The sequence below is a fragment of the Silurus aristotelis genome (assembly GCF_946808225.1).
Source record: "Silurus aristotelis genome assembly, chromosome: 5".
NCBI lineage: Eukaryota > Metazoa > Chordata > Actinopteri > Siluriformes > Siluridae > Silurus > Silurus aristotelis.
The window spans coordinates 5,225,251-5,297,339 of NC_139578.1; positions in this window are offsets into that span (position 1 = coordinate 5,225,251).

Sequence of the window (72,089 nt, forward strand, 5' to 3'; positions counted from 1 at the left end):
TTGCATTTTACAACAGTTTTTATGAACTTCTGATTATGAATATGAAAATGTATATTTTTGAAATAACTATAAAATTTATATGAAAAATGTCATATTTCGATCAGAAAATGTTTTATTATGTCATATATCATCAAAACATGTATAAATATTATGGAGAAATGCTAGCTGTTTGTGCATATACGCGCCTTTCGAAAAACCGCTTTCTCTTCGTCCTAGAAGCCTGAGACTTGCGGAATTGCATTTTCAGCAAATATAAAGCTAATTCTTGACAACACGAAGTAGGCTTTGCCAAATAAATGCTATTGTTATGTTTTCGATTAATTATGGCTTTCCAACCCATTTTCATTCAGTTTTTGCATTTTACAGCAGTTTTTATGAAATTATGATTATGAAAAAAATAATAATTTTTGAAATAACTGTACAATTTATATGAAAAATGTCATATTTCGATCAGAAAATGTTTTGTTATGTCATATTTCATCATAAACATGTTTAAAGAGAAGATTATAGAGAAATGCAAGCTGTTTGTGCATATACGCGCCTTTCGAAAAACCGCTTTCTCTTCGTCCTAGAAGCCTGAGACTTGCGGAATCGCATTTTCAGCAAATATGAAGCTAATTCTTGACAGCACGTAGAATATTTTGCCAAATATATGCTGTTGTTACGTTTTTATTAATTATATCTTTCCAACCCATTTTAATTCAGTTTTTGCATTTTACAGCAGTTTTTATGAAATTATGAACACTTATTTTAAGAAGAAGTAGGATCATAGGGTGACGTAGAGTGGAGGAAGGTGCACACAGGTGGACTATTTTCTATGCAGGAGATGCAACCTGAAGGAGATTGGAGACTGTTAGGTGTTGGCGGGGGACAGTGTAGCTAGACCGCATCGGATGGTGGTCTGTTGGATGGTTTTGGAGGCGAAGAAGAAGAGGAGGAGCGTGAGGACTGAAAGAAAAATAAAATGGTGGAAACTGAAGGAGGAAGAGTGTTGTGTGAGGTTCAGGGAAGAGGTCAGACAGGGGCTCGGTGGTGTTAAAGAGGTGTTGGATGATTGGGTAACTACTGCAGTTGTGATGAGGGTGGCAGCTAGAAAAGTATTGGTGTGACATCTGGAAATAGAAAGGAAAACAAAGAGACGTGGTGGTGGAATTAGCAAGTGCAGGAGAGCATATGGAGAAAGCGGTTGGCAAAACAGAAGTGGGATTGACAGAGTGATGAGAAACGTAGGCAGGAGTACAAGGAGATGCAGCAGCAGGTAAAGAGGGATGTGGCGAAAGCCATGGAAAAGGCATATGAGGAGCTGTATGAGAGGTTGAACACTAAGGGAAGAGAAAAGGATTTATTCCGATTGGCCAGGCTGAGAGACCGAGCTGGGAAGGATGTACTGCAAGTTAGAGCAATTAAGGATGGAGATGGAAATGTGTTGGCTAGTGAGGAGAGTGTGTTGAGAAGGTGGGGGGAGTATTTTGAGCAGCTGATGAATGAAGAAAATCAGAATGAGAGAGAAGATTGGATGATGTGGAGTTGGTGAAGCTGGATGTGGATAGGATTAGTAAGGAGGAAGTGGGAGCAGCGATAAAGAGATGAAGAGTGAAAAGTTGGTAGGACCAGACAACATACCTGTAGAAGCGTGGAAATGTTTAGGAGAGATGGCAGTGAAGTTTTGTAAGATGAAATTTTTACATTAATATTATAATATTGTTTAATTATATGTATTTCGTTATAATCAGTGTATGTATGAAGTTTTTCTTTTCAAAGCTGAACTGCAAACAATCCATAAAGCTTGCAATGTAGAGCGTGATCAAGGTTGCATGTCTGAACACAATGCTCTTGATCGGGGACTGTGCTCTCAGATAAGCAAAACAGAGAAAGATAAAAGATTATCTTTGTACAGAATGGGAAAACATCTGTGTGCAAAGTGCGTAACTAGGGCAAAGTGAACTAAAAAAGCGCGAGAAACAAATGATTAGTTTTATTATGGAGCAAAACAATCAGTATAATATTGCAATGTCGTAATAATAATGTGGTCTCGAAGGTTGAATAACAGCATAAAAGCATGGTGGGAAGCGTTTATCGGCACACTTCTCGGTGCAGCATTGTCTGACTGATGAACGCCTGTTTGCTCTCTGCAGAGGGCAAATAAAATTGTCTATTTTATTCTCATTTCGACTCTATGTCTCTTTTCTGATTAATAGGACTAGAAAGCAAATTTTGAACTACAATCTGGCGACGAGGATGGGATCGGCTAGCTGAGGATTCCTGGTCGAAGCAACAGACTGATCATCCCAAGACAAAATCGTCTTCTGGCTCTTGAACCCCAAAATCGGGTGGAGGGTTGGGCTCATCCGGGATCCTCGGCGACCCGATCCAACAAACTTTCACACGGTGCACATACTACAAAAATTCTAGGTGAGTGTTCCTTTTTCTCTTCTCAAAGGTAAAAGTAGATCAGGGACGTATTCTCAAAAGGGTCAGGACTTAATCCAAAACAAGGGATTAAGTAAAGGGAAAAATAGGCTGATGACGATCACTCGATGATACGTGGTGACCACGTGGAGAATTAATAGATCTACAGGGAGTGGAGAGATGGGGAACAGTCAACAGAAAACAGACAGAGATGGAGACTCAGGAGTGGATTTCACTCAAGGGTGTTATAAGATAATGACTAACAAACATGGGTCTTGGTGGCATGAGGTTGTGAACGCCTTACAACAATTATACTAGGCGTGACCCACATGACAGATGTAATGCAGAGATGGAAAGAATTAAATTATGAAAGACATGTTAGAATCTGTAAGAAACAGTCGATGATACAGAAGTCATTTCTTTACACAATTGGCTCCTGTATCATCCACTGTTTCTACTTCTGTTTTTTCTGAGAGTGATAGATGCGTAAGGGACCGCAAAGGACAAGAGGATGACGATCGCTGTCCGGTCTCTCTCCGCTCTCCTCCTCCCCCTGCTCCTCAAATTGTCGCCGCCGCACTCCCCTTACAACAATCAAAGCCAGGACCTGGACCAGCTGAGGAGAGAAAAGAAACACAAGCTGCACTAACATATTCTGATCTATCGTCAATATCTACACTGCCTCTCCCACCGCCTCCATCTCCACGACTCCTTCAAGTAAAGGGCGAAGAAGCCCTAACTATGGATACAAGAGGAAAAGATAGAAGCAGAGGAAGATCCGCTGCATGAAAGAAAGACAGAGGCAGACACGGACCACAGATGGAAACCAGATCTTCGACCAGAAGACGCCAAGAATCAACATCTGGACATCGTTTGGTAAAAGACCGAACAAATATCAGACGACGGAAATCAAGGGGAGACCCAGATAGGGAGTGATGAAACCGTTGAGTATGATGAAACCGTTGATCCACACGCGGACGAAAAACACGACCCTGACACAGACACTGAATCAGAGAGTGAGAGTGAAGATGGATTTGTGCATTCTCATACGAAGATGGTTGAAGTGGCGGGTCCAGAAGGACCCGCCACAGAGCATGGACCAACAATGACATTTTAGAAGCATCAAAACATCTCCCACCACTGGATGCAGGAGGGCAAGCGTTGGGAGACGCAATTATCCTTTTCTGTAAAGAATTTTGTCCCACAATGTCCGAACTGACACAATTGATGAAATTGAAATTCGGACCCACCAAGATGGCTCGGATGGATGGAAAATGGCCAGCAGACGACCATCCCCGAAAGTCTGACTGGGACCATGCAGACAATGCCCCATATAGACAGAAATTGACACAACTACAGGCTAATCTTGTTTAAGCCTTCCCCACGGTAGTAAATATTGAAAAGATCAGAAACACCAAACAAAAAGACAACGAAGATGTAGAGGATTTTCTGGCTCGTCTCAAAGAAACATTTGAAGCTTGCAGTGGCATGATGCAGTGGCATCTAACGACCCACAAAACCCAGGCCCATACGAAGACTATTTAAAAACTATGTTTCTGGAAGGATTAAAACCAGACCTCTGTAGTCATGTAAAAACCTCCTGTGTGGGGGTGGGGACTGCCAGCCTGGCCGAAGTAAAAAGACATGCCACACATCAACAAGGACTGATAAAAGCTTCTAGAAAACATAAATCTGATAAACAAAAATTTGACTTCCAACTCTCCTTGATTAAAATGCCTGGGTTACAAACAACCCCGCCTCAAGCCACGAACAGCTGCCACAACATGTAAAAGAAATAGATAAATGGGTTACATCATGTAGCGCAACAGGACACACAGTTAAAGAACCCTTTACTGACCTATTACCTTGTGTTTGGGATAATACTAAATTCAAACATAATTTCTTAATCACGGACACATGCCCATACAATTTGTAAGGAAGGGCCTTACTATGTAAGTTAGGTGCTAGTTTACAATGCTCAGGGACGGGGGTTGAGGTCTGTTTGAGAATGTATCGTGATTCAGGATGTGATTTGTACATTTATGAATGGCTCACACCTGAGACCGATGGTTTGTCCCCACTAACTGTAGCTGCACACCTAATGCAGCCAAAACATTCCTTCATGTCACCAAACCACCTGTATTGCACGGTACATATAATCACAGGGCTCAGACCACATTTTTGATTCTGATTGGATGAAAATGCTAATGGACGTACTAAACACTGATTGGTTATATTGGAATAATAAATTCTGTGCCTTGTCAGTAAACTTCACTAACGCACAAAGAGCATTATTTAGCGTTCAGGATGCAGCACCACATATATCACTAGCCAAACCCGTTTCGCATGCATGGAAAGAATTGGGCCCTTTCGTACTCACATGCAAAAACGCTAGAGGGTGGGTAAGCACTGATTCGCCCCCAATGGAGCGATCAGGCGATTTGTTTCGCTTCCTTTTTAGACATACCATCTGCGCACTCCGTTCGGTTGAGGTAATCTCGGAATCTAACCTTGCCCCTCGATGTGCGCGTGACCAAGATGTTAATAACCCTGTGGCCGTCCACATTATGGGCCACTGACAAATATGATGTGGGACTCATTAAGGACTGTGCACCAGTAGTTATCACACCTAAGTCCTCATTCCGTCAAAAGAAACAACAATACCCATTGAAAAAAGAAGCCTTGGACGGAATTTGACCAGTTTTTCAGGCACTGTTACAGAAGGGCATCATTGTTCCTTGCCCAGACTCGCCCGTCCGAATGCTTCTCTTTCCGGTCAAAAAGATTCTTGACAAGGGCCGCCCAATAGAATGGCGTTTTGTTCAAGATTTACAGGCTGTTAATGACGCTGTACAGGCCCGTGCTCCTAATGTCCCTAATCCATATACTATCCTCTCCCAGGTGCCGGCATCTGCAAAATACTTCACAGTAGTTGATATTTCCAACGCTTTTTTTCAGTGTCCCAGTCCATCCAGATTCTAAGTTCTGGTTCGCGTTCACCTTTCACTCGCTTGTGTCAGGGGTATTGTGAAAGCCCCACTATTTACAATGATGCGTTGCGGGAACATTTATCCTCACTCCTGCTGTCTGTGGGTGTGGCAATTTTGCAATATGTGGATGACCTCCTACTCTGTGCCCCAATCCGACAGGAGTGTCTTAATAGCACAATAATTCTTTTGAAATTCTTGGCCGACCAAGGCCACAAAGTCAATCCCTCAAAGGTCACAGTAGCAGCCACTCAGGTTTCATTTCTAGGCCATGTGCTTTCAGCAGAAGGGAAAACACTTTCCACTAAACGAATACAAGCCATCCAACAGGTGCCAAAACCAGTCACAAAAAAACAAATGTCTTTTTTGGGAATGACCTCCTACTGTCGTACCTTTATTCCAAATTACGCTGAAATAGAAGCTCCACTCACTCAGTGCATTTATGGTACCCGTATGTCCGCATCTATTAAAGTCACATGGACTCCGGTGGCTAATGATTCCTTTATATAATTGAAAACCGCTTTGCAATGTACTCCAACTCTTGGCCTACCGAACCCAGATAAACCTTTCACTCAGACAGTTGATGAACGACAGGGCACCATGGTTTCAGTCCTTTTACAGGACCATGGAGGCAAACTGCGCCCAGTGGCATACTTCTTGTCAAAACTGGACGCAGTAGCTCGAGGTCTGCCTCCATGCCTTCGCGCTGTGGCTGCAGCTAAAAAAGCAGTCATGGCTTCAAAGGAATTTGTGAGCTTCGCTCCACTTACACTTCTTGTTCCTCATGAGGTTTCCATGATATTATTAGAACAAAAAACGTCTCATCTTTCAGCGGCTCGTTGGCTGCGGTATAATTTTGTTCTTTTACAAATGCCAAATCTCACTGTTAAACGATGTACTACTCTTAACCCAGCTACTTTACTCCCTATCGCAGGTGACGGGGACCCGCACTCTTGCGTGGCGGTGCTGGAACAAGTCTGCACTCCACGTCCTGATTTTACAGGACACAGAATTGCTGAACAGCGATCTCATATTGTTTTAGACGGTTCATCCAGCAAAGAGGCATTGGGCGTCAATAAAATAGGGTGTGCCGTAGTAACATTAAATGACATCCTTTTTCAAGAACCACTGCCTTCCTCATACTCTCTCATTTACACAGACTCCCGTTACGCTTTCGGGGTAGTACATGATTTCGGAGCTTTGTGGAAACACATGATATTTATGAAGGCAGACGGTAATCCAATCTTAAATCATTCTCTATTAAAAGATTTACTGGATTCACTTCTCTAACCATCTGAGATCGCAGTCTGCATTTCGTGAATGAGGCAATAAAAGCAGTGGAAACATCCCTCCAAACGTCATGGAAACATGACGTCATGGAAACACTGCTCATATCACCCACAGTCTGCAGGGGCTGTGGAAAGAGAAAACCAAACAATAAAACAAAAACTAGCTAAAATATGCGAAGAAACGAATTTTCCATGGCCAAAAGCTCTGCCAATTGTTTTGATGTACATGAGAATGAGAGAAAGAAGAAAGTTGAAATTATCACCTTTCGAAATATTATTTGGAAGGCCTTCACACATGGGCTGGGAACCCAGAGCTGTAATATTGCCTGACTCTACAATGTGTGAACATGATTTTATGTCATATTGTATTGGACTAGATAAGGTGTTATGTTCCATCTCCAAACAGGTGAAAACGGCAGCAGGGAAAGGGGCAGAGGGTCCTCTACACCCGATCAAGCCTGGCGACTACGTGGTCATCAAAGATTTCCGCCGACGCCATTGGAATTAGCAACGGTTCCAGGTGTTGCTGATAACACACACTGGAGTGAAAGTAGCAGAGAAGGTACCGTGGATTCACGCGCAGCACTGCAGAATTGTCCCGGCGCCAACAGGGGAAGACGTATCCCCAGAGGACCAGGACATCCAGGACCTGAACATCTCCCACAACGGTGGCGTTGCCAAATAGCTCAACACAACAACGTGAGAGATCCTATGTGGAATAGACCGGAAACACTCTGTGCCACAAACGCATCTGTCTTGGCGGTAGTTTTCACTCGAGCACAAGGCGAATATCTACATATTAACACAACATCATCTACGGCCTTTGTTCTTGTGGAGACAAGGACTGCTTGTGTTTGAATCTATACAACCAGATTTGTGGGGGCGAATAAACAGGTGGCAATATGCGACTGCTATGTATCCTGGTAATTAGCATAGCTCTTATCTTTTTGGTAAGGGCAAAAGAACTAGCTCTAACAGAAGCAGAAGTGGGAATAACAATAGAATTTGTAGAAGGTCACGCTGCAACATTTACCTGTGACCCCATAGCAGGACCACAATCCAATACTGAGCAATCTCGTTATGAATGGGGTACCGCTATGTACTTTTGCAAAGACCCTTGTATTTGGAGCAATGTGTTAGGGGGAAATGCTGTAGCAATAAGGGCAGGTCTCCAACTCACTAATGAAATGAAACAACTATTGACTGTTACTACGAAATTAGAAAACGGGAAAGTCAAAATAACAGTAAGCTTCCATAATGTCACAAAGGAAGACGAGGGTCGTTATTATTGTGGTTGGTGGACTAGCGGTGCAGACACATTTACAATCAATCTAGATAAATGTTTTGACCCCGACCACTCCAACATTAACGGACATGTTTGCTGAAAGAACAATAGAGGAACAAGAACAGGCATGGTTTGAGAAAACACTACTATTACCTGCAGAGGATATAGTACATGCTTGTTTACGATGCGAAGGGAAATCGCGCATGCATGCTCTCAGTATTACAAAAACAAGCCTTAGGAATAGATCAAGAATGTTGGTGGTGTCAAGAACTTAGTCGATTAATGAAGGTTACCCCTTGGAAACGATCTCAGGAAAACGAATTAGCAGGATATATTCCATGTGTCATGCACGAATTGTTACGACTAGCAAATAATATATATATATTATAGCAAAGAATGTCACCTTAGAGAAGAACAACACGTGCCCATCTATAGCTCACACCCAATGGCCAATTATAGTACCCATAAGGTAGAGCGAAAATGGCACGTGAGACCAGAAGTGGCTGAACATGTATTTGTCAACACTCCCCTGATAGGCAGAACTTAAGCGAAGATACTATCGAAGTAGGTTGGTCTACCTGTCATACAACTATTCAAATAATTAACATTTCTTGTATAGGTCCAAACGGTCAGAACTACACCTGCCCATTCGACAAGAACGATATGATGGACTCCACTGCAGCCTCATTGTGGGTGTGCGGTCAAAACGCCTAGCACTCCCTCCCTGAAAATTTTGCAGGGAGCTGTTACCCGGCGTTGTTAAGTGTAGGCACAACTGTATATGTAGCACAGGACCTGTCAACTGAAGAAAAACGGGTAAAGCGTGACTTGTCAACTATGCCTAAATTTTACCAAGGTACTAAACTATGGGACCCCTGGACTAGCCGTGGGGCGATGACAGGGTGGTCATTAGTCTTGGGAGGGGGCACCGCGGCAGCCCTATTATAGATAAATGGACTTGTCTGGCAAGTGTTAAGGTTGGCCAACGAAACAGAGGAAGCACTATTTGAGATATCAGCAGAACTACATACAATCAGAAAAGCAGTTATTCAAATTAGGTTGGTTTTAGATATGTTAACTGCGGAGAAAGGTGGGGTATGCAAAATGTTGGGAACATCCTGTTGTTTCAGCTTGCCGAATGTTTCAGCAAATGTATCAGATTTATTACAACATATGAAATCCGCTATAGCAACACCACATGACATGTCCTCCTCTTGGGACACCTGGTTACAAGGATTATCGGGGTGGGCTTATTGGGCCATAACAACTGGGGCTCCAGTTGTTATTATTTTATTGTTGGTTTTCATTTTTCCATGTATAATACCTTGCATTACTACGGCGGTACGGGCGTGCATATCATCATCTGTAAGTACCCGCTTAATAGCCCTTACTGTAACTGAACCAAGTGACGACACTCAGGTTATCATAGAAGATGATAGCTAGGAGGAGGATTATGCGTAAAATGGACCTTATGGAATGAAAGAAATAGGGAAAATCTTAAACAGAAGACCTATATTCTTGATGTGATAAATAAGTGTTTTATATGATAAGGTTTGGTTGTCATAAAATGAAAAAGGGGGGGAATGTAAGATGTTTTTCTTTTTAAAGCTGAACTGCAAATAATCCATAAAGCTTGCAATGCAGAGCGTGATCAAGGTTGCATGTCTGAACACAATGCTGCTTGAACACTGTGCTCTCAGATAAGCAAAACAGAGAATTATAAAAGATTATCTTTGTACAGAATGGGAAAACATCTGTGTGCAAAGTGCGTCACTAGGGCGAGGTGAACTAAAAAAGCGCGAGAAACAAATGATTAGTTTTATTATGGAGCAAACCAATCAGTATAATATTGCAAGGTCGTAATAAGAGAATTAATAATATTGTGTTAAACAGCGAGAGAAAACAATTGATGATATTGCAATGTCGTAATAATAATGTGGTCTCGAAGGTTGAATAACAGCATAAAAGCATGGTGAGAAGCGTTTATCGGCACGCTTCTCGGTGCAGCATTGTCTGACTGATGAATGCCTGTTTGTGAATTTGCCTCTCTGAAGAGGGCAAATAAAATTGTCTATTTTATTCTCATGTCGACTCTCTGTCTTTTTTCTGATTAATAGGACTAGAAAGCAAATTTTGAACTACAGTTTTTAACCAGATTGTTTCACAAGATTCTGGAAGGTGGGAGGATGCCTGAGGAATGGAGAAGGAGTGTGCTGGTTCCGATCTTTAAGCATAAGGGAGAAGAGCACTACAGGGGAATTAAGTTGATCAGTCACACCATAAAGTTATGGGAAAGAGTAGTGGAAGCAACAGTATGGTTTCATGCCGAGGAAGAGCACCACAGATGCCTTATTTGCTTTGAGGATGTTGATGGAGAAGTATAGAGAAGGGCAGAAGGAATTGCATTGTGTATTTGTGGATTTAGAAAAAGCGTACAACAGAGTGCCAAGAGAGGAGTTGTGTATAAGGGGAATGAAAGTCAATCTTAAACAATCTAAGACAGAGTACATTTGTGTAAAGATGAGGGAGGGCAGTGGAGTGGTGCGGTTACAGGGAGAAGAGGTGGAGAATGTGGAAGAGTTCAGGTACCTGGGGTCAACAGTGCAAAGTAATGGAGAGTGTGTTAGAGAAGTGAAGAAAAGAGTGCAGGCAGGGTGGAGTGGGTGGAGAAGAGTGACAGGAGTGATTTGTGATAGTAGGGTATCTGCAAGAGTGAAAGGGAAAGTTTATAGGCCTGTGGTGAGACCTGCGATGTTGTATGGTTTAGAGACAGTGGCATTGAGTAAAAGACAGGAGGCCGAGCTGGAGGTAGCAGAGCTGAAGATGTTAAGGTTTTCGTTGGGAGTGACGAGGATGGACAAGATTAGAAATAAGTTTATTAGAGGGACAGCCCATGTATAATGTTTTGGTGACAAGGTGAGGAAGGCGAGATTGAGATGGTTTGGACATGTGCAGAGGAGGGACATGAATTATATTGGTAGAAGAATGCTGAGGATGGAGCCACCAGGTAGGAGGAAAAGAGGAAGGCCAAGGAGGAAGGTAATTGATGTGGTGAGGGAAGACATGCATGTAGTTGGTGTGAAAGAGGCAGATGTAGAGGACAGGGTGGTATGGAGACGGATGATCCGCTGTGGCGACCGCTAATGGGAGCAGCCGAAAGAAGAAGAAGAAGATAAGGGAAAAGTCATTGTTATGTCAAAACATGGTATATCATGAAACCTTTTTCGTTCATTGATTGAAATATGAAAAATATGAAAATTCATATTTTTACAATAACTTGTAAAAACTTGGTCATTTCACGTTTATCATTGACTTTTTGCACTTTTTAACAGTTTTTCATTAAATGGTGCTTATGAATATGAAAATTCGTATTTTCACAATAACTATGACATTTTTTATGAAAAAGTCATATTTTTGTCAAAACGTGATTTGTACTTTTTTGTGTTTCCTTCAATTTTGGAACTTTTTAAAAGTTTTTCCATAGTCATATGATCTATATTTTTACAAATTACTCATATTTTCACAGTAAAGGTTAAATTTTTTTTAAATAAAATTATTATTCATGAAAATATGAAATATGAAATTAATAGGTAAACTACTTGTAAACTTTTTACACGTTATTGTGAAATTATGACTTTACATGTTCGTAATCATTATTAACTAAAAACCATTGGAAGTGAAAATATTCATTGCAAAAAGTGATGACAAACAATAATGTCAAAGAAATCAGATTTTCTTAAAAAAAATAAAAAAAATTTTTATTAAAAAGTTTTTATTAAAATATAACATTTTATACTCATAACCATAATTTCACTAAGAAATACAGAAAGGCTATTCAGTCTGCTCCAGCTCTAGGTCTTCTGAATTATGTTAAGCCTTTTCACCTTTATTTGCACGAACGTGGTGGTACGGCTGCGGGTATTCTAGCCCAGGAGGATGTTGACAGATATCGCTCTGTTGCGTATCTTTCCAAATCTTTAGACAACATAGCAAAAAGGTTGCTTGTGTGCAGTGGCTGAACAGAACAGAAGATACTTGCATATTTCTCGGAAGGCAAAATAAGTACAATTTACCAACAAATTTCCCAAACATTTGTGAGTCATGACAATGGGTCTGTCATTTAGAAACATGGCTTTTCAATTACCGCTATTGAAAAAACCTCCCTCTCTCTCTCTCTCTCTCTCTCTCTCTCTCTCTCTCTCTCTCTCTCTCTCTCTCTCTCTCTCTCTCTCTCTCTTTCTCTCTCTCTCTCTTTCTCTCTCTCTCTCTCTCTCTCTCTCTCTCTCTGATTTCAGCTGGATGTCCCGACAATTGCTGCTCTCATCATTGCCTCCTGGACAGAAATATCTTGCTGTATGTTGAATGATCAACTCAACCCTGCCAAGACAGAACTGCTCATGTTTTCAGCTGACCTAACTTTGGTGTTATTGTTGACACATATATAAATCGCACTGGCCCGATCCTGCAGATTTGCCCTGTACAACATTAAGATCAGACTCTTTTTTTGGAGCCATGCTACAGAACTCCCTGTCCAAGCTCTTGTTCTCGCCAAACTGGACTGTTGTATTGCTCTCTTAGCAGACTTTCCAGCATTTACTACCAAGCCTCTGCAGCTAATCCAGCCTATGGCACTGAGACTGATCTTCAACAAGCTGAAGAGTGCACGTCACTTTTTTATTTTTTTATATAAACTGCTGTGTCGACTGTGTTAGACTAACTTGGATTTGGTATGTTGCTTTGGAGAAAATGTCATTGTAAATGTATAAAGGTATACAGCAATTGCCATTTAATGAATGGTATTTTTGCATGCTTTAACATTTTCTATAATTGGATTGTTCATTTAACTCGATATACAGTGCTTCTGTTCAATTATTAATACTGTGAAATGTGCAGGTTCCTTTTATAAGTACAGAATATACAGTAGAGCTCATTGCTCTACTGTCCAAAAATGTTAAACTGTAATATGTCTGGAAAATGAAACTATTAAGATGTATCTACAGTTTTACATTTTTACAGTTTTTTGCTAGCAATTTAGTAAAATGGTTATTTCGGTAATTTAACGGATTATCTTTGGAAGCCCTGCGGCCAGTCTTTTTACGGTTTATTTTTAAAGATTTAATTTTTTTACAGTGTACCAAGGTCAGAAAAATATGAATTTTCATGAATCATAATTTCATTACAAAATGTTTGACCTTTACCATGAAAATATGAGTAATTGTATAAATCATATCAATTATATGATCATGGAAAACCTTTAAAAAATGTCCATAAGTGAAGGAAAAACAAAAATGTACAAATCATGTTTTGACAAAAATATGATTTTTTTTTATATAAAATGTGATAGTTATTGTGAATAACTATAACTTTTATATTCATAAGCACCATTTAATGAAGAACTTTTAAAAACTGCAAAAATTCAATGATAAATGTGAAATTATAAAGTTATTGTGAAAATATGAATGTTCATATTCAAAAGCTTATGTTCATGGAAAACCTTTAAAAAAGTGCCATTAAGAAACAAAAAGTTGGCCATGCAAATATTTTTTTTACAATATCACATTCATTTAAAATGTGATATTGTGAAAATATGAATTTTCATATTTATGAACATCATTTAATGAAAAAACGTTAAAAAGTGTAATATGCAAGCAAGTATAATACCGTTTTTTTTTTTACAGATTTTTTTTTAACAGTGTACTAAGGTCAGAAAAATATAAAGTTTCATGAATCATAATTTCATTAAAACAATTTTGACCTTTACCATGAAAATATGAGTAATTGTAAAAATATAAATCATATGATTATGGAAAAACTTTTAAAAGGTTCCATAAGTAAAGGAAAAACAATAAAGTACAAATCACATTACATTACATTACATTACATCTTCTCCCGCTTATCCGAGGCCGGGTCCCGGGGGCAGCAGTCTAAGCAGAGATGCCCAGACTTCTCTTTCCCTAGACACTTCTTCCAACTCTTCCGAGGGGACACCGAGGCGTTCCCAGGCCAGCTGGAAGACATAGTCTTCCCGGGAAGGCGTCCAGGAGGCATCCGGAACAGATGCCCGAGCCACCTCAGCTGACCCCTCTCGATGTGGAGGAGCAGCGGCTCTACCCTGAGCTCCTCCCGAGTTACCGAGCTTCTCACCCTATCTCTAAGGGATCGCCCAGCCACCCTGCAGAGAAAGCTCATTTCGGCCACCTGTATCCGGGATCTTGTCCTTTCGGTCATGACCCAGAGCTCATGACCATAGGTGAGAGTAGGAACGTAGATTGACCGGTAAATCGAGAGTTTTGCCTTGCGGCTCAGCTCTTTCTTCACCACGACAGACCGGTACATCGACCGCATTACTGCAGAAGCTGCACCGATCCGTCTGTCAATTCTGTCTGTGAACAAAACCCCAAGATACTTAAACTCCTCCACTTGCGGCAGGAACTCTCCTCCAACCTGAAGTGGGCAAGCCACCCTTTTCCTACTGAGGACCATGGCCTCGGATTTGGAGGTGCTGATTCTCATGCCAGCCGCTTCACACTCGGCAGCAAACCGTCCCAGTGCGTGCTGAAGGTCCTGTTCTGATTAAGCCAACACGAAGTTCTGATGAAGCCAACACGACAACATCATCTGCAAAGAGCAGAGACGAAATCTTGTTGTCACCAAACCGGACACCCTTAGGCCCCTGGCTGCGCCTAGAAATTCTGTCCATAAAAATTATGAACAGAACCGGTGACAAAGGGCAGCCCTGCCGGAGTCCAACATGCACCGGGAACAAGTCTGACTTACTGCCGGCAATGCGAACCAAGCTCCTGCTTCGTTCGTACAGGGACCGGACAGCCCTTAGTAAAGGGCCCCGGACCCCATACTCCCGGAGCACCCTCCACAGGCCGCCGCGAGGGATACAGTCGAATGCCTTTTCCAAATCCACAAAACACATGTGGAGCACCCTGTAGAGGATATAGAGCTGGTCCAGTGTTCCACGGCCTGGACGAAAACCACACTGTTCCTCCTGAATCCGAGGTTCTACTATCGGCCGTATTCTCCTCTTCAGTACCCTGGCATAGACTTTCCCAGGTAGGCTGAGAAGTGTGATCCCCCTATAGTTGGAACACACCCTCCCCTTCTTAAAAAGTGGGATCACCACCCCGGTCTTCCATTCCAGAGGCACTGGCCCCGACCGCCACACGATGCTGCAGAGGCATGTCAGCCAAGACAGCCCCACAACATCCAGAGACTTGAGGTACTCAGGGCAGATCTCATCCACCCCCGGTGCCTTGCCACCGAGGAGTTTCTTTACTACCTCGGTGACTTCAGCTTGGGTGATGGACGAGTCCACCTCTGAGCCCTCAGCCTCCGCTTCCTCAATGGAAGACGTGACGGCGGGATTGAGGAGATCCTCGAAATATTCCTTCCACCGTCCGACATCCCCAGTTGAGGTCAAAAGCTCCCCACCTCCACTGTAAACAGCATCGGTAGGGCACTGCTTCCCTCTCCTGAGGCGCCGGACGGTTTGCCAGAATCTCTTCGAGGCCAGCGATAGTCCTTCTCCATGGCCTCACCGAACTCCTCCCAGGCCCGAGTTTTTGCCTCCACAACCACCCGGGCTGCAGTTCGCTTGGCCTGCTGGTACCCGTCAGCTGCCTCAGGAGTCCCACAAGCCATCCAGGCCCGATAGGACTCCTTCTTCAGCTTGACGGCATCCCTTACTTCCGGTTTCCACCACCGGGTTCGGGGATTGCCGCCTCGACAGGCACCGGAGACCTTACGGCCACAGCTCCGAGCGGCCGCTTCGACAATGTTGGTGGAGAACATGGTCCACTCGGACTCAATATCTCCAGCCTCCCTTGGGATCCGGTCAAAGCTCCGCCAGAGGTGGGAGTTGAAGATCTCTCTGACAGGAGACTCGGCCAAACGTTCCCAGCAGACCCTCACAGTACGCTTGGGTCTGCCGAGTCTGTCCAGCTTCCTCCCCCGCCATCGGATCCAACTCACCACCAGGTGGTGATCAGTTGACAGCTCCACCCCCTCTTTACTCGAGTGTCCAAGACATACGGCCGCAGGTCAGATGAACCGACCACAAAGTCGATCATCGACCTACGTCCTAGGGTGTCCTGGTGCCACGTGCACTGATGGACACCCTTATGCTTGAACATGGTGTTCGTTATGGACAAACTGTAACCAGCACAGGAGTCCAATAACTGAACACCACTCGGGTTCAGATCAGGGGGGCCGTTCCTCCCAATCACGCCCCTCCAGGTGTCACTGTCACTGCCCACGTAGGCATTGAAGTCTCCCAGTAGAATGACGGAGTCCCAAGTCGGAGCACTGTCCAGCACCCTTCCCAGAGACCACAAGAAGGCCTGGTACTCTACACTGCCGTTTGGCCTGTAGGCACACACGACAGTGAGAGACCTATCCCCGACCCGTAGGCGCAGGGAAACGACCCTCTCATTCACCGGGTAAACTCCAACACATGGCGGCTGAGCTGGGGGGCTATAAGCAAACCCACCCCAACCCGCCGCCTTTCACCATGGGCAACTCCAGAGTGGTGAAGAGGCCATCCTCTTTTGAGGAGTGTGGTTCCAGAGCCCAAGCCGTGCGTAGAGGTGATCCCGACTATCTCTAGTCGGAACCTCTCAACCTCACGCACAATCTCAGGCTCCTTCCCCGCCAGCGAGGTGACATTCCACGATGTCGAGGGCCCCGCCTTCGACTGCTGCCCGATCCTCTCAGCACCGGCCCCTTACGGTCCCTCCTGCAGGTGGTGAGCTCACTGGAAGGCGGCCCCACGTCGCTCCTTCGGGCTGAGCCCGGCCGGACCCCGTGGGGGAATGCCTGGCCACCAGACGCATGCATACGAGCCCCAAACCCGGGCCTGGCTCCAGGGTGGGGCCCCGGCTGCGCCATACCGGGCGACGTCACGGTCCTTAGTATGTTTTTTCTCATAAGGGTTTTTTAAAACAGCTCTTAGTCTGACCCGTCGCCTAGGACCTGTTTGCCTTGGGAGACCCTACCAGGGGCATATAACCCCGGACAACATAGCTCCTAGGGTCATTCGGGTACTCAAACCCCTCCACCACATTAAGGTGGCAGTTCAAGGAGGGGAGTACAAATCACGTTTTGACAATATCACATTTTATGAAAAAGTCATATTTTTCAGAAATCAATAGTCAAAAAGTCAAAAATATGACTTTTTCATAAAATGTGATAGTTATTGTGAAAATACGAATTTTCATATTCATAAGCACCATTTAATGATAAAATGTTATAAAGTGCAAAAAGTCAATGATAAACGTGAAATGACCAAGTTTTTACAAGTTATTGTAAAAATATGAATTTTCATATTCAAAAGCATCATTTCATCAAGAATTTTTAAAAGTGCAATCAATAAACGAAAAAGGTTTCATGATATACGATGTTTTAACATAAACAATGACTTTTCCCTTATAAATATGAAATTAATAGGTAATTGTAAACTTGTGAACTTTTCACGTTATTGTGAAATTATGACTTTTCATATTCATAAGCATTATTAACTAAAAACCATTGAAAATGAAAATATTCATAGCATAAAGTGATGACAAACAATGGTTTGAAAGAAATCAAATTTTCTTTTATAAAAAATAATTGTTTTTATTAAAATATAACAATTTATACTCAAAAGCAAAATTTCATTTAAAAAAAATGTTTACCATTATCATAAAAAATATGAGTAATTTTGAAATTATGAATTTTCATATAGATTAGCATGATTAAAAAAATTACAATAAAAAATTGCAATAAGTGCACGAAATGTGATGAAAAATATGTTTAGACAGAAATATAAGTTTTTCATAAAAATAGTTATTTAAAAAAATATGAATATTTATATTCATAAGCACAATCAAGTTTGTTAAATTTATTGTGAAAAATATGACTTTTTATTAGCATTTAACTAAAACCCATTAAACTTCAACGCATATGAGAAACAATGGTTTGAAAATGATTTTTTTTAAATAAAATGTGTATTTTTATTGAAAAATATAATTTCCTATTTTTGCAGTTTACAACAGTTTTTATGAACTTATGATTATGAATATAAAAAATATTATTTTTTAAATAACTATACAATTTATATGAACAATAACATATTTTGATCAGAAAATGTTTTTTTATGTCATATATCATCATAAATATGTATAAATGTATAAATATTATGGGGAAATGCAAGCTGCGTGTATAATGCGTGCATATACGCGCCTTTCGAAAAACCGCTTTCTCTTCGTCCTAGAAGCCTGAGACTTGCGGAATCGCATTTTCAGCGAATATGAAAGCTCATCTTGACAACACGAAGTAGGCTTTGCCAAATATGTGCTATTGTTATGTTTTCGATTAATTATGGCTTTCCAACCCATTTTCATTCAGTTTTTGCATTTTACAACAGTTTTTATGAACTTGTGATTATGAATAAAAAATTTGTATATTTTTGAAATAACTATAAAATTAATATGAAAAATGTCAAATTTCAATCAGAAAATGTTTTGTTATGTCATGTATCATCATGAACATGTATAAATATTATGGGAAAATGCAAGCTGTTTGTGCATATACGCGCCTTTCGAAAAACCGCTTTCTCTTCGTCCTAGAAGCCTGAGACTTGCGGAATCGCATTTTCAGCGAATATGAAAGCTCATCTTGACAACTTGAAGTAGGCTTTGCCAAATATGTGCTATTGTTATGTTTTCGATTAATTATGGCTTTCCAGCACATTTTCATTCAGTTTTTGCATTTTACAGCAGTTTTTATGAAATTATGATTATGAAAAAAAAAAAAAAGATTTTTGAAATAACTGTACAATTTATATGAAAAATGTCATATTTCGATCAGAAAATGTTTTGTTATGTCATAATTCATCATAAACATGTTTAAAATTATGGAGAAATGCAAGCTGTTTGTGCATATACGCGCCTTTCGAAAAACCGCTTTCTCTTCGTCCTAGAAGCCTGAGACTTGCGGAATCGCATTTTCAGCAAATATAAAGCTAATTCTTGACAACACGAAGTAGGCTTTGCCACATATGTGCTATTGTTATGTTTTCGATTAATTATGGCTTTCCAACCCATTTTCATTCAGTTTTTGCATTTTACAACAGTTTTTATGAACTTATGATTATGAATATGAAAATTTATATTTTTGAACTAACTATAAAATTTATATGAAAAATGTCATATTTCGATCAGAAAATGTTTTGTTTTGTCAAATATCATCATAAACATGTATTATTATTATGGGGAAATGCAAGCTGTTTGTGCATATACGCGCCTTTCGAAAAACCGCTTTCTCTTCGTCCTAGAAACCTGAGACTTGCGGAATCGCATTTTCAGCAAATATGAAGCTAATTCTTGACAACACGAAGTAGGCTTTGACAAATATGTGCTATTGTTATGTTTTCGATTAATTATGGCTTTCCAACCCATTTTCATTCAGTTTTTGCATTTTACAACAATTTTTAAGACCTTATGATTATGAATATGAAAATTTATATTTTTGAAATAACTATAAAATTTATATGAAAAATGTCATTTTTCGATTAGAAAATGTTTTGTTTTGTCAAATACATCATAAACATGTATCAATATTATGGGAAAATGCAAGCTGTTTGTGCATATACGCGCCTTTCGAAAAACCGCTTTCTCTTCGTCCTAGAAGCCTGAGACTTGCGGAATCGCATTTTCAGCAAATATAAAGCTAATTCTTGACAACACGAAGTAGGCATTGCCAAATATGTGCTATTGTTATGTTTTCAATTTATTATGGCTTTCCAGCCCATTTTCATTCAGTTTTTGCATTTTACAGCAGTTTTTATGAAATTATGATTATGAAAAAAAAAAAAAAAGATTTTTGAAATAACTGTACAATTTATATGAAAAATGTCATATTTCGATCAGAAAATGTTTTGTTATGTCATAATTCATCAAAAACATGTTTAAAAATTATGGAGAAATGCAAGCTGTTTGTGCATATACGCGCCTTTCGAAAAACCGCTTTCTCTTCGTCCTAGAAGCCTGAGACTTGCGGAATCGCATTTTCAGCAAATATTAAGCTAATTCACGAACACGAAGTAGGCTTTGCCAAATATGTGCTATTGTTATGTTTTCGATTAATTATGGCTTTCCAACACATTTTCAACACATTTTCCAACACATTTTCATTCAGTTTTTGCATTTTACAACAGTTTTTATGAACTTCTGATTATGAATATGAAAATTTAAATTTTTGAAATAACTATAAAATTTATATGAAAAATGTCATATTTCGATCAGAAAATGTTTTGTTTTGTCAAATATCATCATAAACATGTATAAATATTATGGGGAAATGCAAGCTGTTTGTGCATATACGCGCCTTTCGAAAAACCGCTTTCTCTTCGTCCTAGAAGCCTGAGACTTGCGGAATCGCATTTTCAGCAAATATTAAGCTAATTCTTGACAACACGAAGTAGGCTTTGCCAAATATGTGCTATTGTTATGGTTTCGATTAAATTTGGCTTTCCAACACATTTTCATTCAGTTATTGGATTTTACAACAGTTTTTATGACCTTATGATTATGAATATGAAAATTTATATTTTTGAAATAACTATAAAATTTATATGAAAAATGTCATATTTCGATCAGAAAATGTTTTGTTTTGTCAAATATCATCATAAACATGTATAAATATTATGGGGAAATGCAAGCTGTTTGTGCATATACGCGCCTTTCAAAAAACCGCTTTCTCTTCGTCCTAGAAGCCTGAGACTTGCGGAATCGCATTTTCAGCTAATATAAAGCTAATTCTTGACAACACGAAGTAGGCTTTGCCAAATATGTTCTATTGTTATGTTTTGAATAAATTATGGCTTTCCAACACATTTTCATTCAGTTTTTGCATTTTACAGCAGTTTTTATGAAATTATGATTATAAAATAAAATATTAATAATTTTGAAATAGCTGAACAACTTATATGAAAAATGTCATATTTCGATCAGAAAATGTTTTGTTTTGTCAAATATCATCATAAACATGTATAAATATTATGGGGAAAAGCAAGCTGTTTGTGCATATACGCGCCTTTCAAAAAACCGCTTTCTCTTCGTCCTAGAAGCCTGAGACTTGCGGAATCGCATTTTCAGCAAATATGAAGCTAATTCGTGACAACACGAAGTAGGCTTTGCCACATATGTGCTATTGTTATGTTTTCGATTAATTATGGCTTTCCAACCCATTTTCATTCAGTTTTTGCATTTTACAACAGTTTTTTTGAACTTCTGATTATGAATATGAAAATTTATATTTTTGAAATAACTATAAAATTTATATGAAAAATGTCATTTTTCGATTAGAAAATGTTTTGTTTTGTCAAATACATCATAAACATGTATCAATATTATGGGAAAATGCAAGCTGTTTGTGCATATACGCGCCTTTCGAAAAACCGCTTTCTCTTCGTCCTAGAAGCCTGAGACTTGCGGAATCGCATTTTCAGCAAATATAAAGCTAATTCTTGACAACACGAAGTAGGCATTGCCAAATATGTGCTATTGTTATGTTTTCAATTTATTATGGCTTTCCAGCCCATTTTCATTCAGTTTTTGCATTTTACAGCAGTTTTTATGAAATTATGATTATGAAAAAAAAAAAAAAAGATTTTTGAAATAACTGTACAATTTATATGAAAAATGTCATATTTCGATCAGAAAATGTTTTGTTATGTCATAATTCATCAAAAACATGTTTAAAAATTATGGAGAAATGCAAGCTGTTTGTGCATATACGCGCCTTTCGAAAAACCGCTTTCTCTTCGTCCTAGAAGCCTGAGACTTGCGGAATCGCATTTTCAGCAAATATTAAGCTAATTCACGAACACGAAGTAGGCTTTGCCAAATATGTGCTATTGTTATGTTTTCGATTAATTATGGCTTTCCAACACATTTTCAACACATTTTCCAACACATTTTCATTCAGTTTTTGCATTTTACAACAGTTTTTATGAACTTCTGATTATGAATATGAAAATTTAAATTTTTGAAATAACTATAAAATTTATATGAAAAATGTCATATTTCGATCAGAAAATGTTTTGTTTTGTCAAATATCATCATAAACATGTATAAATATTATGGGGAAATGCAAGCTGTTTGTGCATATACGCGCCTTTCAAAAAACCGCTTTCTCTTCGTCCTAGAAGCCTGAGACTTGCGGAATCGCATTTTCAGCAAATATTAAGCTAATTCTTGACAACACGAAGTAGGCTTTGCCAAATATGTGCTATTGTTATGGTTTCGATTAAATTTGGCTTTCCAACACATTTTCATTCAGTTATTGGATTTTACAACAGTTTTTATGACCTTATGATTATGAATATGAAAATTTATATTTTTGAAATAACTATAAAATTTATATGAAAAATGTCATATTTCGATCAGAAAATGTTTTGTTTTGTCAAATATCATCATAAACATGTATAAATATTATGGGGAAAAGCAAGCTGTTTGTGCATATACGCGCCTTTCAAAAAACCGCTTTCTCTTCGTCCTAGAAGCCTGAGACTTGGGGAATCGCATTTTCAGCAAATATGAAGCTAATTCGTGACAACACGAAGTAGGCTTTGCCACATATGTGCTATTGTTATGTTTTCGATTAATTATGGCTTTCCAACCCATTTTCATTCAGTTTTTGCATTTTACAACAGTTTTTTTGAACTTCTGATTATGAATATGAAAATTTATATTTTTGAAATAACTATAAAATTTATATGAAAAATGTCATTTTTCGATTAGAAAATGTTTTGTTTTGTCAAATACATCATAAACATGTATCAATATTATGGGAAAATGCAAGCTGTTTGTGCATATACGCGCCTTTCAAAAAACCGCTTTCTCTTCGTCCTAGAAGCCTGAGACTTGCGGAATCGCATTTTCAGCTAATATAAAGCTAATTCTTGACAACACGAAGTAGGCTTTGCCAAATATGTTCTATTGTTATGTTTTGAATAAATTATGGCTTTCCAACACATTTTCATTCAGTTTTTGCATTTTACAGCAGTTTTTATGAAATTATGATTATAAAATAAAATATTAATAATTTTGAAATAGCTGAACAACTTATATGAAAAATGTCATATTTCGATCAGAAAATGTTTTGTTTTGTCAAATATCATCATAAACATGTATAAATAATATGGGGAAAAGCAAGCTGTTTGTGCATATACGCGCCTTTCAAAAAACCGCTTTCTCTTCGTCCTAGAAGCCTGAGACTTGCGGAATCGCATTTTCAGCAAATATGAAGCTAATTCGTGACAACACGAAGTAGGCTTTGCCACATATGTGCTATTGTTATGTTTTCGATTAATTATGGCTTTCCAACCCATTTTCATTCAGTTTTGCATTTTACAGCAGTTTTTATGAAATTATGATTATGAAAAAAAAAAAAAAAGATTTTTGAAATAACTGTACAATTTATATGAAAAATGTCATATTTCGATCAGAAAATGTTTTGTTATGTCAAAAATCATCATAAACATGTATAAATATTATGGGGAAAAGCAAGCTGTTTGTGCATATACGCGCCTTTCAAAAAACCGCTTTCTCTTCGTCCTAGAAGCCTGAGACTTGCGGAATCGCAAGCTGTTTGTGCGCCTTTCGAAAAACCGCTTTCTCTTCGTCCTAGAAGCCTGAGACTTGCGGAATCGCATTTTCAGCAAATATTAAGCTAATTCTTGACAACACGAAGTAGGCTTTGCCAAATATGTTCTATTGTTATGTTTTGAATTAATTATGGCTTTCCAACACATTTTCATTCAGTTTTTGCATTTTACAGCAGTTTTTATGAAATTATGATTATAAAATAAAATATTAATAATTTTGAAATAGCTGAACAACTTATATGAAAAATGTCATATTTCGATCAGAAAATGTTTTGTTTTGTCAAATATCATCATAAACATGTATAAATATTATGGGGAAAAGCAAGCTGTTTGTGCATATACGCGACTTTCAAAAAACCGCTTTCTCTTCGTCCTAGAAGCCTGAGACTTGCGGAATCGCATTTTCAGCAAATATGAAGCTAATTCGTGACAACACGAAGTAGGCTTTGCCACATATGTGCTATTGTTATGTTTTCGATTAATTATGGCTTTCCAACCCATTTTCATTCAGTTTTTGCATTTTACAACAGTTTTTATGAACTTATGATTATGAATATGAAAATTTATATTTTTGAACTAACTATAAAATTTATATGAAAAATGTCATATTTCGATCAGAAAATGTTTTGTTTTGTCAAATATCATCATAAACATGTATTATTATTATGGGGAAATGCAAGCTGTTTGTGCATATACGCGCCTTTCGAAAAACCGCTTTCTCTTCGTCCTAGAAACCTGAGACTTGCGGAATCGCATTTTCAGCAAATATGAAGCTAATTCTTGACAACACGAAGTAGGCTTTGACAAATATGTGCTATTGTTATGTTTTCGATTAATTATGGCTTTCCAACCCATTTTCATTCAGTTTTTGCATTTTACAACAATTTTTAAGACCTTATGATTATGAATATGAAAATGTATATTTTTGAAATAACTATAAAATTTATATGAAAAATGTCATATTTCGATCAGAAAATGTTTTGTTTTGTCAAATATCATCATAAACATGTATCAATATTATGGGGAAATGCAAGCTGTTTGTGCATATACGCGCCTTTCGAAAAAACGCTTTCTCTTCGTCCTAGAAGCCTGAGACTTGCGGAATCGCATTTTCAGCAAATATGAAGCTAATTCTTGACAGCACATAGAATATTTTGCCAAATATGTGCTATTGTTACGTTTTTATTAATTATATATTTCCAACACATTTGCATTCAGTTTTTGCATTTTACAACAGTTTTTATGAACTTCTGATTATGAATATGAAAATGTATATTTTTGAAATAACTATAAAATTTATATGAAAAATGTCATATTTCGATCAGAAAATGTTTTATTATGTCATGTATCATCAAAACATGTATAAATATTATGGAGAAATGCTAGCTGTTTGTGCATATACGCGCCTTTCGAAAAACCGCTTTCTCTTCGTCCTAGAAGCCTGAGACTTGCGGAATTGCATTTTCAGCAAATATAAAGCTAATTCTTGACAACACGAAGTAGGCTTTGCCAAATAAATGCTATTGTTATGTTTTCGATTAATTATGGCTTTCCAACCCATTTTCATTCAGTTTTTGCATTTTACAGCAGTTTTTATGAAATTATGATTATGAAAAAAATAATAATTTTTGAAATAACTGTACAATTTATATGAAAAATGTCATATTTCGATCAGAAAATGTTTTGTTATGTCATATTTCATCATAAACATGTTTAAAGAGAAGATTATAGAGAAATGCAAGCTGTTTGTGCATATACGCGCCTTTCGAAAAACCGCTTTCTCTTCGTCCTAGAAGCCTGAGACTTGCGGAATCGCATTTTCAGCAAATATGAAGCTAATTCTTGACAGCACGTAGAATATTTTGCCAAATATATGCTGTTGTTACGTTTTTATTAATTATATCTTTCCAACCCATTTTAATTCAGTTTTTGCATTTTACAGCAGTTTTTATGAAATTATGAACACTTATTTTAAGAAGAAGTAGGATCATAGGGTGACGTAGAGTGGAGGAAGGTGCACACAGGTGGACTATTTTCTATGCAGGAGATGCAACCTGAAGGAGATTGGAGACTGTTAGGTGTTGGCGGGGGACAGTGTAGCTAGACCGCATCGGATGGTGGTCTGTTGGATGGTTTTGGAGGCGAAGAAGAAGAGGAGGAGCGTGAGGACTGAAAGAAAAATAAAATGGTGGAAACTGAAGGAGGAAGAGTGTTGTGTGAGGTTCAGGGAAGAGGTCAGACAGGGGCTCGGTGGTGTTAAAGAGGTGTTGGATGATTGGGTAACTACTGCAGTTGTGATGAGGGTGGCAGCTAGAAAAGTATTGGTGTGACATCTGGAAATAGAAAGGAAAACAAAGAGACGTGGTGGTGGAATTAGCAAGTGCAGGAGAGCATATGGAGAAAGCGGTTGGCAAAACAGAAGTGGGATTGACAGAGTGATGAGAAACGTAGGCAGGAGTACAAGGAGATGCAGCAGCAGGTAAAGAGGGATGTGGCGAAAGCCATGGAAAAGGCATATGAGGAGCTGTATGAGAGGTTGAACACTAAGGGAAGAGAAAAGGATTTATTCCGATTGGCCAGGCTGAGAGACCGAGCTGGGAAGGATGTACTGCAAGTTAGAGCAATTAAGGATGGAGATGGAAATGTGTTGGCTAGTGAGGAGAGTGTGTTGAGAAGGTGGGGGGAGTATTTTGAGCAGCTGATGAATGAAGAAAATCAGAAAGAGAGAGAAGATTGGATGATGTGGAGTTGGTGAAGCTGGATGTGGATAGGATTAGTAAGGAGGAAGTGGGAGCAGCGATAAAGAGATGAAGAGTGAAAAGTTGGTAGGACCAGACAACATACCTGTAGAAGCGTGGAAATGTTTAGGAGAGATGGCAGTGAAGTTTTGTAAGATGAAATTTTTACATTAATATTATAATATTGTTTAATTATATGTATTTCGTTATAATCAGTGTATGTATGAAGTTTTTCTTTTCAAAGCTGAACTGCAAACAATCCATAAAGCTTGCAATGTAGAGCGTGATCAAGGTTGCATGTCTGAACACAATGCTCTTGATCGGGGACTGTGCTCTCAGATAAGCAAAACAGAGAAAGATAAAAGATTATCTTTGTACAGAATGGGAAAACATCTGTGTGCAAAGTGCGTAACTAGGGCAAAGTGAACTAAAAAAGCGCGAGAAACAAATGATTAGTTTTATTATGGAGCAAAACAATCAGTATAATATTGCAATGTCGTAATAATAATGTGGTCTCGAAGGTTGAATAACAGCATAAAAGCATGGTGGGAAGCGTTTATCGGCACACTTCTCGGTGCAGCATTGTCTGACTGATGAACGCCTGTTTGCTCTCTGCAGAGGGCAAATAAAATTGTCTATTTTATTCTCATTTCGACTCTATGTCTCTTTTCTGATTAATAGGACTAGAAAGCAAATTTTGAACTACAATCTGGCGACGAGGATGGGATCGGCTAGCTGAGGATTCCTGGTCGAAGCAACAGACTGATCATCCCAAGACAAAATCGTCTTCTGGCTCTTGAACCCCAAAATCGGGTGGAGGGTTGGGCTCATCCGGGATCCTCGGCGACCCGATCCAACAAACTTTCACACGGTGCACATACTACAAAAATTCTAGGTGAGTGTTCCTTTTTCTCTTCTCAAAGGTAAAAGTAGATCAGGGACGTATTCTCAAAAGGGTCAGGACTTAATCCAAAACAAGGGATTAAGTAAAGGGAAAAATAGGCTGATGACGATCACTCGATGATACGTGGTGACCACGTGGAGAATTAATAGATCTACAGGGAGTGGAGAGATGGGGAACAGTCAACAGAAAACAGACAGAGATGGAGACTCAGGAGTGGATTTCACTCAAGGGTGTTATAAGATAATGACTAACAAACATGGGTCTTGGTGGCATGAGGTTGTGAACGCCTTACAACAATTATACTAGGCGTGACCCACATGACAGATGTAATGCAGAGATGGAAAGAATTAAATTATGAAAGACATGTTAGAATCTGTAAGAAACAGTCGATGATACAGAAGTCATTTCTTTACACAATTGGCTCCTGTATCATCCACTGTTTCTACTTCTGTTTTTTCTGAGAGTGATAGATGCGTAAGGGACCGCAAAGGACAAGAGGATGACGATCGCTGTCCGGTCTCTCTCCGCTCTCCTCCTCCCCCTGCTCCTCAAATTGTCGCCGCCGCACTCCCCTTACAACAATCAAAGCCAGGACCTGGACCAGCTGAGGAGAGAAAAGAAACACAAGCTGCACTAACATATTCTGATCTATCGTCAATATCTACACTGCCTCTCCCACCGCCTCCATCTCCACGACTCCTTCAAGTAAAGGGCGAAGAAGCCCTAACTATGGATACAAGAGGAAAAGATAGAAGCAGAGGAAGATCCGCTGCATGAAAGAAAGACAGAGGCAGACACGGACCACAGATGGAAACCAGATCTTCGACCAGAAGACGCCAAGAATCAACATCTGGACATCGTTTGGTAAAAGACCGAACAAATATCAGACGACGGAAATCAAGGGGAGACCCAGATAGGGAGTGATGAAACCGTTGAGTATGATGAAACCGTTGATCCACACGCGGACGAAAAACACGACCCTGACACAGACACTGAATCAGAGAGTGAGAGTGAAGATGGATTTGTGCATTCTCATACGAAGATGGTTGAAGTGGCGGGTCCAGAAGGACCCGCCACAGAGCATGGACCAACAATGACATTTTAGAAGCATCAAAACATCTCCCACCACTGGATGCAGGAGGGCAAGCGTTGGGAGACGCAATTATCCTTTTCTGTAAAGAATTTTGTCCCACAATGTCCGAACTGACACAATTGATGAAATTGAAATTCGGACCCACCAAGATGGCTCGGATGGATGGAAAATGGCCAGCAGACGACCATCCCCGAAAGTCTGACTGGGACCATGCAGACAATGCCCCATATAGACAGAAATTGACACAACTACAGGCTAATCTTGTTTAAGCCTTCCCCACGGTAGTAAATATTGAAAAGATCAGAAACACCAAACAAAAAGACAACGAAGATGTAGAGGATTTTCTGGCTCGTCTCAAAGAAACATTTGAAGCTTGCAGTGGCATGATGCAGTGGCATCTAACGACCCACAAAACCCAGGCCCATACGAAGACTATTTAAAAACTATGTTTCTGGAAGGATTAAAACCAGACCTCTGTAGTCGTGTAAAAACCTCCTGTGTGGGGGTGGGGACTGCCAGCCTGGCCGAAGTAAAAAGACATGCCACACATCAACAAGGACTGATAAAAGCTTCTAGAAAACATAAATCTGATAAACAAAAATTTGACTTCCAACTCTCCTTGATTAAAATGCCTGGGTTACAAACAACCCCGCCTCAAGCCACGAACAGCTGCCACAACATGTAAAAGAAATAGATAAATGGGTTACATCATGTAGCGCAACAGGACACACAGTTAAAGAACCCTTTACTGACCTATTACCTTGTGTTTGGGATAATACTAAATTCAAACATAATTTCTTAATCACGGACACATGCCCATACAATTTGTAAGGAAGGGCCTTACTATGTAAGTTAGGTGCTAGTTTACAATGCTCAGGGACGGGGGTTGAGGTCTGTTTGAGAATGTATCGTGATTCAGGATGTGATTTGTACATTTATGAATGGCTCACACCTGAGACCGATGGTTTGTCCCCACTAACTGTAGCTGCACACCTAATGCAGCCAAAACATTCCTTCATGTCACCAAACCACCTGTATTGCACGGTACATATAATCACAGGGCTCAGACCACATTTTTGATTCTGATTGGATGAAAATGCTAATGGACGTACTAAACACTGATTGGTTATATTGGAATAATAAATTCTGTGCCTTGTCAGTAAACTTCACTAACGCACAAAGAGCATTATTTAGCGTTCAGGATGCAGCACCACATATATCACTAGCCAAACCCGTTTCGCATGCATGGAAAGAATTGGGCCCTTTCGTACTCACATGCAAAAACGCTAGAGGGTGGGTAAGCACTGATTCGCCCCCAATGGAGCGATCAGGCGATTTGTTTCGCTTCCTTTTTAGACATACCATCTGCGCACTCCGTTCGGTTGAGGTAATCTCGGAATCTAACCTTGCCCCTCGATGTGCGCGTGACCAAGATGTTAATAACCCTGTGGCCGTCCACATTATGGGCCACTGACAAATATGATGTGGGACTCATTAAGGACTGTGCACCAGTAGTTATCACACCTAAGTCCTCATTCCGTCAAAAGAAACAACAATACCCATTGAAAAAAGAAGCCTTGGACGGAATTTGACCAGTTTTTCAGGCACTGTTACAGAAGGGCATCATTGTTCCTTGCCCAGACTCGCCCGTCCGAATGCTTCTCTTTCCGGTCAAAAAGATTCTTGACAAGGGCCGCCCAATAGAATGGCGTTTTGTTCAAGATTTACAGGCTGTTAATGACGCTGTACAGGCCCGTGCTCCTAATGTCCCTAATCCATATACTATCCTCTCCCAGGTGCCGGCATCTGCAAAATACTTCACAGTAGTTGATATTTCCAACGCTTTTTTTCAGTGTCCCAGTCCATCCAGATTCTAAGTTCTGGTTCGCGTTCACCTTTCACTCGCTTGTGTCAGGGGTATTGTGAAAGCCCCACTATTTACAATGATGCGTTGCGGGAACATTTATCCTCACTCCTGCTGTCTGTGGGTGTGGCAATTTTGCAATATGTGGATGACCTCCTACTCTGTGCCCCAATCCGACAGGAGTGTCTTAATAGCACAATAATTCTTTTGAAATTCTTGGCCGACCAAGGCCACAAAGTCAATCCCTCAAAGGTCACAGTAGCAGCCACTCAGGTTTCATTTCTAGGCCATGTGCTTTCAGCAGAAGGGAAAACACTTTCCACTAAACGAATACAAGCCATCCAACAGGTGCCAAAACCAGTCACAAAAAAACAAATGTCTTTTTTGGGAATGACCTCCTACTGTCGTACCTTTATTCCAAATTACGCTGAAATAGAAGCTCCACTCACTCAGTGCATTTATGGTACCCGTATGTCCGCATCTATTAAAGTCACATGGACTCCGGTGGCTAATGATTCCTTTATATAATTGAAAACCGCTTTGCAATGTACTCCAACTCTTGGCCTACCGAACCCAGATAAACCTTTCACTCAGACAGTTGATGAACGACAGGGCACCATGGTTTCAGTCCTTTTACAGGACCATGGAGGCAAACTGCGCCCAGTGGCATACTTCTTGTCAAAACTGGACGCAGTAGCTCGAGGTCTGCCTCCATGCCTTCGCGCTGTGGCTGCAGCTAAAAAAGCAGTCATGGCTTCAAAGGAATTTGTGAGCTTCGCTCCACTTACACTTCTTGTTCCTCATGAGGTTTCCATGATATTATTAGAACAAAAAACGTCTCATCTTTCAGCGGCTCGTTGGCTGCGGTATAATTTTGTTCTTTTACAAATGCCAAATCTCACTGTTAAACGATGTACTACTCTTAACCCAGCTACTTTACTCCCTATCGCAGGTGACGGGGACCCGCACTCTTGCGTGGCGGTGCTGGAACAAGTCTGCACTCCACGTCCTGATTTTACAGGACACAGAATTGCTGAACAGCGATCTCATATTGTTTTAGACGGTTCATCCAGCAAAGAGGCATTGGGCGTCAATAAAATAGGGTGTGCCGTAGTAACATTAAATGACATCCTTTTTCAAGAACCACTGCCTTCCTCATACTCTCTCATTTACACAGACTCCCGTTACGCTTTCGGGGTAGTACATGATTTCGGAGCTTTGTGGAAACACATGATATTTATGAAGGCAGACGGTAATCCAATCTTAAATCATTCTCTATTAAAAGATTTACTGGATTCACTTCTCTAACCATCTGAGATCGCAGTCTGCATTTCGTGAATGAGGCAATAAAAGCAGTGGAAACATCCCTCCAAACGTCATGGAAACATGACGTCATGGAAACACTGCTCATATCACCCACAGTCTGCAGGGGCTGTGGAAAGAGAAAACCAAACAATAAAACAAAAACTAGCTAAAATATGCGAAGAAACGAATTTTCCATGGCCAAAAGCTCTGCCAATTGTTTTGATGTACATGAGAATGAGAGAAAGAAGAAAGTTGAAATTATCACCTTTCGAAATATTATTTGGAAGGCCTTCACACATGGGCTGGGAACCCAGAGCTGTAATATTGCCTGACTCTACAATGTGTGAACATGATTTTATGTCATATTGTATTGGACTAGATAAGGTGTTATGTTCCATCTCCAAACAGGTGAAAACGGCAGCAGGGAAAGGGGCAGAGGGTCCTCTACACCCGATCAAGCCTGGCGACTACGTGGTCATCAAAGATTTCCGCCGACGCCATTGGAATTAGCAACGGTTCCAGGTGTTGCTGATAACACACACTGGAGTGAAAGTAGCAGAGAAGGTACCGTGGATTCACGCGCAGCACTGCAGAATTGTCCCGGCGCCAACAGGGGAAGACGTATCCCCAGAGGACCAGGACATCCAGGACCTGAACATCTCCCACAACGGTGGCGTTGCCAAATAGCTCAACACAACAACGTGAGAGATCCTATGTGGAATAGACCGGAAACACTCTGTGCCACAGACGCATCTGTCTTGGCGGTAGTTTTCACTCGAGCACAAGGCGAATATCTACATATTAACACAACATCATCTACGGCCTTTGTTCTTGTGGAGACAAGGACTGCTTGTGTTTGAATCTATACAACCAGATTTGTGGGGGCGAATAAACAGGTGGCAATATGCGACTGCTATGTATCCTGGTAATTAGCATAGCTCTTATCTTTTTGGTAAGGGCAAAAGAACTAGCTCTAACAGAAGCAGAAGTGGGAATAACAATAGAATTTGTAGAAGGTCACGCTGCAACATTTACCTGTGACCCCATAGCAGGACCACAATCCAATACTGAGCAATCTCGTTATGAATGGGGTACCGCTATGTACTTTTGCAAAGACCCTTGTATTTGGAGCAACGTGTTAGGGGGAAATGCTGTAGCAATAAGGGCAGGTCTCCAACTCACTAATGAAATGAAACAACTATTGACTGTTACTACGAAATTAGAAAACGGGAAAGTCAAAATAACAGTAAGCTTCCATAATGTCACAAAGGAAGACGAGGGTCGTTATTATTGTGGTTGGTGGACTAGCGGTGCAGACACATTTACAATCAATCTAGATAAATGTTTTGACCCCGACCACTCCAACATTAACGGACATGTTTGCTGAAAGAACAATAGAGGAACAAGAACAGGCATGGTTTGAGAAAACACTACTATTACCTGCAGAGGATATAGTACATGCTTGTTTACGATGCGAAGGGAAATCGCGCATGCATGCTCTCAGTATTACAAAAACAAGCCTTAGGAATAGATCAAGAATGTTGGTGGTGTCAAGAACTTAGTCGATTAATGAAGGTTACCCCTTGGAAACGATCTCAGGAAAACGAATTAGCAGGATATATTCCATGTGTCATGCACGAATTGTTACGACTAGCAAATAATATATATATATTATAGCAAAGAATGTCACCTTAGAGAAGAACAACACGTGCCCATCTATAGCTCACACCCAATGGCCAATTATAGTACCCATAAGGTAGAGCGAAAATGGCACGTGAGACCAGAAGTGGCTGAACATGTATTTGTCAACACTCCCCTGATAGGCAGAACTTAAGCGAAGATACTATCGAAGTAGGTTGGTCTACCTGTCATACAACTATTCAAATAATTAACATTTCTTGTATAGGTCCAAACGGTCAGAACTACACCTGCCCATTCGACAAGAACGATATGATGGACTCCACTGCAGCCTCATTGTGGGTGTGCGGTCAAAACGCCTAGCACTCCCTCCCTGAAAATTTTGCAGGGAGCTGTTACCCGGCGTTGTTAAGTGTAGGCACAACTGTATATGTAGCACAGGACCTGTCAACTGAAGAAAAACGGGTAAAGCGTGACTTGTCAACTATGCCTAAATTTTACCAAGGTACTAAACTATGGGACCCCTGGACTAGCCGTGGGGCGATGACAGGGTGGTCATTAGTCTTGGGAGGGGGCACCGCGGCAGCCCTATTATAGATAAATGGACTTGTCTGGCAAGTGTTAAGGTTGGCCAACGAAACAGAGGAAGCACTATTTGAGATATCAGCAGAACTACATACAATCAGAAAAGCAGTTATTCAAATTAGGTTGGTTTTAGATATGTTAACTGCGGAGAAAGGTGGGGTATGCAAAATGTTGGGAACATCCTGTTGTTTCAGCTTGCCGAATGTTTCAGCAAATGTATCAGATTTATTACAACATATGAAATCCGCTATAGCAACACCACATGACATGTCCTCCTCTTGGGACACCTGGTTACAAGGATTATCGGGGTGGGCTTATTGGGCCATAACAACTGGGGCTCCAGTTGTTATTATTTTATTGTTGGTTTTCATTTTTCCATGTATAATACCTTGCATTACTACGGCGGTACGGGCGTGCATATCATCATCTGTAAGTACCCGCTTAATAGCCCTTACTGTAACTGAACCAAGTGACGACACTCAGGTTATCATAGAAGATGATAGCTAGGAGGAGGATTATGCGTAAAATGGACCTTATGGAATGAAAGAAATAGGGAAAATCTTAAACAGAAGACCTATATTCTTGATGTGATAAATAAGTGTTTTATATGATAAGGTTTGGTTGTCATAAAATGAAAAAGGGGGGGAATGTAAGATGTTTTTCTTTTTAAAGCTGAACTGCAAATAATCCATAAAGCTTGCAATGCAGAGCGTGATCAAGGTTGCATGTCTGAACACAATGCTGCTTGAACACTGTGCTCTCAGATAAGCAAAACAGAGAATTATAAAAGATTATCTTTGTACAGAATGGGAAAACATCTGTGTGCAAAGTGCGTCACTAGGGCGAGGTGAACTAAAAAAGCGCGAGAAACAAATGATTAGTTTTATTATGGAGCAAACCAATCAGTATAATATTGCAAGGTCGTAATAAGAGAATTAATAATATTGTGTTAAACAGCGAGAGAAAACAATTGATGATATTGCAATGTCGTAATAATAATGTGGTCTCGAAGGTTGAATAACAGCATAAAAGCATGGTGAGAAGCGTTTATCGGCACGCTTCTCGGTGCAGCATTGTCTGACTGATGAATGCCTGTTTGTGAATTTGCCTCTCTGAAGAGGGCAAATAAAATTGTCTATTTTATTCTCATGTCGACTCTCTGTCTTTTTTCTGATTAATAGGACTAGAAAGCAAATTTTGAACTACAGTTTTTAACCAGATTGTTTCACAAGATTCTGGAAGGTGGGAGGATGCCTGAGGAATGGAGAAGGAGTGTGCTGGTTCCGATCTTTAAGCATAAGGGAGAAGAGCACTACAGGGGAATTAAGTTGATCAGTCACACCATAAAGTTATGGGAAAGAGTAGTGGAAGCAACAGTATGGTTTCATGCCGAGGAAGAGCACCACAGATGCCTTATTTGCTTTGAGGATGTTGATGGAGAAGTATAGAGAAGGGCAGAAGGAATTGCATTGTGTATTTGTGGATTTAGAAAAAGCGTACAACAGAGTGCCAAGAGAGGAGTTGTGTATAAGGGGAATGAAAGTCAATCTTAAACAATCTAAGACAGAGTACATTTGTGTAAAGATGAGGGAGGGCAGTGGAGTGGTGCGGTTACAGGGAGAAGAGGTGGAGAATGTGGAAGAGTTCAGGTACCTGGGGTCAACAGTGCAAAGTAATGGAGAGTGTGTTAGAGAAGTGAAGAAAAGAGTGCAGGCAGGGTGGAGTGGGTGGAGAAGAGTGACAGGAGTGATTTGTGATAGTAGGGTATCTGCAAGAGTGAAAGGGAAAGTTTATAGGCCTGTGGTGAGACCTGCGATGTTGTATGGTTTAGAGACAGTGGCATTGAGTAAAAGACAGGAGGCCGAGCTGGAGGTAGCAGAGCTGAAGATGTTAAGGTTTTCGTTGGGAGTGACGAGGATGGACAAGATTAGAAATAAGTTTATTAGAGGGACAGCCCATGTATAATGTTTTGGTGACAAGGTGAGGAAGGCGAGATTGAGATGGTTTGGACATGTGCAGAGGAGGGACATGAATTATATTGGTAGAAGAATGCTGAGGATGGAGCCACCAGGTAGGAGGAAAAGAGGAAGGCCAAGGAGGAAGGTAATTGATGTGGTGAGGGAAGACATGCATGTAGTTGGTGTGAAAGAGGCAGATGTAGAGGACAGGGTGGTATGGAGACGGATGATCCGCTGTGGCGACCGCTAATGGGAGCAGCCGAAAGAAGAAGAAGAAGATAAGGGAAAAGTCATTGTTATGTCAAAACATGGTATATCATGAAACCTTTTTCGTTCATTGATTGAAATATGAAAAATATGAAAATTCATATTTTTACAATAACTTGTAAAAACTTGGTCATTTCACGTTTATCATTGACTTTTTGCACTTTTTAACAGTTTTTCATTAAATGGTGCTTATGAATATGAAAATTCGTATTTTCACAATAACTATGACATTTTTTATGAAAAAGTCATATTTTTGTCAAAACGTGATTTGTACTTTTTTGTGTTTCCTTCAATTTTGGAACTTTTTAAAAGTTTTTCCATAGTCATATGATCTATATTTTTACAAATTACTCATATTTTCACAGTAAAGGTTAAATTTTTTTTAAATAAAATTATTATTCATGAAAATATGAAATATGAAATTAATAGGTAAACTACTTGTAAACTTTTTACACGTTATTGTGAAATTATGACTTTACATGTTCGTAATCATTATTAACTAAAAACCATTGGAAGTGAAAATATTCATTGCAAAAAGTGATGACAAACAATAATGTCAAAGAAATCAGATTTTCTTAAAAAAAATAAAAAAATTTTTTATTAAAAAGTTTTTATTAAAATATAACATTTTATAATCATAACCATAATTTCACTAAGAAATACAGAAAGGCTATTCAGTCTGCTCCAGCTCTAGGTCTTCTGAATTATGTTAAGCCTTTTCACCTTTATTTGCACGAACGTGGTGGTACGGCTGCGGGTATTCTAGCCCAGGAGGATGTTGACAGATATCGCTCTGTTGCGTATCTTTCCAAATCTTTAGACAACATAGCAAAAAGGTTGCTTGTGTGCAGTGGCTGAACAGAACAGAAGATACTTGCATATTTCTCGGAAGGCAAAATAAGTACAATTTACCAACAAATTTCCCAAACATTTGTGAGTCATGACAATGGGTCTGTCATTTAGAAACATGGCTTTTCAATTACCGCTATTGAAAAAACCTCCCTCTCTCTCTCTCTCTCTCTCTCTCTCTCTCTCTCTCTCTCTCTCTCTCTCTCTCTCTCTCTCTCTCTTTCTCTCTCTCTCTCTTTCTCTCTCTCTCTCTCTCTCTCTCTCTCTCTCTGATTTCAGCTGGATGTCCCGACAATTGCTGCTCTCATCATTGCCTCCTGGACAGAAATATCTTGCTGTATGTTGAATGATCAACTCAACCCTGCCAAGACAGAACTGCTCATGTTTTCAGCTGACCTAACTTTGGTGTTATTGTTGACACATATATAAATCGCACTGGCCCGATCCTGCAGATTTGCCCTGTACAACATTAAGATCAGACTCTTTTTTTGGAGCCATGCTACAGAACTCCCTGTCCAAGCTCTTGTTCTCGCCAAACTGGACTGTTGTATTGCTCTCTTAGCAGACTTTCCAGCATTTACTACCAAGCCTCTGCAGCTAATCCAGCCTATGGCACTGAGACTGATCTTCAACAAGCTGAAGAGTGCACGTCACTTTTTTATTTTTTTATATAAACTGCTGTGTCGACTGTGTTAGACTAACTTGGATTTGGTATGTTGCTTTGGAGAAAATGTCATTGTAAATGTATAAAGGTATACAGCAATTGCCATTTAATGAATGGTATTTTTGCATGCTTTAACATTTTCTATAATTGGATTGTTCATTTAACTCGATATACAGTGCTTCTGTTCAATTATTAATACTGTGAAATGTGCAGGTTCCTTTTATAAGTACAGAATATACAGTAGAGCTCATTGCTCTACTGTCCAAAAATGTTAAACTGTAATATGTCTGGAAAATGAAACTATTAAGATGTATCTACAGTTTTACATTTTTACAGTTTTTTGCTAGCAATTTAGTAAAATGGTTATTTCGGTAATTTAACGGATTATCTTTGGAAGCCCTGCGGCCAGTCTTTTTACGGTTTATTTTTAAAGATTTAATTTTTTTACAGTGTACCAAGGTCAGAAAAATATGAATTTTCATGAATCATAATTTCATTACAAAATGTTTGACCTTTACCATGAAAATATGAGTAATTGTATAAATCATATCAATTATATGATCATGGAAAACCTTTAAAAAATGTCCATAAGTGAAGGAAAAACAAAAATGTACAAATCATGTTTTGACAAAAATATGATTTTTTTTTATATAAAATGTGATAGTTATTGTGAATAACTATAACTTTTATATTCATAAGCACCATTTAATGAAGAACTTTTAAAAACTGCAAAAATTCAATGATAAATGTGAAATTATAAAGTTATTGTGAAAATATGAATGTTCATATTCAAAAGCTTATGTTCATGGAAAACCTTTAAAAAAGTGCCATTAAGAAACAAAAAGTTGGCCATGCAAATATTTTTTTTACAATATCACATTCATTTAAAATGTGATATTGTGAAAATATGAATTTTCATATTTATGAACATCATTTAATGAAAAAACGTTAAAAAGTGTAATATGCAAGCAAGTATAATACCGTTTTTTTTTTTACAGATTTTTTTTTAACAGTGTACTAAGGTCAGAAAAATATAAAGTTTCATGAATCATAATTTCATTAAAACAATTTTGACCTTTACCATGAAAATATGAGTAATTGTAAAAATATAAATCATATGATTATGGAAAAACTTTTAAAAGGTTCCATAAGTAAAGGAAAAACAATAAAGTACAAATCACATTACATTACATTACATTACATCTTCTCCCGCTTATCCGAGGCCGGGTCCCGGGGGCAGCAGTCTAAGCAGAGATGCCCAGACTTCTCTTTCCCTAGACACTTCTTCCAACTCTTCCGAGGGGACACCGAGGCGTTCCCAGGCCAGCTGGAAGACATAGTCTTCCCGGGAAGGCGTCCAGGAGGCATCCGGAACAGATGCCCGAGCCACCTCAGCTGACCCCTCTCGATGTGGAGGAGCAGCGGCTCTACCCTGAGCTCCTCCCGAGTTACCGAGCTTCTCACCCTATCTCTAAGGGATCGCCCAGCCACCCTGCAGAGAAAGCTCATTTCGGCCACCTGTATCCGGGATCTTGTCCTTTCGGTCATGACCCAGAGCTCATGACCATAGGTGAGAGTAGGAACGTAGATTGACCGGTAAATCGAGAGTTTTGCCTTGCGGCTCAGCTCTTTCTTCACCACGACAGACCGGTACATCGACCGCATTACTGCAGAAGCTGCACCGATCCGTCTGTCAATTCTGTCTGTGAACAAAACCCCAAGATACTTAAACTCCTCCACTTGCGGCAGGAACTCTCCTCCAACCTGAAGTGGGCAAGCCACCCTTTTCCTACTGAGGACCATGGCCTCGGATTTGGAGGTGCTGATTCTCATGCCAGCCGCTTCACACTCGGCAGCAAACCGTCCCAGTGCGTGCTGAAGGTCCTGTTCTGATTAAGCCAACACGAAGTTCTGATGAAGCCAACACGACAACATCATCTGCAAAGAGCAGAGACGAAATCTTGTTGTCACCAAACCGGACACCCTTAGGCCCCTGGCTGCGCCTAGAAATTCTGTCCATAAAAATTATGAACAGAACCGGTGACAAAGGGCAGCCCTGCCGGAGTCCAACATGCACCGGGAACAAGTCTGACTTACTGCCGGCAATGCGAACCAAGCTCCTGCTTCGTTCGTACAGGGACCGGACAGCCCTTAGTAAAGGGCCCCGGACCCCATACTCCCGGAGCACCCTCCACAGGCCGCCGCGAGGGATACAGTCGAATGCCTTTTCCAAATCCACAAAACACATGTGGAGCACCCTGTAGAGGATATAGAGCTGGTCCAGTGTTCCACGGCCTGGACGAAAACCACACTGTTCCTCCTGAATCCGAGGTTCTACTATCGGCCGTATTCTCCTCTTCAGTACCCTGGCATAGACTTTCCCAGGTAGGCTGAGAAGTGTGATCCCCCTATAGTTGGAACACACCCTCCCCTTCTTAAAAAGTGGGATCACCACCCCGGTCTTCCATTCCAGAGGCACTGGCCCCGACCGCCACACGATGCTGCAGAGGCATGTCAGCCAAGACAGCCCCACAACATCCAGAGACTTGAGGTACTCAGGGCAGATCTCATCCACCCCCGGTGCCTTGCCACCGAGGAGTTTCTTTACTACCTCGGTGACTTCAGCTTGGGTGATGGACGAGTCCACCTCTGAGCCCTCAGCCTCCGCTTCCTCAATGGAAGACGTGACGGCGGGATTGAGGAGATCCTCGAAATATTCCTTCCACCGTCCGACATCCCCAGTTGAGGTCAAAAGCTCCCCACCTCCACTGTAAACAGCATCGGTAGGGCACTGCTTCCCTCTCCTGAGGCGCCGGACGGTTTGCCAGAATCTCTTCGAGGCCAGCGATAGTCCTTCTCCATGGCCTCACCGAACTCCTCCCAGGCCCGAGTTTTTGCCTCCACAACCACCCGGGCTGCAGTTCGCTTGGCCTGCTGGTACCCGTCAGCTGCCTCAGGAGTCCCACAAGCCATCCAGGCCCGATAGGACTCCTTCTTCAGCTTGACGGCATCCCTTACTTCCGGTTTCCACCACCGGGTTCGGGGATTGCCGCCTCGACAGGCACCGGAGACCTTACGGCCACAGCTCCGAGCGGCCGCTTCGACAATGTTGGTGGAGAACATGGTCCACTCGGACTCAATATCTCCAGCCTCCCTTGGGATCCGGTCAAAGCTCCGCCAGAGGTGGGAGTTGAAGATCTCTCTGACAGGAGACTCGGCCAAACGTTCCCAGCAGACCCTCACAGTACGCTTGGGTCTGCCGAGTCTGTCCAGCTTCCTCCCCCGCCATCGGATCCAACTCACCACCAGGTGGTGATCAGTTGACAGCTCCACCCCCTCTTTACTCGAGTGTCCAAGACATACGGCCGCAGGTCAGATGAACCGACCACAAAGTCGATCATCGACCTACGTCCTAGGGTGTCCTGGTGCCACGTGCACTGATGGACACCCTTATGCTTGAACATGGTGTTCGTTATGGACAAACTGTAACCAGCACAGGAGTCCAATAACTGAACACCACTCGGGTTCAGATCAGGGGGGCCGTTCCTCCCAATCACGCCCCTCCAGGTGTCACTGTCACTGCCCACGTAGGCATTGAAGTCTCCCAGTAGAATGACGGAGTCCCAAGTCGGAGCACTGTCCAGCACCCTTCCCAGAGACCACAAGAAGGCCTGGTACTCTACACTGCCGTTTGGCCTGTAGGCACACACGACAGTGAGAGACCTATCCCCGACCCGTAGGCGCAGGGAAACGACCCTCTCATTCACCGGGTAAACTCCAACACATGGCGGCTGAGCTGGGGGGCTATAAGCAAACCCACCCCAACCCGCCGCCTTTCACCATGGGCAACTCCAGAGTGGTGAAGAGGCCATCCTCTTTTGAGGAGTGTGGTTCCAGAGCCCAAGCCGTGCGTAGAGGTGATCCCGACTATCTCTAGTCGGAACCTCTCAACCTCACGCACAATCTCAGGCTCCTTCCCCGCCAGCGAGGTGACATTCCACGATGTCGAGGGCCCCGCCTTCGACTGCTGCCCGATCCTCTCAGCACCGGCCCCTTACGGTCCCTCCTGCAGGTGGTGAGCTCACTGGAAGGCGGCCCCACGTCGCTCCTTCGGGCTGAGCCCGGCCGGACCCCGTGGGGGAATGCCTGGCCACCAGACGCATGCATACGAGCCCCAAACCCGGGCCTGGCTCCAGGGTGGGGCCCCGGCTGCGCCATACCGGGCGACGTCACGGTCCTTAGTATGTTTTTTCTCATAAGGGTTTTTTAAAACAGCTCTTAGTCTGACCCGTCGCCTAGGACCTGTTTGCCTTTGGAGACCCTACCAGGGGCATATAACCCCGGACAACATAGCTCCTAGGGTCATTCGGGTACTCAAACCCCTCCACCACATTAAGGTGGCAGTTCAAGGAGGGGAGTACAAATCACGTTTTGACAATATCACATTTTATGAAAAAGTCATATTTTTCAGAAATCAATAGTCAAAAAGTCAAAAATATGACTTTTTCATAAAATGTGATAGTTATTGTGAAAATACGAATTTTCATATTCATAAGCACCATTTAATGATAAAATGTTATAAAGTGCAAAAAGTCAATGATAAACGTGAAATGACCAAGTTTTTACAAGTTATTGTAAAAATATGAATTTTCATATTCAAAAGCATCATTTCATCAAGAATTTTTAAAAGTGCAATCAATAAACGAAAAAGGTTTCATGATATACGATGTTTTAACATAAACAATGACTTTTCCCTTATAAATATGAAATTAATAGGTAATTGTAAACTTGTGAACTTTTCACGTTATTGTGAAATTATGACTTTTCATATTCATAAGCATTATTAACTAAAAACCATTGAAAATGAAAATATTCATAGCATAAAGTGATGACAAACAATGGTTTGAAAGAAATCAAATTTTCTTTTATAAAAAATAATTGTTTTTTATTAAAATATAACAATTTATACTCAAAAGCAAAATTTCATTTAAAAAAAATGTTTACCATTATCATAAAAAATATGAGTAATTTTGAAATTATGAATTTTCATATAGATTAGCATGATTAAAAAAATTACAATAAAAAATTGCAATAAGTGCACGAAATGTGATGAAAAATATGTTTAGACAGAAATATAAGTTTTTCATAAAAATAGTTATTTAAAAAAATATGAATATTTATATTCATAAGCACAATCAAGTTTGTTAAATTTATTGTGAAAAATATGACTTTTTATTAGCATTTAACTAAAACCCATTAAACTTCAACGCATATGAGAAACAATGGTTTGAAAATGATTTTTTTTAAATAAAATGTGTATTTTTATTGAAAAATATAATTTCCTATTTTTGCAGTTTACAACAGTTTTTATGAACTTATGATTATGAATATAAAAAATATTATTTTTTAAATAACTATACAATTTATATGAACAATAACATATTTTGATCAGAAAATGTTTTTTTATGTCATATATCATCATAAATATGTATAAATGTATAAATATTATGGGGAAATGCAAGCTGCGTGTATAATGCGTGCATATACGCGCCTTTCGAAAAACCGCTTTCTCTTCGTCCTAGAAGCCTGAGACTTGCGGAATCGCATTTTCAGCGAATATGAAAGCTCATCTTGACAACACGAAGTAGGCTTTGCCAAATATGTGCTATTGTTATGTTTTCGATTAATTATGGCTTTCCAACCCATTTTCATTCAGTTTTTGCATTTTACAACAGTTTTTATGAACTTGTGATTATGAATAAAAAATTTGTATATTTTTGAAATAACTATAAAATTAATATGAAAAATGTCAAATTTCAATCAGAAAATGTTTTGTTATGTCATGTATCATCATGAACATGTATAAATATTATGGGAAAATGCAAGCTGTTTGTGCATATACGCGCCTTTCGAAAAACCGCTTTCTCTTCGTCCTAGAAGCCTGAGACTTGCGGAATCGCATTTTCAGCGAATATGAAAGCTCATCTTGACAACTTGAAGTAGGCTTTGCCAAATATGTGCTATTGTTATGTTTTCGATTAATTATGGCTTTCCAGCACATTTTCATTCAGTTTTTGCATTTTACAGCAGTTTTTATGAAATTATGATTATGAAAAAAAAAAAAAAGATTTTTGAAATAACTGTACAATTTATATGAAAAATGTCATATTTCGATCAGAAAATGTTTTGTTATGTCATAATTCATCATAAACATGTTTAAAATTATGGAGAAATGCAAGCTGTTTGTGCATATACGCGCCTTTCGAAAAACCGCTTTCTCTTCGTCCTAGAAGCCTGAGACTTGCGGAATCGCATTTTCAGCAAATATAAAGCTAATTCTTGACAACACGAAGTAGGCTTTGCCACATATGTGCTATTGTTATGTTTTCGATTAATTATGGCTTTCCAACCCATTTTCATTCAGTTTTTGCATTTTACAACAGTTTTTATGAACTTATGATTATGAATATGAAAATTTATATTTTTGAACTAACTATAAAATTTATATGAAAAATGTCATATTTCGATCAGAAAATGTTTTGTTTTGTCAAATATCATCATAAACATGTATTATTATTATGGGGAAATGCAAGCTGTTTGTGCATATACGCGCCTTTCGAAAAACCGCTTTCTCTTCGTCCTAGAAACCTGAGACTTGCGGAATCGCATTTTCAGCAAATATGAAGCTAATTCTTGACAACACGAAGTAGGCTTTGACAAATATGTGCTATTATGTTTTCGATTAATTATGGCTTTCCAACCCATTTTCATTCAGTTTTTGCATTTTACAACAATTTTTAAGACCTTATGATTATGAATATGAAAATGTATATTTTTGAAATAACTATAAAATTTATATGAAAAATGTAATTTCGATCAGAAAATGTTTTGTTTTGTCAAATATCATCATAAACATGTATCAATATTATGGGGAAATGCAAGCTGTATGTGCATATACGCGCCTTTCGAAAAACCGCTTTCTCTTCGTCCTAGAAGCCTGAGACTTGCGGAATCGCATTTTCAGCAAATATGAAGCTAATTCTTGACAGCACATAGAATATTTTGCCAAATATGTGCTATTGTTACGTTTTTATTAATTATATATTTCCAACACATTTGCATTCAGTTTTTGCATTTTACAACAGTTTTTATGAACTTCTGATTATGAATATGAAAATGTATATTTTTGAAATACCTATAAAATTTATATGAAAAATGTCATATTTCGATCAGAAAATGTTTTATTATGTCATGTATCATCAAAACATGTATAAATATTATGGAGAAATGCTAGCTGTTTGTGCATATACGCGCCTTTCGAAAAACCGCTTTCTCTTCGTCCTAGAAGCCTGAGACTTGCGGAATCGCATTTTCAGCAAATATGAAGCTAATTCTTGACAACACGAAGTAGGCTTTGCCAAATATGTGCTATTGTTATGTTTTCGATTAATTATGGCTTTCCAACCCATTTTCATTCAGTTTTTGCATTTTACAACAGTTTTTAAGACCTTATGATTATGAATATGAAAATTAATATTTTTGAAATACCTATAAAATTTATATGAAAAATGTCATATTTCGATCAGAAAATGATTTGTTTTGTCACATATCATCATAAACATGTATAAATATTATGGGGAAATGCAAGCTGTTTGTGCATATACGCGCCTTTCGAAAAACCGCTTTCTTTTCGTCCTAGAAGCCTGAGACGTGCGGAATCGCATTTTCAGCAAATATGAAGCTAATTCTTGACAACACGAAGTAGGCTTTGCCACATATGTGCTATTGTTTTGTTTTCGATTAATTATGGCTTTCCAACCCATTTTCATTCAGTTTTTGCATTTTACAACAGTTTTCATGAACTTATGATTATGAATATGAAAATTTATATTTTTGAACTAACTATAAAATTTATATGAAAAATGTCATATTTTGATCAGAAAATGTTTTGTTTTGTCAAATATCATCATAAACATGTATTATTATTATGGGGAAATGCAAGCTGTTTGTGCATATACGCGCCTTTCGAAAAACCGCTTTCTCTTCGTCCTAGAAACCTGAGACTTGCGGAATCGCATTTTCAGCAAATATGAAGCTAATTCTTGACAACACGAAGTAGGCTTTGACAAATATGTGCTATTGTTATGTTTTCGATTAATTATGGCTTTCCAACCCATTTTCATTCAGTTTTTGCATTTTACAACAATTTTTAAGACCTTATGATTATGAATATGAAAATGTATATTTTTGAAATAACTATAAAATTTATATGAAAAATGTCATATTTCGATCAGAAAATGTTTTGTTTTGTCAAATATCATCATAAACATGTATCAATATTATGGGGAAATGCAAGCTGTTTGTGCATATACGCGCCTTTCGAAAAAACGCTTTCTCTTCGTCCTAGAAGCCTGAGACTTGCGGAATCGCATTTTCAGCAAATATGAAGCTAATTCTTGACAGCACATAGAATATTTTGCCAAATATGTGCTATTGTTACGTTTTTATTAATTATATATTTCCAACACATTTGCATTCAGTTTTTGCATTTTACAACAGTTTTTATGAACTTCTGATTATGAATATGAAAATGTATATTTTTGAAATAACTATAAAATTTATATGAAAAATGTCATATTTCGATCAGAAAATGTTTTATTATGTCATGTATCATCAAAACATGTATAAATATTATGGAGAAATGCTAGCTGTTTGTGCATATACGCGCCTTTCGAAAAACCGCTTTCTCTTCGTCCTAGAAGCCTGAGACTTGCGGAATTGCATTTTCAGCAAATATAAAGCTAATTCTTGACAACACGAAGTAGGCTTTGCCAAATAAATGCTATTGTTATGTTTTCGATTAATTATGGCTTTCCAACCCATTTTCATTCAGTTTTTGCATTTTACAGCAGTTTTTATGAAATTATGATTATGAAAAAAATAATAATTTTTGAAATAACTGTACAATTTATATGAAAAATGTCATATTTCGATCAGAAAATTTTTTGTTATGTCATATTTCATCATAAACATGTTTAAAGAGAAGATTATAGAGAAATGCAAGCTGTTTGTGCATATACGCGCCTTTCGAAAAACCGCTTTCTCTTCGTCCTAGAAGCCTGAGACTTGCGGAATCGCATTTTCAGCAAATATGAAGCTAATTCTTGACAGCACGTAGAATATTTTGCCAAATATATGCTGTTGTTACGTTTTTATTAATTATATCTTTCCAACCCATTTTAATTCAGTTTTTGCATTTTACAGCAGTTTTTATGAAATTATGAACACTTATTTTAAGAAGAAGTAGGATCATAGGGTGACGTAGAGTGGAGGAAGGTGCACACAGGTGGACTATTTTCTATGCAGGAGATGCAACCTGAAGGAGATTGGAGACTGTTAGGTGTTGGCGGGGGACAGTGTAGCTAGACCGCATCGGATGGTGGTCTGTTGGATGGTTTTGGAGGCGAAGAAGAAGAGGAGGAGCGTGAGGACTGAAAGAAAAATAAAATGGTGGAAACTGAAGGAGGAAGAGTGTTGTGTGAGGTTCAGGGAAGAGGTCAGACAGGGGCTCGGTGGTGTTAAAGAGGTGTTGGATGATTGGGTAACTACTGCAGTTGTGATGAGGGTGGCAGCTAGAAAAGTATTGGTGTGACATCTGGAAATAGAAAGGAAAACAAAGAGACGTGGTGGTGGAATTAGCAAGTGCAGGAGAGCATATGGAGAAAGCGGTTGGCAAAACAGAAGTGGGATTGACAGAGTGATGAGAAACGTAGGCAGGAGTACAAGGAGATGCAGCAGCAGGTAAAGAGGGATGTGGCGAAAGCCATGGAAAAGGCATATGAGGAGCTGTATGAGAGGTTGAACACTAAGGGAAGAGAAAAGGATTTATTCCGATTGGCCAGGCTGAGAGACCGAGCTGGGAAGGATGTACTGCAAGTTAGAGCAATTAAGGATGGAGATGGAAATGTGTTGGCTAGTGAGGAGAGTGTGTTGAGAAGGTGGGGGGAGTATTTTGAGCAGCTGATGAATGAAGAAAATCAGAAAGAGAGAGAAGATTGGATGATGTGGAGTTGGTGAAGCTGGATGTGGATAGGATTAGTAAGGAGGAAGTGGGAGCAGCGATAAAGAGATGAAGAGTGAAAAGTTGGTTGGACACAACATACCTGTAGAAGCGTGGAAATGTTTAGGAGAGATGGCAGTGAAGTTTTGTAAGATTAAATTTTTACATTAATATTATAATATTGTTTAATTATATGTATTTCGTTATAATCAGTGTATGTATGAAGTTTTTCTTTTCAAAGCTGAACTGCAAATAATCCATAAAGCTTGCAATGTAGAGCGTGATCAAGGTTGCATGTCTGAACACAATGCTCTTGATCGGGGACTGTGCTCTCAGATAAGCAAAACAGAGAAAGATAAAAGATTATCTTTGTACAGAATGGGAAAACATCTGTGTGCAAAGTGCGTAACTAGGGCAAAGTGAACTAAAAAAGCGCGAGTAACAAATGATTAGTTTTATTATGGAGCAAAACAATCAGTATAATATTGCAATGTCGTAATAATAATGTGGTCTCGAAGGTTGAATAACAGCATAAAAGCATGGTGGGAAGCGTTTATCGGCACACTTCTCGGTGCAGCATTGTCTGACTGATGAACGCCTGTTTGCTCTCTGCAGAGGGCAAATAAAATTGTCTATTTTATTCTCATGTCGACTCTATGTCTCTTTTCTGATTAATAGGACTAGAAAGCAAATTTTGAACTACAATCTGGCGACGAGGATGGGATCGGCTAGCTGAGGATTCCTGGTCGAAGCAACAGACTGATCATCCCAAGACAAAATCGTCTTCTGGCTCTTGAACCCCAAAATCGGGTGGAGGGTTGGGCTCATCCGGGATCCTCGGCGACCCGATCCAACAAACTTTCACACGGTGCACATACTACAAAAATTCTAGGTGAGTGTTCCTTTTTCTCTTCTCAAAGGTAAAAGTAGATCAGGGACGTATTCTCAAAAGGGTCAGGACTTAATCCAAAACAAGGGATTAAGTAAAGGGAAAAATAGGCTGATGACGATCAGTCGATGATACGTGGTGACCACGTGGAGAATTAATAGATCTACAGGGAGTGGAGAGATGGGGAACAGTCAACAGAAAACAGACAGAGATGGAGACTCAGGAGTGGATTTCACTCAAGGGTGTTATAAGATAATGACTAACAAACATGGGTCTTGGTGGCATGAGGTTGTGAACGCCTTACAACAATTATACTAGGCGTGACCCACATGACAGATGTAATGCAGAGATGGAAAGAATTAAATTATGAAAGACATGTTAGAATCTGTAAGAAACAGTCGATGATACAGAAGTCATTTCTTTACACAATTGGCTCCTGTATCATCCACTGTTTCTACTTCTGTTTTTTCTGAGAGTGATAGATGCGTAAGGGACCGCAAAGGACAAGAGGATGACGATCGCTGTCCGGTCTCTCTCCGCTCTCCTCCTCCCCCTGCTCCTCAAATTGTCGCCGCCGCACTCCCCTTACAACAATCAAAGCCAGGACCTGGACCAGCTGAGGAGAGAAAAGAAACACAAGCTGCACTAACATATTCTGATCTATCGTCAATATCTACACTGCCTCTCCCACCGCCTCCATCTCCACGACTCCTTCAAGTAAAGGGCGAAGAAGCCCTAACTATGGATACAAGAGGAAAAGATAGAAGCAGAGGAAGATCCGCTGCATGAAAGAAAGACAGAGGCAGACACGGACCACAGATGGAAACCAGATCTTCGACCAGAAGACGCCAAGAATCAACATCTGGACATCGTTTGGTAAAAGACCGAACAAATATCAGACGACGGAAATCAAGGGGAGACCCAGATAGGGAGTGATGAAACCGTTGAGTATGATGAAACCGTTGATCCACACGCGGACGAAAAACACGACCCTGACACAGACACTGAATCAGAGAGTGAGAGTGAAGATGGATTTGTGCATTCTCATACGAAGATGGTTGAAGTGGCGGGTCCAGAAGGACCCGCCACAGAGCATGGACCAACAATGACATTTTAGAAGCATCAAAACATCTCCCACCACTGGATGCAGGAGGGCAAGCGTTGGGAGACGCAATTATCCTTTTCTGTAAAGAATTTTGTCCCACAATGTCCGAACTGACACGATTGATGAAATTGAAATTCGGACCCACCAAGATGGCTCGGATGGATGGAAAATGGCCAGCAGACGACCATCCCCGAAAGTCTGACTGGGACCATGCAGACAATGCCCCATATAGACAGAAATTGACACAACTACAGGCTAATCTTGTTTAAGCCTTCCCCACGGTAGTAAATATTGAAAAGATCAGAAACACCAAACAAAAAGACAACGAAGATGTAGAGGATTTTCTGGCTCGTCTCAAAGAAACATTTGAAGCTTGCAGTGGCATGATGCAGTGGCATCTAACGACCCACAAAACCCAGGCCCATACGAAGACTATTTAAAAACTATGTTTCTGGAAGGATTAAAACCAGACCTCTGTAGTCGTGTAAAAACCTCCTGTGTGGGGGTGGGGACTGCCAGCCTGGCCGAAGTAAAAAGACATGCCACACATCAACAAGGACTGATAAAAGCTTCTAGAAAACATAAATCTGATAAACAAAAATTTGACTTCCAACTCTCCTTGATTAAAATGCCTGGGTTACAAACAACCCCGCCTCAAGCCACGAACAGCTGCCACAACATGTAAAAGAAATAGATAAATGGGTTACATCATGTAGCGCAACAGGACACACAGTTAAAGAACCCTTTACTGACCTATTACCTTGTGTTTGGGATAATACTAAATTCAAACATAATTTCTTAATCACGGACACATGCCCATACAATTTGTAAGGAAGGGCCTTACTATGTAAGTTAGGTGCTAGTTTACAATGCTCAGGGACGGGGGTTGAGGTCTGTTTGAGAATGTATCGTGATTCAGGATGTGATTTGTACATTTATGAATGGCTCACCCCTGAGACCGATGGTTTGTCCCCACTAACTGTAGCTGCACACCTAATGCAGCCAAAACATTCCTTCATGTCACCAAACCACCTGTATTGCACGGTACATATAATCACAGGGCCCAGACCACATTTTTTATTCTGATTGGATGAAAATGCTAATGGACGTACTAAACACTGATTGGTTATATTGGAATAATAAATTCTGTGCCTTGTCAGTAAACTTCACTAACGCACAAAGAGCATTATTTAGCGTTCAGGATGCAGCACCACATATATCACTAGCCAAACCCGTTTCGCATGCATGGAAAGAATTGGGCCCTTTCGTACTCACATGCAAAAACGCTAGAGGGTGGGTAAGCACTGATTCGCCCCCAATGGAGCGATCAGGCGATTTGTTTCGCTTCCTTTTTAGACATACCATCTGCGCACTCCGTTCGGTTGAGGTAATCTCGGAATCTAACCTTGCCCCTCGATGTGCGCGTGACCAAGATGTTAATAACCCTGTGGCCGTCCCAAAAGGCCTTGAATCCGTTCCGTCCACATTATGGGCCACTGACAAATATGATGTGGGACTCATTAAGGACTGTGCACCAGTAGTTATCACACCTAAGTCCTCATTCCGTCAAAAGAAACAACAATACCCATTGAAAAAAGAAGCCTTGGACGGAATTTGACCAGTTTTTCAGGCACTGTTACAGAAGGGCATCATTGTTCCTTGCCCAGACTCGCCCGTCCGAATGCTTCTCTTTCCGGTCAAAAAGATTCTTGACAAGGGCCGCCCAATAGAATGGCGTTTTGTTCAAGATTTACAGGCTGTTAATGACGCTGTACAGGCCCGTGCTCCTAATGTCCCTAATCCATATACTATCCATATATGTGTCAGTGTGTCACCTTCCCTTAGGATTTTTGATTGAGAAAAATGCCCAGGTGCCGGCATCTGCAAAATACTTCACAGTAGTTGATATTTCCAACGCTTTTTTTCAGTGTCCCAGTCCATCCAGATTCTCAGTTCTGGTTCGCGTTCACCTTTCACTCGCTTGTGTCAGGGGTATTGTGAAAGCCCCACTATTTACAATGATGCGTTGCGGGAAAATTTATCCTCACTCCTGCTGTCCGTGGGTGTGGCAATTTTGCAATATGTGGATGACCTCCTACTCTGTGCCCCAATCCGACAGGAGTGTCTTAATAGCACAATAATTCTTTTGAAATTCTTGGCCGACCAAGGCCACAAAGTCAATCCCTCAAAGGTCACAGTAGCAGCCACTCAGGTTTCATTTCTAGGCCATGTGCTTTCAGCAGAAGGGAAAACACTTTCCACTAAACGAATACAAGCCATCCAACAGGTGCCAAAACCAGTCACAAAAAAACAAATGTCTTTTTTGGGAATGACCTCCTACTGTCGTACCTTTATTCCAAATTACGCTGAAATAGAAGCTCCACTCACTCAGTGCATTTATGGTACCCGTATGTCCGCATCTATTAAAGTCACATGGACTCCGGTGGCTAATGATTCCTTTATATAATTGAAAACCGCTTTGCAATGTACTCCAACTCTTGGCCTACCGAACCCAGATAAACCTTTCACTCAGACAGTTGATGAACGACAGGGCACCATGGTTTCAGTCCTTTTACAGGACCATGGAGGCAAACTGCGCCCAGTGGCATACTTCTTGTCAAAACTGGACGCAGTAGCTCGAGGTCTGCCTCCATGCCTTCGCGCTGTGGCTGCAGCTAAAAAAGCAGTCATGGCTTCAAAGGAATTTGTGAGCTTCGCTCCACTTACACTTCTTGTTCCTCATGAGGTTTCCATGATATTATTAGAACAAAAAACGTCTCATCTTTCAGCGGCTCGTTGGCTGCGGTATAATTTTGTTCTTTTACAAATGCCAAATCTCACTGTTAAACGATGTACTACTCTTAACCCAGCTACTTTACTCCCTATCGCAGGTGACGGGGACCCGCACTCTTGCGTGGCGGCGCTGGAACAAGTCTGCACTTCACGTCCTGATTTTACAGGACACAGAATTGCTGAACAGCGATCTCATATTGTTTTAGACGGTTCATCCAGCAAAGAGGCATTGGGCGTCAATAAAATAGGGTGTGCCATAGTAACATTAAATGACATCCTTTTTCAAGAACCACTGCCTTCCTCATACTCTGCACAGGCAGCAGAATTAGTGGCGCTCTCGAAAGCTTGTGCTTTGGCCAAGGGTAAGCGGGTTACCATTTACACAGACTCCCGTTACGCTTTCGGGGTAGTACATGATTTCGGAGCTTTGTTTCCGAAATCATGTTATTTATGACACATGATATTTATGAAGGCAGACGGTAATCCAATCTTAAATCATTCTCTATTAAAAGATTTACTGGATTCACTTCTCTAACCATCTGAGATCGCAGTCTGCATTTCGTGAATGAGGCAATAAAAGCAGTGGAAACATCCCTCCAAACGTCATGGAAACATGACGTCATGGAAACACTGCTCATATCACCCACAGTCTGCAGGGGCTGTGGAAAGAGAAAACCAAACAATAAAACAAAAACTAGCTAAAATATGCGAAGAAACGAATTTTCCATGGCCAAAAGCTCTGCCAATTGTTTTTATGTACATGAGAATGAGAGAAAGAAGAAAGTTGAAATTATCACCTTTCGAAATATTATTTGGAAGGCCTTCACACATGGGCTGGGAACCCAGAGCTGTAATATTGCCTGACTCTACAATGTGTGAACATGATTTTATGTCATATTGTATTGGACTAGATAAGGTGTTATGTTCCATCTCCAAACAGGTGAAAACGGCAGCAGGGAAAGGGGCAGAGGGTCCTCTACACCCGATCAAGCCTGGCGACTACGTGGTCATCAAAGATTTCCGCCGACGCCATTGGAATTAGCGACGGTTCCAGGTGTTGCTGACAACACACACTGGAGTGAAAGTAGCAGAGAAGGTACCGTGGATTCACGCGCAGCACTGCAGAATTGTCCCGGCGCCAACAGGGGAAGACGTATCCCCAGAGGACCAGGACATCCAGGACCTGAACATCTCCCACAACGGTGGCGTTGCCAAATAGCTCAACACAACAACGTGAGAGATCCTATGTGGAATAGACCGGAAACACTCTGTGCCACAAACGCATCTGTCTTGGCGGTAGTTTTCACTCGAGCACAAGGCGAATATCTACATATTAACACAACATCATCTACGGCCTTTGTTCTTGTGGAGACAAGGACTGCTTGTGTTTGAATCTATACAACCAGATTTGTGGGGGCGAATAAACAGGTGGCAATATGCGACTGCTATGTATCCTGGTAATTAGCATAGCTCTTATCTTTTTGGTAAGGGCAAAAGAACTAGCTCTAACTAGCTCCAACTATTGACTGTTACTACGAAATTAGAAAACGGGAAAGTCAAAATAACAGTAAGCTTCCATAATGTCACAAAGGAAGACGAGGGTCGTTATTATTGTGGTTGGTGGACTAGCGATGCAGACACATTTACAATCAATCTAGATAAATGTTTTGACCCCGACCACTCCAACATTAACGGACATGTTTGCTGAAAGAACAATAGAGGAACAAGAACATGCATGGTTTGAGAAAACACTACTATTACCTGCAGAGGATATAGTACATGCTTGTTTACGATGCGAAGGGAAATCGCGCATGCATGCTCTCAGTATTACAAAAACAAGCCTTAGGAATAGATCAAGAATGTTGGTGGTGTCAAGAACTTAGTCGATTAATGAAGGTTACCCCTTTGAAACGATCTCAGGAAAACGAATTAGCAGGATATATTCCATGTGTCATGCACGAATTGTTACGACTAGCAAATGCTATAGCAAAGAATGTCACCTTAGAGAAGAACAACACGTGCCCATCTATAGCTCACACCCAATGGCCAATTATAGTACCCATAAGGTAGAGCGAAAATGGCACGTGAGACCAGAAGTGGCTGAACATGTATTTGTCAACACTCCCCTGATAGGCAGAACTTAAGCGAAGATACTATCGAAGTAGGTTGGTCTACCTGTCATACAACTATTCAAATAATTAACATTTCTTGTATAGGTCCAAACGGTCAGAACTACACCTGCCCATTCGACAAGAACGATATGATGGACTCCACTGCAGCCTCATTGTGGGTGTGCGGTCAAAACGCCTAGCACTCCCTCCCTGAAAATTTTGCAGGGAGCTGTTACCCGGCGTTGTTAAGTGTAGGCACAACTGTATATGTAGCACAGGACCTGTCAACTGAAGAAAAACGGGTAAAGCGTGACTTGTCAACTATGCCTAAATTTTACCAAGGTACTAAACTATGGGACCCCTGGACTAGCCGTGGGGCGATGACAGGGTGGTCATTAGTTTTGGGAGTGGGCACCGCGGCAGCCCTATTATAGATAAATGGACTTGCCTGGCAAGTGTTAAGGTTGGCCAACGAAACAGAGGAAGCACTATTTGAGATATCAGCAGAACTACATACAATCAGAAAAGCAGTTATTCAAATTAGGTTGGTTTTAGATATGTTAACTGCGGAGAAAGGTGGGGTATGCAAAATGTTGGGAACATCCTGTTGTTTCAGCTTGCCGGATGTTTCAGCAAATGTATCAGATTTATTACAACATATGAAATCCGCTATAGCAACACCACATGACATGTCCTCCTCTTGGGACACCTGGTTACAAGGATTATCGGGGTGGGCTTATTGGGCCATAACAACTGGGGCTCCAGTTGTTATTATTTTATTGTTGGTTTTCATTTTTCCATGTATAATACCTTGCATTACTACGGCGGTACGGGCGTGCATATCATCATCTGTAAGTACCCGCTTAATAGCCCTTACTGTAACTGAACCAAGTGACGACACTCAGGTTATCATAGAAGATGATAGCTAGGAGGAGGATTATGCGTAAAATGGACCTTATGGAATGAAAGAAATAGGGAAAATCTTAAACAGAAGACCTATATTCTTGATGTGATAAATAAGTGTTTTATATGATAAGGTTTGGTTGTCATAAAATGAAAAAGGGGGGGAATGTAAGATGTTTTTCTTTTTAAAGCTGAACTGCAAATAATCCATAAAGCTTGCAATGCAGAGCGTGATCAAGGTTGCATGTCTGAACACAATGCTGCTTGAACACTGTGCTCTCAGATAAGCAAAACAGAGTATTATAAAAGATTATCTTTGTACAGAATGGGAAAACATCTGTGTGCAAAGTGCGTCACTAGGGCGAGGTGAACTAAAAAAGCGCGAGAAACAAATGATTAGTTTTATTATGGAGCAAACCAATCAGTATAATATTGCAAGGTCGTAATAAGAGAATTAATAATATTGTCTTAAACAGCGAGAGAAAACAATTGATGATATTGCAATGTCGTAATAATAATGTGGTCTCGAAGGTTGAATAACAGCATAAAAGCATGGTGAGAAGCGTTTATCGGCACGCTTCTCGGTGCAGCATTGTCTGACTGATGAATGCCTGTTTGTGAATTTGCCTCTCTGAAGAGGGCAAATAAAATTGTCTATTTTATTCTCATGTCGACTCTCTGTCTTTTTTCTGATTAATAGGACTAGAAAGCAAATTTTGAACTACAGTTTTTAACCAGATTGTTTCACAAGATTCTGGAAGGTGGGAGGATGCCTGAGGAATGGAGAAGGAGTGTGCTGGTTCCGATCTTTAAGCATAAGGGAGAAGAGCACTACAGGGGAATTAAGTTGATCAGTCACACCATAAAGTTATGGGAAAGAGTAGTGGAAGCAACAGTATGGTTTCATGCCGAGGAAGAGCACCACAGATGCCTTATTTGCTTTGAGGATGTTGATGGAGAAGTATAGAGAAGGACAGAAGGAATTGCATTGTGTATTTGTGGATTTAGAAAAAGCGTACAACAGAGTGCCAAGAGAGGAGTTGTGTATAAGGGGAATGAAAGTCAATCTTAAACAATCTAAGACAGAGTACATTTGTGTAAAGATGAGGGAGGGCAGTGGAGTGGTGCGGTTACAGGGAGAAGAGGTGGAGAATGTGGAAGAGTTCAGGTACCTGGGGTCAACAGTGCAAAGTAATGGAGAGTGTGTTAGAGAAGTGAAGAAAAGAGTGCAGGCAGGGTGGAGTGGGTGACGAGGATGGACAAGATTAGAAATAAGTTTATTAGAGGGACAGCCCATGTATAATGTTTTGGTGACAAGGTGAGGAAGGCGAGATTGAGATGGTTTGGACATGTGCAGAGGAGGGACATGAATTATATTGGTGGAAGAATGCTGAGGATGGAGCCACCAGGTAGGAGGAAAAGAGGAAGGCCAAGGAGGAAGGTAATTGATGTGGTGAGGGAAGACATGCATGTAGTTGGTGCGAAAGAGGCAGATGTAGAGGACAGGGTGGTATGGAGACGGATGATCCACTGTGGCGACCGCTAATGGGAGCAGCCGAAAGAAGAAGAAGAAGATAAGGGAAAAGTCATTGTTATGTCAAAACATGGTATATCATGAAACCTTTTTCGTTCATTGATTGCACTTTTAAAAAGTCTTAATGAAATGATGCTTTTGAATATGAAAATTCATATTTTTACAATAACTTGTAAAAACTTGGTCATTTCACGTTTATCATTGACTTTTTGCACTTTTTAACAGTTTTTCATTAAATGGTGCTTATGAATATGAAAATTCGTATTTTCACAATAACTATGACATTTTTTATGAAAAAGTCATATTTTTGTCAAAACCTGATTTGTACTTTTTTGTGTTTCCTTCAATTATGGAACTTTTTAAAAGTTTTTCCATAGTCATATGATCTATATTTTTACAATTACTCATATTTTCACAGTAAAGGTTAAAATTTTTTTTAATGAAATTATGATTCATGAAAATATGAAATATGAAATTAATAGGTAAACTACTTGTAAACTTTTTACACGTTATTGTGAAATTATGACTTTACATGTTCGTAATCATTATTAACTAAAAACCATTGGAAGTGAAAATATTCATTGCAAAAAGTGATGACAAACAATAATGTCAAAGAAATCAGATTTTCTTAAAAAAAATAAAAAAAAATTTTATTAAAAAGTTTTTATTAAAATATAACATTTTATACTCATAACCATAATTTCACTAAGAAATACAGAAAGGCTATTCAGTCTGCTCCAGCTCTAGGTCTTCTGAATTATGTTAAGCCTTTTCACCTTTATTTGCACGAACGTGGTGGTACGGCTGCGGGTATTCCAGCCCAGGAGGATGTTGACAGATATCGCTCTGTTGCGTATCTTTCCAAATCTTTAGACAACATAGCAAAAAGGTTGCTTGTGTGCAGTGGCTGAACAGAACAGAAGATACTTGCATATTTCTCGGAAGGCAAATTAAGTACAATTTACCAACAAATTTCCCAAACATTTGTGAGTCATGACAATGGGTCTGTCATTTAGAAACATGGCTTTTCAATTACCGCTATTGAAAAAACCTCCCTCTCTCTCTCTCTCTCTCTCTCTCTCTCTCTCTCTCTCTCTCTCTCTCTCTCTCTCTCTCTCTCTCTTTCTCTCTCTCTCTCTCTCTCTCTCTCTCTCTCTCTCTCTCTGATTTCAGCTGGATGTCCCGACAATTGCTGCTCTCATCATTGCCTCCTGGACAGAAATATCTTGCTGTATGTTGAATGATCAACTCAACCCTGCCAAGACAGAACTGCTCATGTTTTCAGCTGACCTAACTTTGGTGTTATTGTTGACACATATATAAATCGCACTGGCCCGATCCTGCAGATTTGCCCTGTACAACATTAAGATCAGACTCTTTTTTTGGAGCCATGCTACAGAACTCCCTGTCCAAGCTCTTGTTCTCGCCAAACTGGACTGTTGTATTGCTCTCTTAGCAGACTTTCCAGCATTTACTACCAAGCCTCTGCAGCTAATCCAGCCTATGGCACTGAGACTGATCTTCAACAAGCTGAAGAGTGCACGTCACTTTTTTATTTTTTTATATAAACTGCTGTGTCGACTGTGTTAGACTAACTTGGATTTGGTATGTTGCTTTGGAGAAAATGTCATTGTAAATGTATAAAGGTATACAGCAATTGCCATTTAATGAATGGTATTTTTGCATGCTTTAACATTTTCTATAATTGGATTGTTCATTTAACTCGATATACAGTGCTTCTGTTCAATTATTAATACTGTGAAATGTGCAGGTTCCTTTTATAAGTACAGAATATACAGTAGAGCTCATTGCTCTACTGTCCAAAAATGTTAAACTGTAATATGTCTGGAAAATGAAACTATTAAGATGTATCTACAGTTTTACATTTTTACAGTTTTTTGCTAGCAATTTAGTAAAATGGTTATTTCGGTAATTTAACGGATTATCTTTGGAAGCCCTGCGGCCAGTCTTTTTACGGTTTATTTTTAAAGATTTAATTTTTTTACAGTGTACCAAGGTCAGAAAAATATGAATTTTCATGAATCATAATTTCATTACAAAATGTTTGACCTTTACCATGAAAATATGAGTAATTGTATAAATCATATAAATTATATGATCATGGAAAACCTTTTAAAAATGTCCATAAGTGAAGGAAAAACAAAAATGTACAAATCATGTTTTGACAAAAATATGATTTTTTTTATATAAAATGTGATAGTTATTGTGAATAACTATAACTTTTATATTCATAAGCACCATTTAATGAAGAACTTTTAAAAACTGCAAAAATTCAATGATAAATGTGAAATTATAAAGTTATTGTGAAAATATGAATGTTCATATTCAAAAGCTTATGTTCATGGAAAACCTTTAAAAAAGTGCCATTAAGAAACAAAAAGTTGGCCATGCAAATATTTTTTTTACAATATCACATTCATTTAAAATGTGATATTGTGAAAATATGAATTTTCATATTTATGAACATCATTTAATGAAAAAACGTTAAAAAGTGTAATATGCAAGCAAGTATAATACCGTTTTTTTTTTTTACAGATTTTTTTTTAACAGTGTACTAAGGTCAGAAAAATATAAAGTTTCATGAATCATAATTTCATTAAAACAATTTTGACCTTTACCATGAAAATATGAGTAATTGTAAAAATATAAATCATATGATTATGGAAAAACTTTTAAAAGGTTCCATAAGTAAAGGAAAAACAATAAAGTACAAATCAAATTACATTACATCTTCTCCCGCTTATCCGAGGCCGGGTCGCGGGGGCAGCAGTCTAAGCAGAGATGCCCAGACTTCTCTTTCCCTAGACACTTCTTCCAACTCTTCCGAGGGGACACCGAGGCGTTCCCAGGCCAGCTGGAAGACATAGTCTTCCCGGGAAGGCGTCCAGGAGGCATCCGGAACAGATGCCCGAGCCACCTCAGCTGACCCCTCTCGATGTGGAGGAGCAGCGGCTCTACCCTGAGCTCCTCCCGAGTTACCGAGCTTCTCACCCTATCTCTAAGGGATCGCCCAGCCACCCTGCAGAGAAAGCTCATTTCGGCCGCCTGTATCCGGGATCTTGTCACCCTCCACAGGCCGCCGCGAGGGATACAGTCGAATGCCTTTTCCAAATCCACAAAACACATGTGGACTGGTTGGGCAAACTCCCATGAACCCTTCAGCACCCTGTAGAGGATATAGAGCTGGTCCAGTGTTCCACGGCCTGGACGAAAACCACACTGTTCCTCCTGAATCCGAGGTTCTACTATCGGCAGTATTCTCCTCTTCAGTACCCTGGCATAGACTTTCCCAGGTAGGCTGAGAAGTGTGATCCCCCTATAGTTGGAACACACCCTCCCCTTCTTAAAAAGTGGGATCACCACCCCGGTCTGCCATTCCAGAGGCACTGTCCCCGACCGCCACGCGATGCTGCAGAGGCATGTCAGCCAAGACAGCCTCACAACATCCAGAGACTTGAGGTACTCAGGGCAGATCTCATCCACCCCCGGTGCCTTGCCACCGAGGAGTTTCTTTACTACCTCGGTGACTTCAGCTTGGGTGATGGACGAGTCCACCTCTGAGCCCTCAGCCTCCGCTTCCTCAATGGAAGACGTGACGGCGGGATTGAGGAGATCCTCGAAATATTCCTTCCACCGTCCGACATCCCCAGTTGAGGTCAAAAGCTCCCCACCTCCACTGTAAACAGCATCGGTAGGGCACTGCTTCCCTCTCCTGAGGCGCCGGACGGTTTGCCAGAATCTCTTCGAGGCCAGCCAATAGTCCTTCTCCATGGCCTCACCGAACTCCTCCCAGGCCCGAGTTTTTGCCTCCACAACCACCCGGGCTGCAGTTCGCTTGGCCTGCTGGTACCCGTCAGCTGCCTCAGGAGTCCCACAAGCCATCCAGGCCCGATAGGACTCCTTCTTCAGCTTGACGGCATCCCTTACTTCCGGTTTCCACCACCGGGTTCGGGGATTGCCGCCTCGACAGGCACCGGAGACCTTACGGCCACAGCTCCGAGCGGCCGCTTCGACAATGGAGGTGGAGAACATGGTCCACTCGGACTCAATATCTCCAGCCTCCCTTGGGATCCGGTCAAAGCTCCGCCAGAGGTGGGAGTTGAGGATCTCTCTGACAGGAGACTCGGCCAAACGTTCCCAGCAGACCCTCACAGTACGCTTGGGTCTGCCGAGTCTGTCCAGCTTCCTCCCCCGCCATCGGATCCAACTCACCACCAGGTGGTGATCAGTTGACAGCTCCACCCCCTCTTTACTCGAGTGTCCAAGACATACGGCCGCAGGTCAGATGAACCGACCACAAAGTCGATCATCGACCTACGTCCTAGGGTGTCCTGGTGCCATGTGCACTGATGGACACCCTTATGCTTGAACATGGTGTTCGTTATGGACAAACTGTAACCAGCACAGGAGTCCAATAACTGAACACCATCAGGGGGGCCGTTCCTCCCAATCACGCCCCTCCAGGTGTCACGTAGGCATTGAAGTCTCCCAGTAGAACGACGGAGTCCCAAGTCGGAGCACTGTCCAGCACCCTTCCCAGAGACCCCAAGAAGGCCGGGTACTCTACACTGCCGTTTGGCCTGTAGGCACACACGACAGTGAGAGACCTATCCCCGACCCGTAGGCGCAGGGAAACGACCCTCTCATTCACCGGGTAAACTCCAACACATGGCGGCTGAGCTGGGGGGCTATAAGCAAACCCACCCCAGCTCGCCGCCTTTCACCATGGGCAACTCCAGAGTGGTGAAGAGGCCATCCTCTTTTGAGGAGTGTGGTTCCAGAGCCCAAGCCGTGCGTAGAGGTGATCCCGACTATCTCTAGTCGGAACCTCTCAACCTCACCCACAATCTCAGGCTCCTTCCCCGCCAGCGAGGTGACATTCCACAATGTCGAGGGCCCCGCCTTCAACTGCTGCCCGATCCTCTCAGCACCGGCCCCTTACGGTCCCTCCTGCAGGTGGTGAGCTCACTGGAAGGCGGCCCCACGTCGCTCCTTCGGGCTGAGCCCGGCCGGACCCCGTGGGGGAATGCCTGGCCACCAGACGCTTGCATACGAGCCCCAAACCCGGGCCTGGCTCCAGGGTGGGGCCCCGGCTGCACCATACCGGGCGACGTCACGGTCCTTAGTATGTTTTTTCTCATAAGGGTTTTTTAAAACCGCTCTTAGTCTGACCCGTCGCCTAGGACCTGTTTGCCTTGGGAGACCCTACCAGGGGCATATAACCCCGGACAACATAGCTCCTAGGGTCATTCGGGTACTCAAACCCCTCCACCACATTAAGGTGGCAGTTCAAGGAGGGGAGTACAAATCACGTTTTGACTATCACATTTTATGAAAAAGTCATATTTTTCAGAAATCAATAGTCAAAAAGTCAAAAATATGACTTTTTCATAAAATGTGATAGTTATTGTGAAAATACGAATTTTCATATTCATAAGCACCATTTAATGATAAAATGTTATAAAGTGCAAAAAGTCAATGATAAACGTGAAATGACCAAGTTTTTACAAGTTATTGTAAATATATGAATTTTCATATTCAAAAGCATCATTTCATCAAGAATTTTTAAAAGTGCAATCAATAAACGAAAAAGGTTTCATGATATACGATGTTTTAACATAAACAATGACTTTTCCCTAATAAATATAAAATTAATAGGTAATTGTAAACTTGTGAACTTTTCACGTTATTGTGAAATTATGACTTTTCATATTCATAAGCATTATTAACTAAAAACCATTGAAAATGAAAATATTCATAGCATAAAGTGATGACAAACAATGGTTTGAAAGAAATCAAATTTTCTTTTATAAAAAATAATTGTTTTTATTAAAATATAACAATTTATACTCAAAAGCAAAACTTCATTAAAAAAAAATGTTTACCATTATCATAAAAAATATGAGTAATTTTGAAATTATGAATTTTCATATAGATTAGCATGATTAAAAAAATTACAATAAAAAATTGCAATAAGTGCACGAAATGTGATGAAAAATATGTTTAGACAGAAATATAAGTTTTTCATAAAAATAGTTATTTAAAAAAATATGAATATTTATATTCATAAGCACAATCAAGTTTGTTAAATTTATTGTGAAAAATATGACTTTTTATTAGCATTTAACTAAAACCCATTAAACTTCAACGCATATGAGAAACAATGGTTTGAAAATGATTTTTTTTAAATAAAATGTGTATTATTTTTATTAAAAAATATAATTTCCTATTTTTGCAGTTTACAACAGTTTTTATGAACTTATGATTATGAATATAAAAAATATTATTTTTTAAATAACTATACAATTTATATGAACAATAACATATTTTGATCAGAAAATGTTTTTTTATGTCATATATCATCATAAATATGTATAAATGAATAAATATAATGGGGAAATGCAAGCTGCGTGTATAATGCGTGCATATACGTGCCTTTCGAAAAACCGCTTTCTCTTCGTCCTAGAAGCCTGAGACTTGCGGAATCGCATTTTCAGCGAATATGAAAGCTCGTCTTGACAACACGAAGTAGGCTTTGCCAAATATGTGCTATTGTTATGTTTTCGATTAATTATGGCTTTCCAACACATTTTCATTAAGTTTTTGCATTTTACAACAGTTTTTATGAACTTGTGATTATGAATAAAATTTTTTTTATATTTTTGAAATAACTATAAAATTAATATGAAAAATGTCAAATTTCAATCAGAAAATGTTTTGTTATGTCATGTATCATCATGAACATGTATAAATATTATGGGAAAATGCAAGCTGTTTGTGCATATACGCGCCTTTCGAAAAACCGCTTTCTCTTCGTCCTAGAAGCCTGAGACTTGCGGAATCGCATTTTCAGCAAATATGAAGCTAATTCTTGACAGCACATAGAATATTTTGCCAAATATGTGCTATTGTTACGTTTTTATTAATTATATATTTCCAACACATTTGCATTCAGTTTTTGCATTTTACAACAGTTTTTATGAACTTCTGATTATGAATATGAAAATGTATATTTTTGAAATAACTATAAAATTTATATGAAAAATGTCATATTTCGATCAGAAAATGTTTTGTTTTGTCAAATATCATCATAAACATGTATAAATATTATGGGGAAATGCAAGCTGTTTGTGCATATACGCGCCTTTCGAAAAACCGCTTTCTCTTCGTCCTAGAAGCCTGAGACTTGCGGAATCGCATTTTCAGCAAATATAAAGCTAATTCTTGACAACACGAAGTAGGCTTTGCCAAATATGTGCTATTGTTATGTTCTCGATTAATTATGGCTTTCCAACCCATTTTCATTCAGTTTTTGCATTTTACAACAGTTTTTAAGACCTTATGATTATGAATATGAAAATTTATATTTTTGAAATACCTATAAAATTTATATGAAAAATGTCATATTTCGATCAGAAAATGTTTTGTTTTGTCAAATATCATCATAAACATGTATAAATATTATAGGGAAATGCAAGCTGTTTGTGCATATACGCGCCTTTCGAAAAACCTCTTTCTCTTCGTCCTAGAAGCCAGAGACTTGCGGAATCGCATTTTCAGCGAATATGAAAGCTCATCTTGACAACACGAAGTAGGCTTTGCCAAATATGTGCTATTTTTATGTTTTCAATTTATTATGGCTTTCCATCCCATTTTCATTCAGTTTTTGCATTTTACAGCAGTTTTTATGAAATTATGATTATGAAAAAAAAAAAAGATTTTTGAATAACTGTACACCTTATATGAAAAATGTCATATTTCGATCAGAAAATGTTTTGTTATGTCATGAATCATCAAAACATGTATAAATATTATGGAGAAATGCAAGCTGTTTGTGCATATACGCGCCTTTCAAAAAACCGCTTTCTCTTCGTCCTAGAAGCCTGAGACGTGCGGAATCGCATTTTCAGCAAATATGAAGCTAGTTCTTGACAACACGAAGTAGGCTTTGCCACATATGTGCTATTGTTATGTTTTCGATTAATTATGGCTTTCCAACCCATTTTCATTCAGTTTTTGCATTTTACAACAGTTTTTCTGAACTTGTGATTATGAATATGAAAATTTATATTTTTGAACTAACTATAAAATTTATATGAAAAATGTCATATTTCGATCAGAAAATGTTTTGTTATGTCATAATTCATCATAAACATGTATAAATATTATGGAGAAAGCAAGCTGTTTGTGCATATACGCGCCTTTCGAAAAACCGCTTTCTCTTCGTCCTAGAAGCCTGAGACTTGCGGAATTGCATTTTCAGCAAATATGAAGCTGATTCTTGACAACACGAAGTAGGCTTTGCCACATATGTGCTATTGTTATGTTTTCGATTAATTATGGCTTTCCAACCCATTTTCATTCAGTTTTTGCATTTTACAACAGTTTTTATGAACTTATGATTATGAATATGAAAATTTATATTTTTGAAATAACTATACAATTTATATGAAAAATGTCATATTTCGATCAGAAAATGTTTTGTTTTGTCAAATATCATCATGAACATGTATAAATATTATGGGGAAATGCAAGCTGTTTGTGCATATACGCGCCTTTCGAAAAACCGCTTTCTCTTTATCCTAGAAGCCTGAGGACTTGCGGAATCGCATTTTCAGCGAATATGAAAGCTCATCTTGAACACACGAAGTAGGCTTTGCCAAATATGTGCTATTGTTATGTTTTCGAATAATTATGGCTTTCCAACACATTTTCATTCAGTTTTTGCATTTTACAACAGTTTTTATGAACTTGTGATTATGAATAAAACAATTTTTATATTTTTGAAATAACTATAAAATTAATATAAAAAATGTCAAATTTCAATCAGAAAATGTTTTGTTATGTCATGTATCATCATGAACATGTATAAATATTATGGGAAAATGCAAGCTGTTTGTGCATATACGCGCCTTTCGAAAAACCGCTTTCTCTTCGTCCTAGAAGCCTGAGACATGCGGAATCGCATTTTCAGCAAATATAAAGCTAATTCTTGACAACACGAAGTAGGCTTTGCCAAATATGTGCTATTGTTATGTATTCGATTAATTATGTCTTTCCAACCCATTTTCATTCAGTTTTTGCATTTTACAACAGTTTTTATGAAATTATGATTATGAAAAAAAAAAAAAAGATTTTTGAAATAACTGTACAATTTATATGAAAAATGTCATATTTCGATCAGAAAATGTTTTGTTATGTCATAATTCATCATAAACATGTTTAAAAATTATGGAGAAATGCAAGCTGTTTGTGCATATACGCGCCTTTCGAAAAACCGCTTTCTCTTCGTCCTAGAAGGCTAAAACTTGCGGAATCGCATTTTCAGCAAATAAAAAGCTAATTCTTGACAACACGAAGTAGGCTTTGCCAAATATGTTCTATTGTTATGTTTTGAATTAATTATGGCTTTCCAACACATTTTCATTCAGTTTTTGCATTTTACAGCAGTTTTTATGAAATTATGATTATAAAATAAAATAATAATAATTTTGAAATAACTGAACAACTTATATGAAAAATGTCATATTTCGATCAGAAAATGTTTTGTTGTGTCATATTTCATCATAAACATGTTTAAAAATTATGGAGAAATGCAAGCTGTTTGTGCATATACGCGCCTTTCGAAAAACCGCTTTCTCTTCGTCCTAGAAGCCTGAGACTTGCGGAATTGCATTTTCAGCAAATATAAAGCTAATTCTTGACAACACGAAGTAGGCTTTGCCAAATAAATGCTATTGTTATGTTTTCGATTAATTATGGCTTTCCAACCCATTTTCATTCAGTTTTTGCATTTTACAGCAGTTTTTATGAAATTATGATTATGAAAAAAAAAATAATTTTAGAAATAACTGTACAATTTATATGAAAAATTTCATATTTCGATCAGAAAATGTTTTGTTATGTCATATTTCATCATAAACATGTTTAAAGAGAAGATTATAGAGAAATGCAAGCTGTTTGTGCATATACGCGCCTTTCGAAAAACCGCTTTCTCTTCGTCCTAGAAGCCTGAGACTTGCGGAATCGCATTTTCAGCAAATATGAAGCTAATTCTTGACAGCACGTAGAATATTTTGCCAAATATGTGCTGTTGTTACGTTTTTATTAATTATATCTTTCCAACCCATTTTAATTCAGTTTTTGCATTTTACAGCAGTTTTTATGAAATTATGAACACTTATTTTAAGAAGAAGTAGGATCATAGGGTGACGTAGAGTGGAGGAAGGTGCACACAGGTGGACTATTTTCTATGCAGGAGATGCAACCTGAAGGAGATTGGAGACTGTTAGGTGTTGGCGGGGGACAGTGTAGCTAGACCGCATCGGATGGTGGTCTGTTGGATGGTTTTGGAGGCGAAGAAGAAGAGGAGGAGCGTGAGGACTGAAAGAAAAATAAAATGGTGGAAACTGAAGGAGGAAGAGTGTAGTGTGAGGTTCAGGGAAGAGGTCAGACAGGGGCTCGGTGGTGTTAAAGAGGTGTTGGATGATTGGGTAACTACTGCAGTTGTGATGAGGGTGGCAGCTAGAAAAGTATTGGTGTGACATCTGGAAATAGAAAGGAAAACAAAGAGACGTGGTGGTGGAATTAGCAAGTGCAAGAGAGCATATGGAGAAAGCGGTTGGCAAAACAGAAGTGGGATTGACAGAGTGATGAGAAACGTAGGCAGGAGTACAAGGAGATGCAGCAGCAGGTAAAGAGGGATGTGGCGAAAGCCATGGAAAAGGCATATGAGGAGCTGTATGAGAGGTTGAACACTAAGGGAAGAGAAAAGGATTTATTCCGATTGGCCAGGCTGAGAGACCGAGCTGGGAAGGATGTACTGCAAGTTAGAGCAATTAAGGATGGAGATGGAAATGTGTTGGCTCGTGAGGAGAGTGTGTTGAGAAGGTGGGGGGAGTATTTTGAGCAGCTGATGAATGAAGAAAATCAGAAAGAGAGAGAAGATTGGATGATGTGGAGTTGGTGAAGCTGGATGTGGATAGGATTAGTAAGGAGGAAGTGGGAGCAGCGATAAAGAGATGAAGAGTGAAAAGTTGGTAGGACCAGACAACATACCTGTAGAAGCGTGGAAATGTTTAGGAGAGATGGCAGTGAAGTTTTGTAAGATGAAATTTTTACATTAATATTATAATATTGTTTAATTATATGTATTTCGTTATAATCAGTGTATGTATGAAGTTTTTCTTTTCAAAGCTGAACTGCAAACAATCCATAAAGCTTGCAATGTAGAGCGTGATCAAGGTTGCATGTCTGAACACAATGCTCTTGATCGGGGACTGTGCTCTCAGATAAGCAAAACAGAGAAAGATAAAAGATTATCTTTGTACAGAATGGGAAAACATCTGTGTGCAAAGTGCGTAACTAGGGCAAAGTGAACTAAAAAAGCGCGAGAAACAAATTATTAGTTTTATTATGGAGCAAAACAATCAGTATAATATTGCAATGTCGTAATAATAATGTGGTCTCGAAGGTTGAATAACAGCATAAAAGCATGGTGGGAAGCGTTTATCGGCACACTTCTCGGTGCAGCATTGTCTGACTGATGAACGCCTGTTTGCTCTCTGCAGAGGGCAAATAAAATTGTCTATTTTATTCTCATGTCGACTCTATGTCTCTTTTCTGATTAATAGGACTAGAAAGCAAATTTTGAACTACAATCTGGCGACGAGGATGGGATCGGCTAGCTGAGGATTCCTGGTCGAAGCAACAGACTGATCATCCCAAGACAAAATCGTCTTCTGGCTCTTGAACCCCAAAATCGGGTGGAGGGTTGGGCTCATCCGGGATCCTCGGCGACCCGATCCAACAAACTTTCACACGGTGCACATACTACAAAAATTCTAGGTGAGTGTTCCTTTTTCTCTTCTCAAAGGTAAAAGTAGATCAGGGACGTATTCTCAAAAGGGTCAGGACTTAATCCAAAACAAGGGATTAAGTAAAGGGAAAAATAGGCTGATGACGATCAGTCGATGATACGTGGTGACCACGTGGAGAATTAATAGATCTACAGGGAGTGGAGAGATGGGGAACAGTCAACAGAAAACAGACAGAGATGGAGACTCAGGAGTGGATTTCACTCAAGGGTGTTATAAGATAATGACTAACAAACATGGGTCTTGGTGGCATGAGGTTGTGAACGCCTTACAACAATTATACTAGGCGTGACCCACATGACAGATGTAATGCAGAGATGGAAAGAATTAAATTATGAAAGACATGGTAGAATCTGTAAGAAACAGTCGATGATACAGGAGCCATTTCTTTACACAATTGGCTCCTGTATCATCCACTGTTTCTACTTCTGTTTTTTCTGAGAGTGATAGATGCGTAAGGGACCGCAAAGGACAAGAGGATGACGATCGCTGTCCGGTCTCTCTCCGCTCTCCTCCTCCCCCTGCTCCTCAAATTGTCGCCGCCGCACTCCCCTTACCACAATCAAAGCCAGGACCTGGACCAGCTGAGGAGAGAAAAGAAACACAAGCTGCACTAACATATTCTGATCTATCGTCAATATCTACACTGCCTCTCCCACCGCCTCCATCTCCACGACTCCTTCAAGTAAAGGGCGAAGAAGCCCTAACTATGGATACAAGAGGAAAAGATAGAAGCAGAGGAAGATCCGCTGCATGAAAGAAAGACAGAGGCAGACACGGACCACAGATGGAAACCAGATCTTCGACCAGAAGACGCCAAGAATCAACATCTGAACATTGTTTGGTAAAAGACCGAACAAATATCAGACGACGGAAATCAAGGGGAGACCCAGATAGGGAGTGATGAAACCGTTGAGTATGATGAAACCGTTGATCCACACGCGGACGAAAAACACGACCCTGACACAGACACTGAATCAGAGAGTGAGAGTGAAGATGGATTTGTGCATTCTCATACGAAGATGGTTGAAGTGGCGGGTCCAGAAGGACCCGCCACAGAGCATGGACCAACAATGACATTTTAGAAGCATCAAAACATCTCCCACCACTGGATGCAGGAGGGCAAGCTTTGGGAGACGCAATTATCCTTTTCTGTAAAGAATTTTGTCCCACAATGTCCGAACTGACACGATTGATGAAATTGAAATTCGGACCCACCAAGATGGCTCGGATGGATGGAAAATGGCCAGCAGACGACCATCGCCGAAAGTCTGACTGGGACCATGCAGACAATGCCCCATATAGACAGAAATTGACACAACTACAGGCTAATCTTGTTTAAGCCTTCCCCACGGTAGTAAATATTGAAAAGATCAGAAACACCAAACAAAAAGACAACGAAGATGTAGAGGATTTTCTGGCTCGTCTCAAAGAAACATTTGAAGCTTGCAGTGGCATGATGCAGTGGCATCTAACGACCCACAAAACCCAGGCCCATACGAAGACTATTTAAAAACTATGTTTCTGGAAGGATTAAAACCAGACCTCTGTAGTCGTGTAAAAACCTCCTGTGTGGGGGTGGGGACTGCCAGCCTGGCCGAAGTAAAAAGACATGCCACACATCAACAAGGACTGATAAAAGCTTCTAGAAAACATAAATCTGATAAACAAAAATTTGACTTCCAACTCTCCTTGATTAAAATGCCTGGGTTACAAACAACCCCGCCTCAAGCCACGAACAGCTGCCACAACATGTAAAAGAAATAGATAAATGGGTTGCATCATGTAGCGCAACAGGACACACAGTTAAAGAACCCTTTACTGAACTATTACCTTGTGTTTGGGATAATACTAAATTCAAACATAATTTCTTAATCACGGACACATGCCCATACAATTTGTAAGGAAGGGCCTTACTATGTAAGTTAGGTGCTAGTTTACAATGCTCAGGGACGGGGGTTGAGGTCTGTTTGAGAATGTATCGTGATTCAGGATGTGATTTGTACATTTATGAATGGCTCACCCCTGAGACCGATGGTTTGTCCCCACTAACTGTAGCTGCACACCTAATGCAGCCAAAACATTCCTTCATGTCACCAAACCACCTGTATTGCACGGTACATATAATCACAGGGCCCAGACCACATTTTTTATTCTGATTGGATGAAAATGCTAATGGACGTACTAAACACTGATTGGTTATATTGGAATAATAAATTCTGTGCCTTGTCAGTAAACTTCACTAACGCACAAAGAGCATTATTTAGCGTTCAGGATGCAGCACCACATATATCACTAGCCAAACCCGTTTCGCATGCATGGAAAGAATTGGGCCCTTTCGTACTCACATGCAAAAACGCTAGAGGGTGGGTAAGCACTGATTCGCCCCCAATGGAGCGATCAGGCGATTTGTTTCGCTTCCTTTTTAGACATACCATCTGCGCACTCCGTTCGGTTGAGGTAATCTCGGAATCTAACCTTGCCCCTCGATGTGCACGTGACCAAGATGTTAATAACCCTGTGGCCGTCCCAAAAGGCCTTGAATCCGTTCCGTCCACATTATGGGCCACTGACAAATATGATGTGGGACTCATTAAGGACTGTGCACCAGTAGTTATCACACCTAAGTCCTCATTCCGTCAAAAGAAACAACAATACCCATTGAAAAAAGAAGCCTTGGACGGAATTTGACCAGTTTTTCAGGCACTGTTACAGAAGGGCATCATTGTTCCTTGCCCAGACTCGCCCGTCCGAATGCTTCTCTTTCCGGTCAAAAAGATTCTTGACAAGGGCCGCCCAAAAGAATGGCGTTTTGTTCAAGATTTACAGGCTGTTAATGACGCTGTACAGGCCCGTGCTCCTAATGTCCCTAATCCATATACTATCCATATATGTGTCAGTGTGTCACCTTCCCTTAGGATTTTTGATTGAGAAAAATGCCCAGGTGCCGGCATCTGCAAAATACTTCACAGTAGTTGATATTTCCAACGCTTTTTTTCAGTGTCCCAGTCCATCCAGATTCTCAGTTCTGGTTCGCGTTCACCTTTCACTCGCTTGTGTCAGGGGTATTGTGAAAGCCCCACTATTTACAATGATGCGTTGCGGGAAAATTTATCCTCACTCCTGCTGTCCGTGGGTGTGGCAATTTTGCAATATGTGGATGACCTCCTACTCTGTGCCCCAATCCGACAGGAGTGTCTTAATAGCACAATAATTCTTTTGAAATTCTTGGCCGACCAAGGCCACAAAGTCAATCCCTCAAAGGTCACAGTAGCAGCCACTCAGGTTTCATTTCTAGGCCATG